This window comes from Vicia villosa, unplaced genomic scaffold (genome assembly GCF_029867415.1).
Source record: "Vicia villosa cultivar HV-30 ecotype Madison, WI unplaced genomic scaffold, Vvil1.0 ctg.000602F_1_1_3, whole genome shotgun sequence".
Taxonomy (NCBI): Eukaryota; Viridiplantae; Streptophyta; class Magnoliopsida; order Fabales; family Fabaceae; genus Vicia; species Vicia villosa.
This window is the reverse complement of record NW_026705276.1, coordinates 124,489-196,577: the sequence shown is the minus strand read 5'-3', so window position 1 is coordinate 196,577 and position 72,089 is coordinate 124,489. Positions and strand designations below refer to the sequence as shown.

Genomic DNA, 72,089 nt, shown 5'->3' with positions numbered 1-72,089 from the left:
TTGACTTGAAAACAGATTGAGACTATATGGGCCAAAAGTGCAATACATTTTAAAATAAATTTTGGTTTAAATAAAGAAATTAAAAATAAAATAAATAAATAATTCGTCTATGAAAAAACAAAATATAAAATTAATGAAAAAAATAAAAAATATAAAAATTTCACGTGTATTTAAAAAACAATTAAAAATAACACTAAGTGGGCTGCCACATTGGCAGTTAGAGAGAATTTTGGGGATTTTAAAAAAAATCGTTTACAGGGGTCTAAAGTGAAATTCGCTAACATTACAGGGGTGTTATGTATTTAACCCAACATTAGACTATACAAGGGTGACACATTCTATGTCTTGTATTCAATATAAATATATGGCAAAAGGGTAATTGTACACATGATCATTATCATATAAAGGTTATGTATCACACGATATTCTCGTCACATTGGGTAGCAGTGATGTGTTGCTAAATACTGCTTATTGTTTTTGATATTAAATATGTGATATAATAATATTGGCAAAGTTACGAGAACCTACAAGATCTTATGATAAAGTACTGATAGTAAAATGGATGATTAAATTAAATATGATTTAATTTAATTATGTCTAAATAGTATTTAAATTATTTTATATATTAACACATCTAATTTATTTGATTTAATTAAATAAATGAGAAATGACAGTTAATTTAATTTAATTTTTATTTTATTTAATTAAAAGAGTTTAATTAAATATAAATAATATTTTATTTAATTAAAATAGTTTAGTTAAATAATATTAGACTTATTTTGGAAAAGTCCAAATCAAGAGCATTAGGTTTTAGTAGCTCTCAATAAATAAAGAAGTTATTTCCCTTGCAATCCTAATGGTCATATTTTTCTCAGAAAAGGTTAGCACTGCATTTCACTTCACACTCGCATGGACTTCATAAAGACGATAGTATTCTCCATGTTCGTGATCAAAGCTAAATCACACTTCAAGAGGTATTCCTTGACTCTTTATTTTAATGTTTGATTTGTGCCTAATAGTTTAATCAAAATTCGTTCATCGAAATTGTTCCGCTAAGATGATCAAAATTCTAAAAGACCTTTTAAATTTCTTTAGTTGTCTCCTTAATCAATTAGGTACAAGTTCTAAGCGAGATTTCACTTTTCTAATTGGCCAGGACTCCTCCTAATTGATTCGATAAAGGCCAAAATGATTTTAAAGAAGGTTTTGGAATGTATTAAGTTTGTGTGAGTGTTAGTGTGTGTGTGTGTGCGCGCGATTTACTTTAGTACTTTGAGAGCTCCTCACACTTATTACACACTATTAATCCTATAGCATTTGAATTTCTTTGCACCGAATATTGGAACCTTCTAGCTTCTATTTTTGATTTACTTTAATTTTTTTCTTCCTTGATGATGGTCATTGAATTGGTCAAAAAGTACATGTATATGAGTTCTGCCTCTAAAGACAGTAAGACCAAGATGCCTTAGTAGGTTTATAATACAATATGGTGGCTAGGGTTTTCCCACGACGGCGAGAAGTCCTGTAAGGTGGTGTTTTGAGGTATTTTAGGAGTCATGCTCATGTGAGGTGATTGGATTTTCGGTGAGGCAAGCGTGTCGTTATGGTCAGTCGTGTGTAAAGACTGTGTGGAGATGTTTTTATAGAGGCCTCTAGAGCCTAGGCTTTTCTTCGAAAAATTTCACCGCCCACTCATTTATTGACCTTGACTTTCTCTATGTTCAAGAAGCGTCTTATCCCACGTTTCCCATGTCGAGGCGATAGAAAAATCACGGGGGTGAGGCGATACCTCCCTTTGGGTGACATTCTATCGTCGCCTCTTCTAGGACAGTCTGAAGGCATCGCCCTAAGCGAGAACTTTAGCAAATATAACACTATTTAGTCCCTTGAGCACAAGGCCTTTGTTAGGAGACAAAGTGTCATACCCCAAAATTTGCCCAACGTATTCATTCATATTTCAATCCATCTGACTTTCAGATGCTCAAAAACGCACAAGAAAGAAGCATGCAGTCTCTATCCTAAACAACAGCCTCTGAATTAGGGTTTCATAGGAGAAAGTCAACTGAACTTTGACCAGCCATAACTTCAACATGGAATATCAAAAATTTCCCATCCAAAGCTCATTTTGAAGGAAATTGAATTCTCTACAACTTTGTATCTCACATGCCAAGGCTAGAAATGCTTCATTTGAGAGAAATGGGTCAAAAGATTAGAGGTCCTCCGAAAAGGTCAACAAAAACATCTTTTGGGTTAAAGCTCATAACTTGCAAATGGAAAACTCAATTGAGATGAAACCAAAAGGTTTATTTAGAGGACATCTTGGGCTTTCTAAAAAGTCATAGAACAAGATCATATGACAAAAATTGAGGGAGATATGCACTCTTAAACTTGGCCAAAAATTGAGAAAATGCATGAAGAACTAAGTGAGGGATTTTGGTATTTTTAAGTATTAGGCCATAACTATTGGGCTATCTACGAAATCTTAAGCCCAAAGGGAGTTCATTGACCATATATTATTATTTTCATGATATTATTTTGTTTATATTTGATTTTAATCATTTAATTTCAAATAAATTTGAATAAATCATCAAAAAATAATAATATATAATCATTTTTTTTTCTCGAGTAAATTTGATTTAAAGGCCATGATTTAAGAAGATATGTGCAAAATAATAGGAGAATCAAAAATAGAAGTGATTGGTGCAATATGGAATCAAATAATTTCTCAATATTTTTCCACCAATTAAGAGATATTTCTATTCAATTTCTAAACCTAATTCAAGGCCTATATATATGCTGAGTATTCTCACATACAAGGGGACGAAATTAGGAGAAAGGAGGCCCGGCATGATGAGGTTTCAAAGGAGAAAAATCTCAAAAAAGAGGAGCACATTCAAAACTCCTCCTCAGCAGACTTCAGCCACTCTCAATCGTTCAAATCGATACCTGAGGCGTCTTGGGACACAAACCAATCATTGTTGAGGCTGGAGACTCTCTAAATCACCCTCTTTCAAGTTGCACCGGTTGTGAGAATTTTCATGTTTTCAAATTCTCATGTTACACGATATCTATCGCATTCATGCATATATTAATGATCATAACAATGTTTAAGGTTGGTATTATCCATCGTTTCTGAGTTTTGGCCCAGGAATGAAGACCCGCCATGGTTAGGGCACAAAGGTCCTGGCGTCGTCGTATTCATATTTCCCGGCCGTTTCAGCGCAAACCAATACGTCCAATGGATTCGCAGCCCTTGATTTATGTGAACTGGGTGTTTTATTTTCACGTTTTGATGATTTTTGCAGGTTATGGTCGTCTAATCCGTCGGAGAAGACAGCCGGATACGCACCGGCGGCGGCTCTGCTTCGCTGAGAAAAGTGAACCGAGGACGTGGCATTGCTGCGTGAATTCATTGGCCAGTCAAAGTCTCCCATCTCTCTCCCCATGCGTGAAAGCCTCTCAATGGCCGGTCAAACATTCCAAGTCCTCTCCTGGAATGCTATTGGTTCAGCAGTGACACCAGGGGCCCACTTTAGATAAGTCTTTGATTTGAACAATTATCACATTTGTTTTCTTATCTATCATACCTTTTCCATTCCTTGGCCAGCGTAAAACAATTGACTGAGTGGTGAAGCGCCTTTGAGATTTCATCCAAAACCTGGGTTCGATCCCCAGGTGTGACCATTTTATTTTTTTTATTTTTTTTTTTTTTCAAATCATTTACACACCAATCCTACACGCGTACACCATAAAAATCCATGATACGCCCTCACTCATCATCCATCAGATCACTACTGGGCTAGATCTGACGCTCCAGAGACGCACGTGCATGATGCATCTTCAAGGCTCATCCACACTGGATCAAAGCTAAGTAATCTTTTAATTAATTATTTATCCTTTTATTACATATATTTTCTTTTTATTATTTTCTTTTCTTTTCCTTTCTACCTTATTTATATTAACAAAATTATCTTTTAATTAAATATTTTATTTATTAAAATGACTATTTAACTTATTTAATCGAACGTTCGATTATTTTTTATGATATATACTACCTCCGTTCCTTTTTATAAGAGACAATTCATTTTTTAGGTTCATTAAATAATCAATGTATCTAGTTTATAAATAGACCAAATACATTAGTTATTGAATGAACCTAAAAAATGAATTTTCTCTTATAAAAAGGAACGGAGGTAGTATTAATTTAGTCACTTTACATGTTTAACCCATGACTTTAAACCCTGATTTTATTTTAACATGGTAACTAATCACTGTATTAACTGTTGAACCCTAAATAAGGGTTTACGAAGAAAATGCCCTACACTCAAAACCTTTGCTTTTCGCATTCCTTTTCAGGATTAATCGAAAATCTTCCGACTATGCGCCACGCCCTTCATAAAGCTAAGTTTTCTAATTTTTTCTGTTTAAATATTATTTTATTTTATTTTATTTTTGTTTTGCCTTTTAATAAGGTTTGCCTCGAATAGTCAATACACTCATTACTCTCTTTTTCTTTTGTCAACTCTTTAATGGTCAGAGTCAAGGCTTCACGCTCAAGGCAAACCTCTGCCTATCAACCTTCATCAATCGAGGCTAAAGGTTTGTCAAGTTGCCAAGGCTACGAGTTTGGTAACCCTAAACCCTAATCTTGATATTTTTCTGTGTTCATTATTACTTATGTCAAACCCTATCAAGGGATCCGCTGGTTTCTTATTCCCTTCCCCCACTATCATGTAACTGTTTACTGGTTGTATTGTTTGGCCTTGAAGGCACTTAAATTATATTATTATATTATTATTGTGTGGTTAGTAATGTAGGGAGTGACAAGATTAATTAATCAAACGTTAGATCACTAACAAGATAAAATATTCGAATACAACCACGTGATTGTTGCACCCACACACCTTTAGGGTAATCCCTCTGGTTGCCTTTGTTGCCTGTTGCCTTGTTGCCTTTAAGTGTACTAAATAGTCAAAGTCCCTCGATTCCGAGGATACCTAAAGCAAAACAAAATGTTGCCCTAAGTTCATTATCATCAATTCTGCCCCTCGAAGCTGCCTCGGTAAAAACATGATGATTGTCCCAATTGCTAAGGTATCCTCGCATGATGCCTAAAAAGATTAATGACTATTATATCCTTCCCTTAGACTACCTGCCCTCTTTATGGCATGGGACAGTCTTATGGCGAACGATTACTCGATGACCCTTAAACATCCAATTGAAAGACTTCCTGCCCTTTATGGCATGGATAGATCCTTTCGCCTCGAAAAGCTAAAAGAACGAATTTTCAAACTTAGGGTAGTTGCTACTAATTGCTCGCTCTTTTCAAATTCAAATTAAAAATACTTTTCCAACTCAATTTCAAATACTTTCAAAACAAGGCTACGCTTATTTACAAGCTAAAGTCCTTGGACAAAGTTTTTACTTTTTACACACTGCTCTTTTCAAACAAATCAAACAAACAAAGTGAGCTAAGCAATTAAGAGCCCATGGATAACCATGGATGCAAAGGGTGCCTTACACCTTCCCTTTGTATAACTTACCCCCCGAACTCAAAATCTTTTTAAAAGGTCTTTTCCTGTTCTTTTAGCCTTTTCTAAAATTGGATAAAATAAAAGTCGGTGGCGACTCTTGCTTACCGCAACATTTTCAAAAAGTCAGTTCACCGTATTACAGAACTGGCGACTCTGCTGGGGACGCTTTCGAATAAAAGAGGGGTTACCTTAAAGCTAGGATCACTTTAAATTGTTTGATTTGTTTGCTTTATTCTTAAAGGTTGTTTTGGGAATATTACTTGTGTGAAAGATCCTAACCCGAATCTGAGTACCTTAGGTAAATGGCATGAGATCAAGGAGACTGCACAGCGTATACTGATGTGGTTGATATGATGGTCATCGTTAGTGTGACACATTGGTTTGTCCTGGTGTTCCTTGGGATCCGACTCGAGGAAACACTTGGCTGCTGCGTGGTGTCATCAAGCACTAATTTGCCCCTAGAACCCTAGTGGAACTTGACTTTAGCCTATTAGGAAGTAGCGAGATGGCTGGCTTTGGTTCCGACTGAAGTTGGTTGATACTCGAAGCTACACTCATATGGACTGGACTTTCGGGACCTTCTCGGTTGGTGATTTGATTACCGAACTGAGATAAGCGCCTTCGAGAAAGGTCAATGATATGAGCTCCCTAGAACCCGATCTTTATATAGGACAGGTTGAACCAACTAAACTTCAGTGGGGAGGGTACTTACATACGAACTTCAAGCAAGCCTCTAAACCTAAGGGCACTTGTGTGACTTGTTTGTGTTTGCTACTAACCTCTGTTTCCTTGCAGGTTTTTGTTTGCCCTCACTATTCTATGTCGTGCCTAATGAGCTACATTCACATAACATACTAACTGTTGTTTCCTTGTAGGTTTTGTTGAAGGACGTGTTTACCCTTACTATATCACACTATGTCTAATGCATTGCATCTGCATGACATCATAACATCATAACTAACCCTTTCAAGGATCCTAGGGATTTAGGGCGCACAATTTCAGGTACTCTTATCAAGGACTAAATTCCTATCAAGGGGCAAGAGGATTAATTTTCCTCTAGCCACATACCTTCCGATTCAAAGGTGTAGCACCTAACAAGGGGCAAGAGGATTTACTTTCCTCTAGCCATGTACCTTCAAATTCAGAAGTTCCCGAATTCGATATGGTTCCGCCATAACAATCATTCCTCTCAGATATGATCGAGCTGGAGATTCATCCTGACAAGCCTTTTTACATTCCAAAACTTCGTCAAATAACTCATCGACTCTAACAAGCAAGCATTCCCTATCAGATATGGTCTAATGTATGACCCGTTCCGGTATCTTCAGTCAGATATGGTCTAGTGTATGACTCGTTCTGGCATTATTCATCAGATATGGTTTAATGTATGACTCGTTCTGGTATTCCCCTTTAGATATGGTTTAATGAATAACTCGTTCTGATATCCTTCCTCAGATATGGTCCAATGTATGACTCGTTCTGACATTCCAACAGATATGGTCTAATATACGACTCGTTCTGCTATTCCTCAACAAAAATAGTCTAACGTATGGCTCGTTCTGATATTCCTCCTCAGATATGGTCTAATGTACGACCCGTTCTGGCATACCTTTTCAGATATGGTTTAATGAATAACTCGTTCTGATATCCTACGCCAGATACATTCCGGAAGCTCGGACCCCGGATACTCTGAATCTCTACACCAGTTCCACAACAACAAAGAAAGCCAGACGTACCCAAGCGTCAATTCACCGAGATCAATATGTCATTCGCTCAAGCATTACAACATCTATTGAAGATCAAATTGATTACTCTGAGGGATGCTCCTAAGAATTCTAACACCTCCACTCCTGGCTATAAGCTCAATACGAGGTGCTCGTACCATTCCAACATTCCTGGACATTACACAAACAATTCCTGGACATTACACAAACAATTCCTGGACATTACAAAAAACAATTGTTGGACATTAAAGAATAAGATTCAAGATCTGATGAATGACGGAGAAATCAAATTCGACCCTCCTGAAACACCTGTGGTGATCACCGCTCTTATGCCTAGCCATGACAAGACTGATTGAGGCCTAGACGGACGAACTTCTGGATCATTAGATCTACTTTCATTTGCATATTTCTCTTCTGTTTGTTTAAACATTTCAATCATGATAGACATTATCTGTTTTAATAATCATCATCAGTGCATTGCATATGTTTGTCTTGAATAAATTATTTCGCTATCACTCATTTTAAATTATGTCTTTACCTTGCATATGTTTTTGTGATATTCAACTCCTGCTAAGGTGTAAGCCTCTTGAGGGAGGATGACGAAAACGATACCGCAACCTTATACAGTATGCTTTTGAACGGATTATGTTGACGATGTACAGGCATTGTTTCAATTCCTAAACAGTGGAGATATAAGGATGTTAATCCCTCGTTAACCCCTTTGAGCCTAAGAAGTAGAAGTTTCTTTCTTAATTAAAACCCTTGATCATAACCTGGGGCAGGGTAGTTCTCAGTTAATTTGGCTGTGCATTCTATTTTAAGAGAATCATTCAGCACACTTTTCAACAAAGGTTTTCAATCATAAACGTTCAACCACACACATCAAAGAAGTGTTGGAGATGTCAATCAAAAGACAATGATGGTTCATCAATCATCAAACAAGGCAGTCAATATCTTTCAAAAAGGAAAAAAAAATAAAAAACATATATACAAAGAAAAGCCTGCTAAGTCAAAAAATCAAAAAAATTGACTTAGGCAAAAATCAAGGCGTCCCGCTGACTGTAAGCTCAAAAGAGACAGTTCAGGCAAAAGTTAAGGATATCAAAAAGATGAAAAAAGAAGTCAATAAATTCTTGAACAACTCAAAGTTGTGACTACCAAAAGGAAGAAGTGACTGCCATCTCAAAAGTTCTTTGCTTGTGAACCATCATCATTATCAAAGGTGCAAATCCAAAAGTCTCTTGGAACCTGAATGCATAAGTCGAATTAACTGAGCTTAGGACTGAAGATCATCACGAAGAAGGGTGGGTACGATCAAATTTTGAGCCTTTATATTTTGTTTCTTAAAACCATGAACCAAGCCACGTTACAACCCTTAAAAGTCCTAACTGAAGCATGGTTAGTTCGAAAGCATACTGTCACCGAAAATGTATCCCAACTCCTTAAGGTTTACTACAAATGTTAAGTTGATATCCTGTTTTTTACAAACATCATGTTTTTATAAATATCATGATTTTACATCTCCAGTTTTAATGTTTTTCAAAAACTCAAGACAGACGTATGCATTGCATCTCATGAATTCATTATTAAACATATTCTGCTACATAATTTCAAAATGTTAGCATCAGAATAAACTTGCACAGGGTATGGCTAATGACTGAAGGTTATCCCGACAAACAAAATTACTCTAAGAAGTCATGTCTCTTACGTATACAAGGGGCATGACATGTTTTGTCCAATCAATCTGGGGCAATCAAGTCAAGATTTCGAGAATCTCCCATGGATAATCGAACAATCAGGGGCATGCATCCAAGTATATCTAAAGCTACTCCCCAATCAACGTGAGACATTGTCATGAGCCTATGATTACTGGGGGCATATCGCCCATAGTAAACATCTCTTAAAGTCCTCGCGAGGCGAATATGTCCAAAGTTCCTGCTAGCTGGGGCAAATCTATGCAAGTCCAGTTCAACATCTTGATCAATACTCAGTGGCGTGTCCTGAATCAAAAGGTAGTTACTATAATACTGGGGGCAATGTTCAAGACATCCACATCTCCCCACAGTTCCACGTTCATAAGATCATATCCCCACAGAGTAATCATTAAGAAGATATCTTCAAACATACTCGTCTCGACAAAGACATGGCTCCCCAAAAGAGCTTACATCTTCAACACTACCGGTCATCCAACATGTTGCTCTTCCCCAACATGGCTTACTAATGTCATTCATCCCCAAACAGAAATCACGAAATCCCCAGCTGAGCATCCTCAAGACAAGATCCAACATCAAAATCACAATGACATGGAGATCCACCTTCTCAATCGAGATGTGTCAAATAGCATAAAACATAGTCATACGTCATAAAACATAAACATATTCATACACCGCATACATTTCATACAAAGTTTCTCACTCTGAGGGACTCATTACACCATACATCATACAATTGCATACACGTTCACACATAATACATAAAGCATCGCGACAAGTGCGTACATAACATGCTAGGTTCTCATTTATTTTGAGAATCCCGTCACATAAACGCATTACATGCATCATGACATGGCATAAAAAAAAAACTAACTTTGCCTTTTTCAGGTTACTACTGCAATCAAATAAACAACTTCGAAACATTTCAGATTTAAGTCGATACCTTTGACGGTTCCTTAATGATCAACATTTCAGATCTAAGTCGATACCTTTGACGGTTCCTTAATGATCTACCTTTGGAGTTAAGTCGATACCTTGACGGTTCCTTAATGATCCACCTGCATATCTAAGTCGATACCTTTGACGGTGCCTTAATGATATGCTTCAGATTTAAGTCGATACCTTTGACGGTTCCTTAATGATCAACATTTTCAGATCTAAGTCGATACCTTTGACGGTTCCTTAATGATCTACCTTTGGAGTTAAGTCGATACCTTTGACGGTTCCTTAACAATCTACCTTCATATCTGAGTCGATACCTTTGACGGTGCCTCAGTGATATGCTTCGAATTTAAGTCGATACCTTTGACGGTTCCTTAAATAAACCAATTCAGACTTGAGTCGATACCTCAGACGGTTCCTCAACATTCAAAGACTAAAAACAGAAACCTCGCAACAATCAATACTCCAACAACATCCGGATGGCATCTTTAAGCCCATCTCCGACAAAAGTCCCTACTCCAGCTAGGGCAAATTTCTTGGTATTCTAGTGTTCAATCATCTTCCACCTTCAGATACCGACTGGCACACAAACCACTCTACATCCTCAGGTATAAGAAGATTGAACAGGGGCAGCTGTCATACCCCAAAATTTGCCCAACGTATTCATTCATATTTCAATCCATCTGACTTTCAGATGCTCAAAAACGCACAAGAAAGAAGCATGCAGTCTCTATCCTAAACAACAGCCTCTGAATTAGGGTTTCATAGGAGAAAGTCAACTGAACTTTGACCAGCCATAACTTCAACATGGAATATCAAAAATTTCTCATCCAAAGCTCATTTTGAAGGAAATTGAATTCTCTACAACTTTGTATCTCACATGCCAAGGCTAGAAATGCTTCATTTGAGAGAAATGGGTCAAAAGATTAGAGGTCCTCCGAAAAGGTCAACAAAAACATCTTTTGGGTTAAAGCTCATAACTTGCAAATGGAAAACTCAATTGAGATGAAACCAAAAGGTTTATTTAGAGGACATCTTGGGCTTTCTAAAAAGTCATAGAACAAGATCATATGACAAAAATTGAGGGAGATATGCACTCTTAAACTTGGCCAAAAATTGAGAAAATGCATGAAGAACTAAGTGAGGGATTTTGGTATTTTTAAGTATTAGGCCATAACTATTGGGCTATCTACGAAATCTTAAGCCCAAAGGGAGTTCATTGACCATATATTATTATTTTCATGATATTATTTTGTTTATATTTGATTTTAATCATTTAATTTCAAATAAATTTGAATAAATCATCAAAAAATAATAATATATAATCATTTTTTTTTCTCGAGTAAATTTGATTTAAAGGCCATGATTTAAGAAGATATGTGCAAAATAATAGGAGAATCAAAAATAGAAGTGATTGGTGCAATATGGAATCAAATAATTTCTCAATATTTTTCCACCAATTAAGATATATTTCTATTCAATTTCTAAACCTAATTCAAGGCCTATATATATGCTGAGTATTCTCACATACAAGGGGACGAAATTAGGAGAAAGGAGGCCCGGCATGATGAGGTTTCAAAGGAGAAAAATCTCAAAAAAGAGGAGCACATTCAAAACTCCTCCTCAGCAGACTTCAGCCACTCTCAATCGTTCAAATCGATACCTGAGGCGTCTTGGGACACAAACCAATCATTGTTGAGGCTGGAGACTCTCTAAATCACCCTCTTTCAAGTTGCACCGGTTGTGAGAATTTTCATGTTTTCAAATTCTCATGTTACACGATATCTATCGCATTCATGCATATATTAATGATCATAACAATGTTTAAGGTTGGTATTATCCATCGTTTCTGAGTTTTGGCCCAGGAATGAAGACCCGCCATGGTTAGGGCACAAAGGTCCTGGCGTCGTCGTATTCATATTTCCCGGCCGTTTCAGCGCAAACCAATACGTCCAATGGATTCGCAGCCCTTGATTTATGTGAACTGGGTGTTTTCTTTTCACGTTTTGATGATTTTTGCAGGTTATGGTCGTCTAATCCGTCGGAGAAGACAGCCGGATACGCACCGGCGGCGGCTCTGCTTCGCTGAGAAAAGTGAACCGAGGACGTGGCATTGCTGCGTGAATTCATTGGCCAGTCAAAGTCTCCCATCTCTCTCCCCATGCGTGAAAGCCTCTCAATGGCCGGTCAAACATTCCAAGTCCTCTCCTGGAATGCTATTGGTTCAGCAGTGACACCAGGGGCCCACTTTAGATAAGTCTTTGATTTGAACAATTATCACATTTGTTTTCTTATCTATCATACCTTTTCCATTCCTTGGCCAGCGTAAAACAATTGACTGAGTGGTGAAGCGCCTTTGAGATTTCATCCAAAACCTGGGTTCGATCCCCAGGTGTGACCATTTTATTTTTTTATTTTTTTTTTTTTTTTGCAAATCATTTACACACCAATCCTACACGCGTACACCATAAAAATCCATGATACGCCCTCACTCATCAGCCATCAGATCACTACTGGGCTAGATCTGACGCTCCAGAGACGCACGTGCATGATGCATCTTCAAGGCTCATCCACACTGGATCAAAGCTAAGTAATCTTTTAATTAATTATTTATCCTTTTATTACATATATTTTCTTTTTATTATTTTCTTTTCTTTTCCTTTCTACCTTATTTATATTAACAAAATTATCTTTTAATTAAATATTTTATTTATTAAAATGACTATTTAACTTATTTAATCGAACGTTCGATTATTTTTTATGATATATATTAATTTAGTCACTTTACATGTTTAACCCATGACTTTAAACCCTGATTTTATTTTAACATGGTAACTAATCACTGTATTAACTGTTGAACCCTAAATAAGGGTTTACGAAGAAAATGCCCTACACTCAAAACCTTTGCTTTTCGCATTCCTTTTCAGGATTAATCGAAAATCTTCCGACTATGCGCCACGCCCTTCATAAAGCTAAGTTTTCTAATTTTTTCTGTTTAAATATTATTTTATTTTATTTTATTTTTGTTTTGCCTTTTAATAAGGTTTGCCTCGAATAGTCAATACACTCATTACTCTCTTTTTCTTTTGTCAACTCTTTAATGGTCAGAGTCAAGGCTTCACGCTCAAGGCAAACCTCTGCCTATCAACCTTCATCAATCGAGGCTAAAGGTTTGTCAAGTTGCCAAGGCTACGAGTTTGGTAACCCTAAACCCTAATCTTGATATTTTTCTGTGTTCATTATTACTTATGTCAAACCCTATCAAGGGATCCGCTGGTTTCTTATTCCCTTCCCCCACTATCATGTAACTGTTTACTGGTTGTATTGTTTGGCCTTGAAGGCACTTAAATTATATTATTATATTATTATTGTGTGGTTAGTAATGTAGGGAGTGACAAGATTAATTAATCAAACGTTAGATCACTAACAAGATAAAATATTCGAATACAACCACGTGATTGTTGCACCCACACACCTTTAGGGTAATCCCTCTGGTTGCCTTTGTTGCCTGTTGCCTTGTTGCCTTTAAGTGTACTAAATAGTCAAAGTCCCTCGATTTCGAGGATACCTAAAGCAAAACAAAATGTTGCCCTAAGTTCATTATCATCAATTCTGCCCCTCGAAGCTGCCTCGGTAAAAACATGATGATTGTCCCAATTGCTAAGGTATCCTCGCATGATGCCTAAAAAGATTAATGACTATTATATCCTTCCCTTAGACTACCTGCCCTCTTTATGGCATGGGACAGTCTTATGGCGAACGATTACTCGATGACCCTTAAACATCCAATTGAAAGACTTCCTGCCCTTTATGGCATGGATAGATCCTTTCGCCTCGAAAAGCTAAAAGAACGAATTTTCAAACTTAGGGTAGTTGCTACTAATTGCTCGCTCTTTTCAAATTCAAATTAAAAATACTTTTCCAACTCAATTTCAAATACTTTCAAAACAAGGCTACGCTTATTTACAAGCTAAAGTCCTTGGACAAAGTTTTTACTTTTTACACACTGCTTTTTTCAAACAAATCAAACAAACAAAGTGAGCTAAGCAATTAAGAGCCCATGGATAACCATGGATGCAAAGGGTGCCTTACACCTTCCCTTTGTATAACTTACCCCCCGAACTCAAAATCTTTTTAAAAGGTCTTTTCCTGTTCTTTTAGCCTTTCCTAAAATTGGATAAAATAAAAGTCGGTGGCGACTCTTGCTTACCGCAACATTTTCAAAAAGTCAGTTCACCGTATTACACAAAGTTTTTTCTACTTATGGCTTATGGGAGTATCCCGAGAACCGGTACTTCCTCCTGTGAAATCTTAGCTATCACAGGAAATCCAGTTCTTTAGAAATAGCAATGTGTAATCTGGATGAAGAGACACTAAGTCCCTCAAGTAAAACTTGTTATTAATTCTCTCAAGCTGGATATATGTCGCGCCTCTTAGGCGTGATTCTAGAGCCTTATCCCGCATGAGGAAACATTAAGTCCCTAAGGCGAGAATGTAGTTAGCCTGGATAATCTAAGTCTTTCGGGCAGAATTGTATATAGTCAGGCTAATGAAACTTTAAGTCCCTCAGACAGGATGTTTTACCTACATGAGCGCCACTGAGCCCACAAGCAAGATTTGTTATCAAGTCTCTCAAGCTAGATATTTGTCGCGCACCTTAGGAGTGATTCTTGAGTCTTGTCCTGCCCGAGGAGACACTAAGTCCCTTGGGCAAGAGTTTAGTTATCCCAGAGAATCTAAGTCTTTCATGCAAAATTGAATATAGTCCGGCTGATGAGACCTTAAGTCCTTAGGCGATGCATTTTACCTACTTGAGCGAGACTTCCACCGAGCCCTTAGGCAAAACTTGTTATCAAGTCTCGAAGGTTGGATATTTATCGCACCTGTCAGGAGTGATTCTGGAGTATTGTCCCGCCTGCGGTGCGGAGACACTAAGTCCCTCAAATGAGAGTTTAGTTAGCTTGTAGAAGCTAAGTCTTTCTGGAAGAGTTGTATATATCTCGGCTGATGAGTCCTTAAGTCCCTTAAGCGAGACGTTTTACCTACTTGGGCAGGACTTCTACCGAGTCCTTAGACAAGACTTGTTATCAAGTCTCTCAAACTGGATATATGTCATGCCTCTTACGCGTGATTCTTGAGTCTTGTCCTGCCTGAGGCATGTCAGGTCATAGTTAAACCCCTCAATTCAAGACACTCAACACTATGCCATTCCACCTAAAGAAAGGAAATTCTCGAAGAAAAGACTGGGATCTCTGGGAAGAACGATCTATCACCCCAACTTACAAAAAATCATATACCGACACTACTAACTAAGTCGCAAATGACAAACAAGTGTGAAGTCAACTCAACAAAAACATCGTAAATAGGACACAAGGTAAGACCAAGGTCCAGAATTACTTTTCTCTTGAATAAATTCTCTCTAGAAGAGGACATATCAAGAAGTTTTCAAAAGAAAACAATCACCTTAGACGGTGCCTAGCTACTCCAATGGGAGAGAAAATTTGTCTATGGATAAGGATTGACTTGAGAATATTGAAGTAACCAGAAGAAAATGATAAGGAGAGGACACCAAGAAAGTGTCATCCCTAACAAACTTTCAAATCCACTTATCTATGTCCAATAAAAAAATATTCACTCAAATGTCTAAGAGGAATTCAGCAACAATTGGTTCCTCAAGAACAAAGAAATGCCTTTTCCACCTGAAGTATCAAATGAGAGTTTCATCTATCCACCTCCCTACCTCTCCCACACTTCCCTCAAAATAATCAGTGACCATAAATTGTCTATGAAACTTATCCTTAATATACTCACAATCCAATGGTCAAACAAAAAAGACATATGAAACCATAATTCGACCTTTCTAGTGATATCATCCACAAATTACACTCAAGGGTCTTCCTGTTTAGAACAAAGAAGGAAACACATTTCCATCGTGAGGAAGAATTCCAGAAGCTCGAGTCTTTATCACCTCTTAATAAAAAGACAATAGCAGCACCATAGTGGGCGGTCAGAATATCACTCCAAAAACCAAAGGCACCCAAAATAAGACGCCACCACCACTTAACCAAAAGAACTAAGTTGACAAAACGTAGATCTCTAATCTCTAAGTCACCTTTACTCTTAGACTTACACACATCGACCCAACTGATCGAAGGAATTTTAGAATCACCCTTAACTCCTCCCCACAAAAACCTTCTTTAAATTTGAACTATTTTCCTCCAAACCTTTATAAGAATTTTCAGAAATGACACAAGAAAATAGAGATAGCATTAAGCACCGACAGAATTAAGCAACTAGTTTGATATATAAGATTAAGACTATATTTACCTAATATTTTCTTGAGTAGACACCAATATGTAACTAGTTTGAGATATAACATTAAGACTATATGACTCACTCAAAAATGTCACGTGTATTAGATTAATAAAGCTGCATGTAGCAATTACATACATTCTCACATTAAAATTGTACTCCTTTTTTTACCAATCTTAAAAAAAGCTTCCTCAAATGATATTTTTACAGCTCAGATGAAAATTCTAAAATCACTGAACAAGAACTTTTCTTAAATGAAAGTACCTTCTCTTGAGCTTCCTGGGAACAGAGGCAAAAATTAATCCTCTCCAATACCTGACCATTTTCTAAAATATATTTGGCAATACTTAACCCTCGCTCATGACCAACAGATTTTTTAAACTTCAGCACTTTAAGAGTAAATAGCAAACAATGAGGCACAGTTGCAAAATTCATCAGCATTCCATCAAAATATATCACCTGAAGATCAGAAAAAGAAAAAGAAAAAGTAGATTTTTTGAAACCATAAGACCTTATACATTACGTTCTTTTTTAATTATAGAAATTAAGAAAATGCAGACCTTTAAAACTAAAGTCTTGAGGCAGGGTGTCTTTAGGAGTATGCTTAATAAATATTCGCAGCCAACAAAGTTTAATTCTAGATAACTCAACAGTCCAAATGGAGGAATAGCTGCAAAAGGATCTTTCGATCCTGCAAGGATGAACTACAAATATTGTACAATTGTTCGTGTTAGGACAGTATATTGAGATCGTATCCCTGAGACAGTAAATTTAATGAAAAATTACACAGTTCTCAACTATAACAGGAACAAAGGCATGCTCATAACCTTATCCTAACATCAATACTTCTTGAAAACGTACTCATTGAAAACAAAGGCTGAGGCAAGAAAAGTAGAAAACATACCTGCTTAATGCAAACACACAGCTTTAGACTTTCTGGGTTAATACTGAGAAGTTTACAAACATACATCTCAATTTCTTGCACACTCTTCTTATTATTATATAGAGTAATATCAGCAGATGCTAAACTGTCTGTATCTAACAAAATGGTATCCAATACAAAACCAGAATAACAAAATTTTGTAAGCCGTGGAGCATAAAACTTAATTTCAACATGTGAATCACGAGAGTTAGAAGTATACTTTATTGAAACCACTTCAAGTAGAGGGACTTGTAAAGTGACACTCTTCACACCTGACCAAGAACAATCTAATGTCTCATACTTTCTGAGAGCTGGGAAATTAAGTGTCAACGTTTCGGACTCATTAGAGGAGTCCCAAGTAATTTTAGTTCTAGACAACTTCAGGATCGTTAGGGATGACAGACAAACGAAGGAAGAAACTGTGATGGCAAACCTATTCAGCACCAATTCCTCTAAGTACCGGCATTTATAAAAGGCATCCGAGGAAACTGCAAGTTCATTCTGCAGATTGACACAAAGCTTTTTGATTCTCAAATTTAAAACCACTGATATCCACTTCTTAATACAAGAAGCATCGTAAGTATCTAATAATGCAAGAGAAACACTTTGGAAGCCTCCACTATTCCAATGAAGCAGTGCCCTATCTACAAAAGCTATAAAGCTTTTTTTCCTTATCGTTTTAAAGTCTCTGTCATCAAAATTTAGTCCAGTGATAAATGTCACGAGACACATCCACCTCTTTGACAAAACACTGGTATGAATTGCTTCCTTAGTCGGAAGAAAAGAAAGAATGTGGCCAATAACGTGGTCAGGTAGGTTGCTTGTCAAGTCTTGACCCTCCTTGTTGGATTTTTGCCTCTTAGAAAGCTTATGCTTACGTCTACCAAACGCCTCAATGGCAATGGAGTCCATTTTTACAGCAACTTCCTATGAAGACAATTAGATGCATTGTAAAGCTCTATATATTTCACACATCATTTTTCAAAAATTGAAGCAATTCTTCAAATGCACAATGACATGACTTTGAGGCAAAAATGCATAATTAAAAATAAGTGGGACATAAAAGATATTACATGCTCATTTGTCCAATCCATCCAAAGGTAGAATATTAATTTCTATTGAAATGAAAAACAAAATAACTGATTTTTGACTCTACCTTGAATACAGGGCACTTCCAAGGAAGCGCATGTACTCAACAAATATCAATCCAGGTTTTGAGGTACAGGGGCTTTCCAATCTTCATGGTTGAATCACGGACAATCAACAACGGTAGCTTTGAGTGCAGTCACCAATTGAGGAAGAATGATGGTGATTAGAATAGAGCGCAGAACTCGAAGGCCAGAAGCTGAAACAAAATCAAAACCAACGTCATCAACTCGGTCTATATATTGTCACCGGTCAAACCAATGAGTAACTAATCCAACCCGTGAGTCTCAGGTTGAAACGCATGAACCAATATATACTAAAAAGAGTTGAATGAACATACATTGTCGTTGTCGGTGTAAAATAGTTTTACACTGACATCCAAATGGGGAGGTCACCATTTTTTCATTTCAGACTAACAATTTCAAATCAAATTATCCTTACAAAAGGGGCATAGCAAAATACAAAAAAAATAAAAATAACAAAAAGCTGACACTGCACTATAAAATTATTCAGAAAAATTCAAAAAACAAATCAACACTAGTACTAGAAGTAGTACCATACTGCACATAGAAAAAATAAACCCTAATCTTCTCAATAAAAAGGAACAAATAGTAATGTAAATCTTCCAATTTTTCATAAACAAATAAACCCAATAATGTGCTCAATTCGTTCCAGCACAATTCACTCAAACTATTGCGTAAACAAATTGACTCATAATGACTTACAGATCAATTGTTGGAATACTGTTTGAACATCAACGGAATCAATCTATAAAACTAAACGATTTTGATTAGTTGTTTCATGGAATAAACTTACAGATCGGTTTAATTGTTGATGGTGCAATTTGAATTCGGAGGCAATAATAAGGGTTGCATCAACAAGAAACGGCGGAGAAAATGCTCTGGTGAGGGGGAAAGGAAACAAGGCGCGAAATCCGTTGTGTAAGGCCGAAAAAAGTGAGAACCGTACAGGTGGAGCTTGCATAAGGGTGAATTTACATAACCTTTTTCTTAAAATTCAAATATATAGAAAAAGAGTTATATTTAACCATTAATTATTATTAAATTATCCATTTTAATTAATTTTTATATAGAAAAATATTCTAAAATAATTAAATTAAATAATCAATTAAAACGGTTAGATTAAAGAAAATCAATGGTTAAAATTTAGAGTAAGTCTTCAACACTTAATTTTGGAGTAAATATATTCATCATATATATATATATATATATATATATATATATATATATATATATATATATATATATATATATATATATATATATATATACCGTTTATTTTAAAATCTAATGATTCAGATTCATTCTCATTTCTTACATAAAAATTGCATTCTCATATGATACGTTTCATACAGGGATGGTCCTAAGCACGGGCTCGCGGGGAGGGAGCCCAGGGCCCCATAATTTTAGGGGCACCAAATTTTTTTCTTACCCCTATATGATTATTTGGTTTGAATTGTTAACTGTTGTTAATGAAATTAGCAAAAGTTTACAAAAAAAAAAACATGTGTATTGATGTGGCTATAGACATAATAAAAGGTTTGATCAAGAATTTAAAAAAATATAGAGAATCAGGATTTGTAAATGCTAAGGCTAGTGTTGAAAAGATTTAGAATGAAATAGAGATTAAATGAGAGTTTATTCAAAAACGTCAAATTAATAGAAAACAACATTATGATGAAAATTGATCTCAACCCACACAACTGAATCTTGAGTCTGGTGAAGAGTCTTTTCAAAATTATTATTTCTTATATATTGTAGATCAAACAATCGGTTCACTTGATAGAATATTTGAGCAGTATATCACATATACAAATATTTTTAGATTCTTATTTAGTGTTAAAAGGCTTAGATAATTATTTGATAGAAAATATTAGGAAGTTGTAAATATCTTGAAACTTGTTTGAAACATGATGATTCTCTTGATCTTGATGGTGAAATTTTGTTTGAAGAATTGAAAGTTATTAGAGAAGTTTTAAGAGTTGAATCAAAATCAAAGTATATGATTTTGAAGAAGTTTTAAAGGTTTGGTCAATTTTTTATAGGAAAAAGACCGGATCAAAAAGAAGAAGAAGAAGAAGAAGAATAAGTCTCTTTATAGTGGTTTATGTTTTGATGTAGTATAAACATTGATTCAAAGATCTATATTTCTATTCTTTTTGCACAATGTCAAGTGAAAATGTGTTTTTTATCAAATTATTTCTTTTATCCTTATGTATTTTTTGTTAAAATATTATAGGGGCATCACTCTTTTGATTCGCCCAAGGCACCCAAATTCAAAGGATCGACCCTGGTTCCCCACACACACACACACACACACATATATATATATATATATATATATATATATATATATATATATATATATATATATATAGTCAAATCATATAATGTTTTAAATTTTACAGTCTAATTTGACAGGATACATGGTTGTCATTGCTTGACAGTGTAAAAATAATTTACACCGTCAGTGCACCATCCCTTTTTTCACACACACACACACACACACACACACACACATATATATATATATATATATATATATATATATATATATATATATATATATATATATATATATATATATATATATATATATATGAGACATATCAAATGAGAACTTTGGTTATTATGAAAACTGAGAACTTTTAATAACAACCATACGATTTAAAATCAATGTTCAGATATGCATTTATGTGATATGTATTTAAAACAGAATATATCTATTAATTATTGTTTCTTAAAATTTGAGTAAAATCTGAGGCATTTATTTTAACTCGTATGATTATTATTAAAAGTTTTTAGTTCTCATAATAACCAAAGTTCTCATTTGATACGTCCCTATATATATATATATATATATATATATATATATATATATAGTTTGCTAACGTAGACTCACTTAACATGCATCTTATGATGTATTTAACCATTTTTTAGTTAACGTTTGCTAAAACACACCTTCATAAAAGTCAGTGAGTGTGTTTTAGTAAGCTTTAACTTAAAAAATGGTTAAATACACCGTAAGGTGCATGTTACTAAAATAGACTTTCATAAAGGGTCTACGGAAGTAAACCCCTTTAGTTTATAGCCTATAGTTTATAAATTAATATAAAAATAAATGATTCATTTAATAATGGTCTTTTCATCACAAACTTATAGTTTATTACTTTATTTAAGTTTATTTTCGAGACGCTATTTTAAATAGTGTTTTAACTTATAGTTTATAATTTATCATTTTTTTTCTTTCATATTTGTCCTTATTATTTTAATTAAAATCCACACTTACTCACTATAATTCATTTTAATTTAAAATAAAATAATTATGCATTAAATGTCTTTTATATATTTTTTATTTATCAGCTATTTGAATCGTTAATTTTGTCAAACACTCCAATTAACTTATCAGCTATAAGTCATCAACCGTCAACTATGTTATAAGTTATCAGTCATCAGCTATCCGTCATAAGCTATAAGCTATCAGTTAATTTATTAGTTAACAATAATTTTTACCAAACAAAGTTTTAGTGAAAGGACAACAAATTCTCCTTTTTAACTCAATATTTAAATTATTATTTTTTGAAAAATTAAAGTCTATGTGGTTAGACTCATTCAAGCTAATCAAGGTCTATTTTTACGGGGTTGTAGATCTCTTTGATGGAAAAATGAGACATGAATTTATGGTAAGGTCAGAAAAATAAAAATAAGAAGGCATGAATGAAACCAGAAATGGAAAAAAGGACAAGTGTCTGAGAACATGAGATCATCATTTTCTCTTCTTCCATTGGTGGCTACGGGACGTAGCTGTGTTTATTAGCAACAATAAGAGCATTAATATCATAATCAAGAGGAACTAAAAATCTCGACGAAGATGAAGATGTTATTTGATTCTTTAAAAAATTGGTCAGGCTGGAAATGAAAGGGTATGGAAGTTCTGAGAAACAAAGATTTGGAAAGAAACGAAAAAAAAGTGGAAAATGAAAACGAGGAGGTATTTACAGTGGAGAAAAGTCAATGAAAATGTTGATAGCCACGTTGAAAAATGCGTAGTGTTACGTAGCCTCGATTGGAAAGGCTTTGACTTATCAACTACGTCAGCCAAAAGCTTTCGACGGAGCATGTTAAACATGGTTTAGAAGAATTTCAATAACAAATTCATAAGATTAAGATAACTTTCTCCTCAAAACATGTCCAAAATCTCGAAAAGAATTTTCAACAAAATATTTGTGTTCGACAAGGTCACAAATTATATAGGACTTAAGATTTAAAGCATTTACATTAAATGTGATTTACTTCATTTAATTTGTATTTTGTCTATTATCTTTTCATTGTCTGTTTCTAGTTACTCATTGTTCAAGCGTTATAAACCTAAAATAAACACACTTTTCTCATTAATCCCTTTTTGCACAATATGTCTCCGAGATTTTTTTTAGTTAATCTCTTAAGTGAAGTAAACTTATGATTGTTTACTAAAAACACCAATGAATAAAAAGGAAAAACACAAACCAGTTAAAACTTTGTTGCTAAACCATAAAGTATAATAAATGTGAAGATATAAACGAAACCTCAGATAGTGTACAAACATGAATGAAATAAACATTCACACATGTAACAGAAACCAATAAGAACCTTGAAGCTAAACCATAAACTATAAAAAATGTGAAGCTATAAACTAAACTTCAACTATAGTACAAACATAAATGAAACAAACATTCACATAAAAAACACAAACAAGGAACATCCATCAGCTATAAACAACAATTGTCAAAACGAAATAGAATCGAGCCTAAAGATCACAACTTTCTAATGGAACTGCAGTATAAATACATATGAAACAAAGCATTCAATGAAAAATGAAAAAAAAAATAGAAAACCAGAAAATACCGAACAAACACAACCATAAAAACGAAACAAATAGGGACAATACAAACTCACATCTTTGTCTATAACAATAAGCTCAAAATGATCATTTGTGTTAAAAATAACCTTACATTTATGGTGGACTTTGACAACAATCTTCTAAAGTTCCTTTCAGTCATTAATGTCTTTGATCATCTCGAATTGTCCAGCCATAATGAAGGAAAGTTGGAGGAAGACGATGAAAAATGAGGGTTGAACACATATCTGAATGTTTCACGAGGGAAGAAAGAAGAGAGAAGGTTGAGATAAACTAGTGTTGGAAGAAGGAAGAGAAATATGAGAAGAGAGATACAATATAATGGAAGAAGGAAGAGATAAGTGAGAACATGTGTAATAGGCGGCAATAAAAAAAATTTGTAGAGTGATTAGATATTGTTTATTTGAAAAATAAAAATAAATTATAATTAGTATCGTGAAAGAGAGAAATGTTAGGTTGTGTAAGGAGAATTAAAAAGAATCAGTAAAACATATTATCATATTTATGTAAAATAAGATAAAGAATGAGAACGTGAGCAGTCAGATTGGCGTGTTTGGTTAGTTTTAAACCAGATAGTATAAATTGGTTCAAATTTAGTTATTTTAGACAAAAATACCCTTTAAAAGATGATGTGGCACAGTTAGAGAGAAGAGCAGGGATGTAAAATCTATAACATATTTCTTTCTTATATTATATACTTTTATAGGATGTAAATTTTATTTACTAATAATAATTTGAATATTAATTAAAATTATTTTTCTTATTTCCTATTTTCCATGTCATTTTGTTATATATTTATTAATTAAAATATACTGGATTTCATAATTATATTTTTAAAATATCAAAATTAAATAATAATTTTTTAAAGGTTTTTAAAAAATAAATAAATTATTAATTAATTTAAAATTTTCAAAATACATTCATTTTTCTCCTTTAGATACTTCTTTTTCTTTCTGATTCACCACTTTAACTACACATTTTTAATGTTTTTACTATGAGCATCGGTTGCATTAAAAAAAACATTCCAAATGCTCAAATCATATCCCAAAAGCTAAAATCTATCTTAAGAATTGGACTTTGTTATTGCAACTAAACTTAACTACCACACCAATGAATTTTAGCTGTTTAAAACCAAATATCATGTAAAACTTGAACAAACAAGTTCGTACTGCCACTAAGTTTCTACTGCTATTTTCTTTTTAACAGAAGATTAAATATGACATCCATTAATTAGTGAACAAAAGTCATGAAGTCTACTCTTGAGGTAGAAAAATTTCACAGTTGGCTGCATCTTCCAGTCGGTAGTTAATCTTTGCTGCTTCAAAAATGTGTTTCTTCTAGCCAACAATAAATCTAGAAGAATAAAAAAACACAAATTAGTTCAACACATAATATCAGATCCACAACTTAACTATAGCAGAACACAACACACATAATAAGGAACACTATCAAACACAAAACAAGATTATAAAAAATAAAAAAAAATTATTAAAAAAATGAAAGGGGCAAAATAGGAAATAAATTGTTTACCTGTTCTCTTGTGAGAAGCTAAATGGGTAGTAGTATCATAATGACGAGGTAAAAATACACCAATTCTACCCGAAAGTTTTTTCACATAAGATCCACCCGGTACCAAAATCGAAACTTGAAACCCATATCCAACGTAAACACTGTGATACTTACCTCTAAACGAAACTTGGATTCGCCATATCTTCAACTGAGGAAACACACAATTTCACTTTAGTAGACGCAAACGAAAACGAAAAACGAAAAGAGAATAGCAATAATTTCACTTCACTTTTAGGGTTCTTCATGGGTTTTTCTTTTTCTCTCTTCATTTTGTTTATGGTTCTTCTTTGTCTAACATAGTAATGAAGAGAATGAATGGAAATAATCTCAGCCCTATTTTTTAATTAACTTAAATTGTGAAAAATGATTTCCATAGTTAATATTTTATTTTAATATTAGATTATGTTTCTTTATGGATGAAAATGACATGGATATTGTTCCAAAATGCCAGCTCATAAAAAATCACACCACATCACTAAAATTGTGTATCAAATTGACTAGGGACTAATTTCAAGAAACAAACTTAAAATAGGGACTAAAATGGTGGTTATAAAAATGGGGAATCAAAATAATAAAAAAAAAACTAAATAGGAGGATCAAAGTTGCATTTAAGCCTTTTTAATATTCTAATTATTCTTAAATGAAGGTTGAAATAAAGTGCAACATAGTACGGAAAAAATCCAAATAACCATGTTTAATAATTTATTTACACCAAAAACCACGTTTTCGGAAAAATTACCGGTATGACCAGGTTTCAGAGGTGGTCTCCACATAGGAGCCACCTCAGGTGGCGCCAACCACCAATTCCTCATAACATATGCGCCACCCAGGGTGGCATCAATGTTGATTTTTGGGTTATTAGCCACCTAGGGTGGCGCCTACTCCCATCTTCTTTTTTTTTTATTTATTTTTTTTGTTTTTTTTTCTTGTTTATATACTATTTTTTTTATTTTTTTTTTTATTAATAAAATGGATTTTAACATAAATAAATAAGTTATATTTTGTTTTTTTTATTTATTAATAAAATTGTTTTAACAATTAAATAAATAATGAAACACCACATGTCATTCATTCCAAACATTACAAATACAAGAAATGCAGAAACAACATTACAAATACGGTCATACCGTTCAAACATTACAAATACGGTAAAAAAAAGAAAATTTATAAAACATGGATATTATGCTATTCACCACCCCTCCGACCACGACCCCTCCGACCCGGAGCCGGACCATGACCCCTCTCACCGCCAGTTCCGCAATCTGGAACTGTTCGATTCCGGTTGGAAGGTTCTCGACGAGCCACTTCTCCACGACCCCCCCTATTCCTTGGTTGTTCTTGTTGTGTCTGGGTAGGTGGTCCTCGGATTAGCCCCTCTATGCGCTCATTGGACATGTATTCTTGTATGTTGTTGTCAAATAGTCGGGTCCCCATGCCCTCAAAGATTTGTCTTGGCGGTGGAGTTGCGTCACATGGTCGGTAAAACCCAGCGCTTGATTGACCTTGAAAAAATGGCATTGTTTGTTGGGGTGTGGTGTACCCATATTGTTGGTGTTGTGGAAATTGGGGTGTGGGGTATCCATGTTGTTGGTACTGTGACGATTGAGTGGTCATTTGCTCGTTTGGGTCGTAATTGTCATCTAGACCCATGTCGGGGCTGGGTTGCCTATTGTAGCTGGAGGGGCCGGCGTCGCCGTGTTGTTGGGTGAAGGCCCATGATTGTTGCTGGATGGGTTGCCTAGTGGAGGAGGAGGGGCCGGCGTCGTAGTGTTGTTGGGTGAAGCCCCACGATTGTTGTTGGACGGGTACCCTAGTGGAGGGGTCAGCGTCACGGAGTTGTTGGGTGAAGCCCCATGATTGTTGTTGGATGGGTTGACTTTGGTAGGGCGTTGTTGGTGTTGTTTGATATTCCTCATGGTCAGGTTGTTCGGATGTTTGGCGTTGTCGGCGTTGTTGGCGTTGTTGGCGTTGTTGGGGTGGTTGTTGGGGTGGTTGTTGTGCGTATTGTTGGGGTGGTTGTTGTGCATATTGTTGGGGTGGTTGTTGTGCATGTTGTTGTTGGCGGGGGTCGTGTAGGTAGTAGGGGTCTGACACAAACATATCGGGGGTTGTGACTGTTCTATACCAAGCAAGGTATCCCGTGGTTGGAAACATGGGGAGTTGGGCAACAGGGAATTGTAGCAGACGGCTGCGACGCTGCTTCCACATCTCACAAAATTCAGGTGCGAATGTACGATAATCTGCGTGGTCCCATTGATTGTTAACTCTTTTAATATGCCAGCGACCCAAATCAGTGGGGGGATCCGGGATCGGTTGATGCATGCCAAACTGCAGTCTCACACGGTCAGATTGGTGCATCTCCACGATGTTGAACCTTATTATCGGTACTACTGCAGTCCAAACTTCCCGGTCACTCTCGTTTGGCTCATGGTCCAGCAACAAGTATGGTCTCCAATTAAACTGCGTAGGAGAAAAAATAACATATTATTAAAAAACATGATGAATTGTAATACATCTATATGATCATATAAAAGTTTTGGGGTAATACATCTTCAGCTCGGAGGTGATCAATTAGGTCCCGATACAAAACAACACTCCCCCTCGGATTCTTACTGTAATCCAATTTAGGACCACAGAACCTAAGAAAAAAGAGCAAAAATGTTATTTCAGATTTTTATGTAAAAGAGAGTTAGCGTTCAAGGAATAGCGTTGAAAAAGAGAAAAAGACGTACCTTGTTGCATAAGGGAACGTGTAGTTGTTCCTGCCTGCAGGGGACAGCGTCGGCATTCTCCACCAACCCCATACTTGTAGGAGGAACGCACATCCATAGAAGGTGCACTTCTCGGCAACCGCGTTCTTACAAAGAGACTGGTATAACATCGCCAAAACGGCGGACCCCCCAACTATATTTCCTAATCTTGCTAATACTATCAAATTTACTTAAATAGAAAAAGTTGACAGTGTTACCTGTCGACTCCGGGAATAAAAGTTTACCAAACATCAGCATTATATAGACCTTAGTCATTAACCAAACATGCTCCTCGGTAGAGTTGTCCATAAAGACGAGTTCATCATAGTAAGCTCTAAGGGAGGCCAGACTGATACCCTGGCCTCTTGAACCTTGAGTAGGCACAACTAGATCTCTTCCCAACACTCTCTCACACATTGAATTAGCATGTTGAACAGATCCATTAACAGCCTTGCCATCAATGGGCAGACCAAGTAACATATAAACATCCTCTAGAGTAACAGTACACTCACCTATTGGAAGATGAAACGTGTGGGTTTCAGGCCTCCATCGCTCTTGTAAGGCAAGGATGAATTTTCTGTCTATGGTGTTGTTGCTGACTTTTATGATATGTCCGAAGCCACATGCTTGGAGATTCGGAATAATCCTCTCGTCGGGTTCAACATAAGCGTGAGAACGTGTACGGAATCGGTCAACAACCTAATAACCACAAATAAATCGATTAAACTGGATATCATATACGCATAGATGTTTAGAAATAAATAAGTATAAACTTACATAGGTCGCCAAATTTGCTCTAGTTCCTCTGTGTGTTTCACCCATGGTAAGAAGTTGTTGTTGAGCCATTTTCAAGAACTCTTTAAGTTTTCTGCGGATTTGAAAATGCAAAGTGGTTTTTTTGAAGAAGAAGAATATATGTTGGTGAAAAGAAAGCAAGTCTATGAGAGTATTTATAGAGGGTTGGTGGTTGCTGATGTTAAGTGCATGAGGGCCAAGTGGTGAGCATGCATGTGATACAGATATCAAAGTGATAAAGATGGGTTCACATGCATTCTGTGTTGAAATGACCATGCATTCCCGTGTTTTGTGCTGACTTTGTCTAAGCATGCATGCATTAATTGTTTCTGGCAGAATAGACTAGGCCCGCATCCCGTGTTCGGTGCTGAATTGTCTAGGCATGCATGCATACAGTATTTCGATGCAGGTAGATCACATGCTGGAGGATCAGATTAGGGTTTTGGAAGTGGGGACCACTAGACAAAATTAGGGCAAAAAAAAAAAAGAAAAAAAAAAGAGATTGACACTCTCTATTTGTTATGTATTTGTATTATCCTTTATTAAATCAACTAGTTATGTCTTTGTCTCGTAGTGAAATTGTCTTCATGGCCCATACTGCCACTCTTTATTTTGGACAGTCAGTCAAATACGCATGCTTTCGTCTAGTCCCATCAAGTCAGTCATTGATCAGTGTGTCTGCATTTATCATACATGTTAGGCGTGCTTGTAAACAGTACGCAACATCATTAATTTTTTCTACCCACTACTATTATAAATTAGGGGCTCCTATGGTTGAGTTTACACACAGATACACAAACTCCAAATACCAAACAATCACACAAACACAACCATGCCTCGCCGGACAACCACTAGGCCAGATGGATGTCACCGGACAACAGAGTTGCCGCCCCGGAGATCAACATGGCGTGCCGAACCTGAGCCGGAGTATCGCAGAAGAAACGGACATGTCATATTCTCCGCCGTCAAACCTCCCATGCCGGTTATATTTTGGAATATCTCTTCCGTCGAGCAACTCAAGAGGACTCTCCTGAGATTTTTAGAGGGGGAGTACGAGGCCGGCGAACAGATAAGAAGCATCAAGAGGCTTAAAACAAGGGCCGATCCTGTGACTGGAGCAACGATAAGTTTCTGGCATAAGGTGGAATACGACATTGATGCCATTCAAATGATGCATGGACCTAATGACATTGTTTTAACCGTAGTGATTTCTTAGATGTTTTACTTTATCTTTTCTGTTGGTTATTTTCTATGTACCTTTTAATTAATCAATGAACTACTCTTTTCCGTGGACGCTCGACTTAACTGATTCACTGAACTTATTTATTTATGTTAAAATTCATTTTATTAATAAATAAAAAAAATAAAAAAATAGTATATAAACAAGAAAAAAAAACAAAAAAAAAAGAAGATGGGAGTAGGCGCCACCCTAGGTGGCTAATAACCCAAAAATCAACATTGATGCCACCCTGGGTGGCGCATATGTTGTGAGGAATTGGTGGTTGGCGCCACCTGAGGTGGCTCCTATGTGGAGACCACCTCTGAAACCTGGTCATACCGGTAATTTTTCCGAAAACATGGTTTTTGGTGTAAATAAATTATTAAACATGGTTATTTGGATTTTTTTTCACATAGTACAACTATGTTATGTTATTATATGTACTATCTATATTGTTTTATTAAGTTTATAATGCATTTTTGAAATATTTATTTAATTAAGTTGTGAATATATGATTATGGGTGACATATCTATAAAATTTAGTTTGATATTATTAGTTTATTTGATAAACAATTCACATGGTTGAACTAATTAAACTTTAAACTAAAAGTTTGATCTCCTATCCAATTTTTAAAACATTGATATAAATACCCTTTTGTAATGATGTGTAAAAGTAAATTTTTTAATAATAGTATATTTTGAATGATATGAAAGTGAATGTCACTATAAACAATTTTATTAATTACTATTATGTAAGAAAATTCCATAATAAATTTCGCAGTTTGGAAATTCCAATAAAATTTCAAACAAATTACACTACCAATGCTTATTATTTTGAAAGCATGGCACATATAATAAAGTCTGCATAGAATTTCATAAAATCCAATCCCAAGGCACATGTTGTACACTTTTATTAATTTTCATCATGCCAGACTAGATTACTTGTAATTTTCTATTTTAAAAATGTATAGACATGTATATCGTACTCATATGTAAATTATTATTTAAAATTTACAGCAAATGGAGCCGTGGGCCACTTTATTAAAGCATGTGGAACCCAAAGAAGAAAAAACGTATACATTTTTTTCGGAATAAACTTTAAATATAGTTTAAGAAGCACATGATATATATATATATATATATATATATATATATATATATATATATATATATATATATATATATATAACAAAATTTAAAAATATTTATTTTAAAAAGTTAAATTTTTATAAAATAAATATTTATATTTAATGTCTGACATATATTAAATACAATTATTATTAAGTAAAAAAAATTTTACGTGAAGAAATATTAAAATTTGAATAATTTTTTTTTAACAAACAAGGACAAAAATAAAAAAGATTCTTATACTTAAAGATACATGAAATATGCATGGACGACAATTAGATCCATTTCAAGTGCGTACCTAAAAAAATTACTCACAATAAATAGAGTAAAATCTCGTAAAATAGATACTGGCATGAAATGTTGTTAAAAATTTAAAATTATATGATAAATTATAATTGATCGATAATTTATTATTAGAAGTGCATGTATAAATATGTGTATGAGTGGTTAGGTATTCATAGAATACATGTACAAAAACATTGATGTTCACGTGAGTATGAGCCCTGATCAAAGATTCTTGTAAATTGCAAATATGAGGACGAATATGTTGGGTCATCACGAGGAGCATCCACATTGGGTGAAACTTTAAAGAACATATAAGTGAAAGTGACACCATATACTCACCAAAAATTTTAAGGTAATAGATGTATCAGCCATCCCACTTATAAAGTGCTCAAACTTAACTTTTACTAGCAATGTGAGACTAACAACTCACATTTGTGCACAACAATTCCCCCCTCAAATGTGAGCCTTCCTAACCGAACCAACAATATTAATTCACACATTTATATTATCATTATCATGGAAACTAATATAAGATATTCAAATTATTCAACTTATATTCAACTTCAAGAAGTAAAAAAAATAAAACAATATTTGTGACATTGACAACCTATATGTTGAAACGGAAAAATTAAGAATCCTACATTATTATGAAAAATTAGTCGATGTAAATTTAATTTTCTTAAAAATATTTTTGCACATTTGTTTATAATGTATTCGATCAATCCAACAAAAACCAATCAATTATTTCTCGGTTCAGTTTAGTTTTAGGTTTTATCGAAAATATATAAAAATCAAATTCAAACCAATTCATATATTTTTAATCGATTTGAACTTCAGATTCTCTTAGAGCATCTTTATTGCTGGTTTCTTATAATAAAATTTGTTATAGCCGACGTTATTAATAAGCAACTTGCATTGTAACAAGCATGACATGACATTTGATGAACTAATATTTAGTTTCCAGCAACTATATAAGATACGTTAGCTATTCATTGCAAATATATAATATATAATATTATAATTTTAAATCATTCATGCTAAAATTTTTATGGGGTCAAAACTAATTACAAATAAAAAATATAAAATGTGGGGTGTTCTCTATAAATAGCCACCATTAAAGTAAAAATTTCTCAAATCAACTAAATTTTTTTTAAATCCTACACATCTCTTTGGACTCACAAAAAATACTTTAATTTACCCATTTTAGTTGCTTCCACTAAAAATGCTCTTAAATCGAATCAAATCGAATCAAACCGGTCTGAATACCTATAATTTTTCATTTTAGGATCCGATTAAAACATTTTTTTAAAATTTTTTAAAATAAAAAAAGAAAAGAAAAGAAAGCATGCACATAGATCCATTCCAAGTTGTCTAGCACGTGCCACAAGCAGTCTCGCCGCAATCGAGATTCCATTTCCCTCTATATCCTTTCCTCTCTCACTCAGTCATGATTGACACACCGAAGACAGAAAAGAAAGAAAGAAGAAAAAGCCTCTTCCCTTCATTCCTCACACAGTTCACACATCTCTTCACCGTAAAACCCGACCCGAATCCATCGATCCAAACCTGATCTATCCATCAGGTAATGGAGTCGATACTCGGTCGGGCTCTCGAATACACTCTCAAATACTGGCTCAAATCCTTCACCAGAGATCAGTTCAAATTGCAAGGCCACACCGTTCACCTCTCAAATTTAGGTAAATTTCCGATTCTCCAATTCTCCGATTCCAAATTCGAGTTGAGTTTCATTTCGTGTAGATTGATTTCACTACTTATGATGATGATGAATCTTGCTTTCAGATATCGACGGTGATGCTTTGCATTCCAGTGTTGGATTACCGGCGGCGTTGAATGTTGCGTCCGCTAAAGTTGGCAAACTTGAGATAACGGTTGAATTACCTTGACTAAGCTGACTTAGTCTTTTTGACTTCTTTTTGCTGTGTTGTTGATTGATAATCTGTTGTTTGTGTGGTTTTTTTTGTTTTGGTGTAGCTTCCTTCGGTGAGTTATGTGCAAACGGAACCAATCATTGTGCAAATTGATAGGCTCGATCTCGTTCTTGAGGAGAATTCCGATTTTGATGCATCTTCGAATCCAAACAGGTAGAAATGAAATGTAACTTGATTTGAAATGATATTCAAATCAAGTTTCGCATTTAAGTGTTAATGTGTAAGCTATGATACTTTTTGGACAAATAACTTAATTTCGCATTTATAACACACATATGCTTATCATATAAGTGTTTATGTATTATCTCCGTTTCATTTTTGGTCATGTAGCCTAATGGCCGGATTTCACCCTTTTAAAAATGAACAAGTGGGATGTCGTGGGTTCAAACCCGGGATACTAACTGAGCTATCTTAACGGGACTGTCTTACCTCCGTTTTTATTATAAGTCCTTTGGGCACTTTCGCATATATTAAGAAATTTAGTTATTGTTGTATGAAAATAAGAAATTACGAAGCATTTTACATAATTAGCTTTCATTAATGTATGAGAAAGTTAAGTTATTGTTGTATGAAAATAAGAAATTACAAAGCATTTTACATAATTAGCTTTCATTAATGTATGAGAAAGTTAAATTAAAAGAATGGAAAGATGAGAGAATAATAAATACTTAAGGGTGTAATAAGAAGAGTAACATTAATGATTCATTGTTATTGTAAAACGATTTATAATTTAGTACAAAACTTTTTTCAAAGTGACATATAATTAAAAACAAGAGGGAGTATAACTTATGATATGGTTTGGATAAACAATTTAATTAAGTGATTATAGCATTATTGTTTATCATATTAGTGATTATATATTTGTTATTTCAATAAAACAATGTTAAAATATTTTCATACAAGTTTAAGCGATTAGCTTATAAAAGTAAGCTGTGAACAATTTATGAAATGTCATCGGCTGTTTTTATAAGTTCTCAATTTATAAGTTTTTATAAATTGTTTTTATAAACAATTTAATTAAGTGATTATAGCATTATTATTTATCATATTAGTGATTATATATTTGTTATTTCAATAAAACAATGTTAAAATATTTTCATACAAGTTTAAGCGCATAGCTTATAAAAGTAAGCTGTGAACAATTTATGAAATGTCATCGGCTGTTTTTATAAGTTCTCAATTTATAAGTTTTTATAAATTGTTTTTATAAACAATTTAATTAAGTGATTATAGCATTATTGTTTATCATAAAAGTGATTATATATTTGTTATTTAAATAAAACAATGTCAAACTATTTTCATACAAGTTTGAGCGCATAGCTTATAAAAGTAAGCTGTGAACAATTTATGAAATGTCATCGGCTGTTTTTATAAGTTCTCCTAGACAGTTTCGTAAGTTCTTATGCTAGAAGATAAACTCAAATAAATCTATCCAAACAAGTCAATCCTTTTGCTATTGGTTTGTTGATTTTTCTTTGTTGTTTTCTTTTGTTTATGTGCAGTTCCACCTCTTCGGCTGCGCCTGCCAAGGGTAGCGGTTATGGTTTTGCTGATAAGGTTTGAGTTTGAATCTGATGTTTTCTAAGGCAGGGTTGATGTGCATGATGAAGTGTGATATTCTAATAACATCATACCTTGGTTGTTTTTTTAGTTAGTTGGGGACATGGCTTAGAGATTTGAATTTGAACGGTTATGTTCCAAGTGACATAGATAAAAATGTAGGCAAAGACAAATTTGTTGATTATAGGGTGAGATAATTGAATCTGTGACAAATATTGAGCGGAAAAGGATGATAAGGATTTAGTGAATGCCAACGGGAATCATAGGATGATTCATAACTTCTGCTAGTTAGTCAAGCGATCAGTTAGTTACATTTACTAACACCCTGTAGGCAAAGACAAATTTGTTGATTATAGGGTGAGGTAATTGGATCTGTGACAAATATTGAGCGGAAAAGGATGATAAGGATTTAGTGAATGCCAACGGGAATCGTAGGATGATTCATAACTTCTGCTAGTTAGTAAAGCGGTCAGTTAGTTACATTTACTAACACCCTGTTACAACATTGCTATGTGTAGTTAAGTTTGTATCCATGTTCCTTTGCTGCCTTTTATATAGGATATAAAATAGACTTTTGTAAAAGAAATCATTCTGTTAATTAGTTCTTTTGTACAAATCTCAATATGAAAACAAATCACCTGGCTTCTTTGCACGCCCCTTTTTCTGTCCTTCCAATTAAAAGATAAAACCTCACTCAAATTAATGACTAAGATAGAGATTAGAGAATGCTGATATTTAATCGGTAAGGGGCAAACATGGTAAAGGTTATCTCATTCCCAGTAGAAAGATGATCTGTTGCAATGCCTTTCAAGTTTCAGCCTAATTTATTCATTTCATTTCGTGTTGGTAGTTCCATAGCAAATTCCAATCACTTGTCCACAGACACAAATATCTTATTAGGATGTTATTTGATCATACTGATTGTGGGCATTCATTAGATTGCAGATGGCATGACTATAAACATTCATACAGTTAATCTATTACTTGAAACTCGCGGTAGTTCTCGTCGCCAAGGGGGAGCAACATGGTAAGTTCCAGATGGTTATGTATCATGCATATGCAATAGCACATGATTAGATTTCCACTTAACTGTGCCAGCTGTAAGCATTCTGTTAGAGCTGTTTGTAAGTACTAGTTGATAACTGTTCCTCTTCTCTGTATGCTAGAAATACAGAATTCTGTACTAGTATTCTATAATGTATCATGAGTACTTAAATATACTTTTAGTCCCCCAAAGTTAGATAAGTATTTCTTTTGGTACCTATAACAAAAATCGTCAGCTTTTGGCACATCTTTTCTGAAAATGATTACAATTGGTTCCTCTCCTAACGCTTTTGGTCCTTGTTTTTTTGGCTGAGGGGGATAAATTGTCATCATGTGACAGAAACCAAAAGGTGACAATATTTTTAAAGGGACCAAAAACAACTACAACCCTATGTGAGAGACTAAAAAATATACTATAAGCCTATAATGAATTACAGAATTTCTGATTTTATGCAATTCTGTCAATTTCTCTACATCTATCACCAGCTCTCTAAATTTAATTTCTTCAATTTTTTTGATGCTCTACTTATGAATCTCTTCAAATTGAAATTTATTTTAGTATATGGTTCTCTGCTGGAGTTGCAGTATCTAACTACAGTATGTAATTGGGTTAAAATACAGTAGGTGATTATGTGGGGTAACTTTAAGCATAAATACAAGGATTGATGAGTTTTACTCTGGTTTTGGCTTAAAAATATGCTAAAAGTTTTATCTCAAACCTTATATAAGCATCCCCATTCATTGTCTCTGGTTGCAGGGCACCACCTATGGCATCTATGACCATACGCAATCTTATGCTGTATACTACAAATGAAAACTGGCAGGTAATACTTTGAAACTCTAGGTTCTACAATTTCTTAATCTTGCCCAGTGTAGCATTTTATTGAAGTTTTTTTTATCAGGTTGTAAATCTTAAGGAAGCACGGGAGTTCTCCAGTAACACAAAGCACATATATGTCTTCAAAGTAATATATCCTACTTCACTAATTTTAATTTGTGTGTGTGTGCAAATTGCTCTCCTTTTCTTATAAGTTTCTTTAATAAAAATTATTTTCTGTTATCAATGATGAGGATAATGTTGCTTATTTGTGCATTACTATCTATTAGTTCTCACTCTTTTTGTCCTGTCCAGAAATTGGAATGGCAATCTTTGTCTATTGATCTTTTGCCGCATCCAGACATGTTCGCAGATGTTGAAGAGGGGTCAAACCTGAGAGATGATGATGGCGCAAAAAGAGTATTCTTTGGAGGAGAGCGTTTTATAGAAGGAATATCAGGAGAAGCATATGTAATTCATACAGTTCCTCCGAGCTATTTTGTAAATTTTCTGTTTTATTATAGAATGTTATGAGTCATAAAATATAGGTTGGATGTATGATTACCAGATCACAATTCAGAGAACTGAATTAAACAGTCCACTTGGACTTGAGGTTCAACTGCACATCAATGAAGCTGTTTGCCCTGCGTTAAGTGAACCAGGTAAGTAAAAGGACTTTCTTTGTTTTTATTGTATTTATATTCAATCGAATACAGAGCATATATATAGCATGAGGTTAATACAACGTATGTGAACAGGACTTCGTGCACTTCTTCGCTTCATGACCGGAGTGTATGTCTGTCTAAACAGGGGCGATGTTGATTTAAAGGCTCAGCAGGTTTCTTATTGTCTTACCTTTCTATTTCCTTTGAGCACACCAAGTCTCAGTAGTTTCTTTATTTTTTGTACAAAATCTTGTTTCATTATGGCTTTCTCTGAGTCTATCTGTAATTTAATTGTGACAGCGGTCCACTGAAGCAGCCGGGTGTTCTCTTGTATCAATTGTCGTAGATCATATATTTCTTTGCATTAAAGATGCTGGTTTGTCTTTGGCCTGTGCATAATTCTTTCTTATTGAATATCCTAGGGCTACTAGTGTTATGTATAACATCACTTGCAAAATGATCAAACAATTGGTATCACCTTGCAGAATTCCAGCTTGAATTTTTGATGCAGTCCCTCTTTTTCTCTAGGGTAAGTTTTTCTGATATTTTCTCTGCTGACATCATAAATTCTTGCATCATTCTTTTCTCGAGTCCTTGTTCATACTATTGTTTATAAACTCTCTGTTATGCCTGTGTACTTGGTATATGTTGCTAGCGTATAATCCATATGAATGATTCAGAAAAAATTATAAAAATATAAACATTACATATGTGCAGTCTATGCGGTTTTGGCATGATAAGTTTTCGATGTTCAATAACTTGGTTTTTAGTGGCAGTAGACTCATACTGTTTGAATGACTATCCTTGTAGGCCAGTCTTTCTGAAGTAGATAATGACAAGAACTTGACCAAGATTACAGTTGGTGGATTATTTTTGAGGTTTGTGTCTTTTAGCTCTGTTTGAATTATAACTATCCAAAAAATTAAGTGATCTGTGTGTGTATGCATGGTTGTGGGTGTCTGTGTCAGTGTATATGGAAACCAGGAGCCAAGTTTGTGTCAATGTATTTGTGCTCATAGGTTTAAATGGAAACCAGGAGCAACTCATCTGAATATGTTGGTAATAGGTTATGAACCAGAACCACTGCTTTTTTGGTTAGATATTCTGGAATGGGAGAAACTGATGCAATTGAAAAGGGGGAAAAGAAAAGAACGTGAATTGCTTAAATTCTTAAGGAGTGGCAATACCCTTGCATGATTAATAATTTTGGTGACTCTTGATAATGGAAATTACACAATCTTCTTATTCCAGCACTTCAATGAAACTAAATTGTGTTTATTGGAATACAGGGACACCTTTTCTTCCCCTCCATGTACTTTAGTGCAACCATCAATGCAAGCTGTTTCCGGAGATGCTTTTGATGTGCCAGAGTTTGGTATTAAGTTATTAACACACTTAAGCAACTATTATGTATTTTTTACCAGATGTATCATTTGTTAATTATTTGTTTCTATCCTTTCTTTCGACAGCTAAAGACTTTTGCCCTCTGATATATCCTCTTGGAGAACAACAATGGCAATTGACCGGAAGTAGCCCTCTAATATGCCTCCACGCTCTCCAGATCATACCTTCTCCACTTCCACCATCCTTTGCTTCTCAAACTGTTATTGACTGTCAGCCACTTATGGTATGTGCAGGTTTTTATGATAAATGCTCTGTTACGGACTTACAGTGCACCATTTTTATATATTTTTGACAGTAATATTATTTGAAGTTTTTTCTTCTTCTTCTTCCAGATTCATCTCCAAGAAGAATCATGCCTGAGGATATCCTCTTTTCTAGCTGATGGTATTGTTGTCAGTTCTGGTGACATTTTACCAGACTTCTCAGTGAAATCTTTTATTTTTACTCTCAAAGGACTGGATCTTACAGTTCCTTTTGACAAGACCAAATTGGATATTTCTCGAACTGACATGGACGATACAGTCCATAACTCCTTTACAGGAGCAAGGCTTCATATTGAAAGCCTTGTATTTTTAGATTCACCTTCATTGAAACTAAGAATGCTGAACCTTGAGAAGGATCCTGCTTGCTTCTGTCTTTGGGAAGGTCAACCAATTGATGCTACCCAGAAGAAGTGGACTGCCAGAGCATCCCAGCTTACTTTGTCTCTGGAAGCATGCATAGGTACAACTGGACATCAGACCTCAGGATTGTGGAGATGTGTTGATCTGACAGAAGCTTGCATTGAGGTAGCCATGGCAACAGTTGATGGAAGCCCGTTGTTGAAAATTCCTCCTCCTGGGGGTATTGTTAGGGTTGGAGTGGCTTGTGATCAGTATTTGTCCAACACTTCTGTTGAGCAATTATTTTTTGTCCTAGATCTCTATGGTTATTTTGGAAAAGTTAGTGAAATGATTGCAATGGCTGGAAAAGGGAAACAACTGGAGGACATTGGGAACAAATCTTTTAGCGGAAAGCTTTTCGACAAGGTTCCTAGCGACACTGCTGTGAGTTTAGCAGTGAAAAACCTCCAACTTCGATTCCTGGAGTCGTCATCAATGAATGTTGAGGGACTGCCATTAGTGCAATTTGTTGGAGATGATCTGTTTACCAGTGCTACTCATAGAACCCTTGGCGGGGCTATTGTTGTTTCATCTTCTCTACGCTGGGAGAGTGTTGAGATAAGTTGTGTGGATGCTGAGGGGAAATTGGCATGTGAAAGTGTCTCTTCCTTGAGTTCTAGCATAAATGCCCCTTCACTGATTGATAATGAATATCCTCAACTAAGACCTGTATTCTGGGTGCATAAGAATGAAGGACATCTAACGAATGCAAATGCTCATTCTTTCCCTTTTCTGGACATAAGCACGGTTCATGTCATACCATTACATGAACAAGACTTGGAGTCTCATAGTTTGAATGTCTCAGCTTTCGTATCTGGTGTCCGTCTTGGTGGGGGGATGAACTATACTGAAGCCCTCCTGCATAGATTTGGAATACTTGAACCTGACGGAGCTCCTGGGAAGGGTCTTTGTAAAGGGTTGGAAAACTTACAAAAGGGACCTTTATCAAAACTTTTTAAGTCAACTCCTCTAATTGATGATACAAAAGATGGTATGAAACAACGTCATCTGATTTTCTCTAGTTTGTCATTTTGATTAATACTCCCTCTGTCCCTAATTATTATCACCTATTGAGAGAAAAAAATTGTCTCTAAATATAAGCCCTCTTTCAAGTTACTAGATGCAGTTAATAGTTTTTTTCAAAATATAACCCTAATTAATACTTCTGCTTTGCTTTAGAATATAAGAAACAAGATTAAATGCATTTATACACAGAAGGTAATTTAGTAATATACACAATGGACACATTAATTCATAATATATGTGAAAAATGTCAATGGGTGCTTAATAAAAGGAACAGAGGGAGTACACAATATATTTATTCTAAGTTCATATTCCGGATGTTCATATGTCCACGTGTTAAATTAAAATTCAGTTTTCTAAGTTAATAACTTTTTTACCAGTTGAGAGCATAGGGGAGGAGAAAGAAACAGGTTTTCCCCACTTGAAGAAGCCAGATGATGTGGATATAACTATAGAATTGAGAGACTGGTTATTTGCTCTTGAAGGTGCAGAGGATATGGCTGAAAAGTGGTGGTTCTCCAGTCACGAAGACGAAGGAAGAGAAGATAGGTGTTGGCACACATCTTTCCATAGTTTACAAGTAAATGCAAAAGGTAGCCCGAATAATGTTTCTGGTGGGAAAGGTCAAACACAAAAAATACAGCATCATCCAGTAGAAATGGTTACGGTAAAATAATAATTCTTTCTGATTTTTCAGGATTTAATGCTTGGGTTTGTAAATTTATGTTCCAAAGTACTGCAGAATCAAAGATTTAGGGAGTGTTTGTTATAGATTAAAATAAAAGTGATTTTTGATATATTACTATGCATAATGATCAAAATACATTTGGTATATACTTTGGAAATGTTACATGTAATCTTTCTGGATTATATCTGATTTATTTGCTTTTGGTTTTGGTTTGAATATGTTAAAACCAAATATCCTTATTAAGATGGTTTTTTATCTAAGATGGTTTTTTGTCTTCTCATTTCTGTTGTCTATCCTTTTCTTAATCAACCCACTATATTATTAAAAAAACACCTCCGGAATCAACCTAGTCTTTTTGTTGTCTATTATACAATCTTAAATACTGAACCTGAACATGCAGGTTGGAGTTCAAGGGCTGCAAGTCCTGAAGCCTCATATCCAAAAAAACATTCCTCCATCAATGGTAATTGGCAACGGGGTTAAGGAACTAACTGACACAGTTGGAGGGGTTGGTCTTGAAGCTCGCTTAATATTATGTGAGGAGAATGTTGATGATGAAACGACTAACTGGGAAGTGGAAAATCTAAAATTCTCTGTTAGACAGCCGGTAATGAGAATTATAGATTTAAGTATGGTTCATTGTCTCTCTTTTATTAGATGGTTGTGTAATGTTTATTTTGCCATGCAGGTTGAGGCAGTTGTAACGAAGGATGAGCTTCAGCACCTTACTTTTTTGTGCAAATCCGAAATTGATTCAATTGGCCGAATAACTGCTGGAATTATACGGCTGCTTAAGTTAGAAGGCTCTGTTGGTCAGTCTGTAATTGATCAACTAGGGAGTCTAGGTATGTTTCAAAAGTTCTTATTCATTGAATTATTTTTTACTCATAAAATCGGTAGAACATTTTCCTTACCTTAAAGTTAGGAATTGATGGGACTATCTTTGGATCATTGGGCGGGAGATGGATTTTAACTTAACATTCTTGATTGGTAGTAGCATATAGATCAAATAGAGGCAATGATGGGATGGAAACAAGAAAATCAAGTAATAAAACAGTAACAGAAAAACAATTCAATTGGTAGGGATGCTTCTCTATTATTGTTGAGGAAATAGAAAACAGTAGAAGGATAATACTCTCCCTAACTATCCACAGAGCAAATGCTCCATGGAGAAATACACTCTCTGCCTAGCAGAATGCAAAACAAACTTCTGCATGAATCTTACCCCACTCTTCTTATAACAGAAAATGCAGTGGCCCCTACTTTCTATTTTTTCTCATGTACACCTTCCACACTTTAGATCCTGTGACTATTGTAGAAAATGGATAATGCTTCAATTCAAAACCAAGTGCCTAGAATCCAAATGGCTGTTAAATTAACTGGAATTCAAATGGTTGTTAAAATGATAACTAGCTCAGCTGGCTGAACGATAAGTTTTGAAGACTATTAATTGTGCTACTCGAACAAGTTTGGGAAAATGTAAAATTTTCTCTAACTCTAGTTGTGGCACTAGAACAAGTTTGGGAAAATGTTGAATTTACTCTATGTCTACTAATTTTCAATTCATAGATATACTAGTACCTTGCAGCGATATAAGTAAATACCAATTCTATTCATAGATATACTAGTACCTTGCAGCGATATAAGTAAATACCAATTCTCTGGAGTTCCTCTTGAACTGGAGATGGCATTACGATTAACTGCAATATCAAGCACTTCATACGCCTGCCTATAATATATTATTGATCATATGATTTTGTATGCTGATGCACTCTTGTATATTTCTTTTGTCAACTATCATCATCTAATCAATGGCATGATGACTTGCAGGAAGTGAAGGTATTGACAAAATTTTCTCCGGTGAAAAGGTCAGTAGAGACGGTAGCATTGGTAGCAGAGGACGTTCTCCATTACCAAACCTGATATATGAAGAAACAAACAAAACTCCGGAACAGACATTAACTTTGCTTGAGGAAGCAGTTATGGATTCTCAGACTAAAATCAATGATTTAATCAGTGACATTGGTACTTCCGAGTCTTCTTCCTTTCAACACCTTACCATCGTCAAACTGAGTCAAAAGATTGAGACTATGCAAGGTTTGTTGTTGCAATTGCGGAATCAACTTTAGGGTTCATCATTTTTGTTGTACAAATATATATCATCAATTGATTTTCAATTACATAGGTTATATACATATATTGTGTATAGAGGAGAAAGTCCTTGTTGAGTGTTTTACCATGTCAGGCGCCAAGGCTCTTCATTGTAATAGAAAATTTTGTTTCTTTGAGCAAAAGTAAAATCTTTTCCGACCATGTAATTAGCATGATAATTATGACTACAATTCCGGTGACTAGTTTTGCTAAATACTTTTAGTAAGGTTGAGAAGAATTTTTTTGTTTTGTTGGGATAATATAGTTGGGAATGGTTTTGGTTATTGATCTAAGGACAACTACATCGAGCATGTTCATTGTCTTGAATATGAAGAAGGTAATGTTAGAAAAAAGTTATTATTTGAGGTTGAGTTAGTTTTAGGCCTCCATGTTAATTTTGCCATGAGTTGTCTGATTGGGATCAATGTGGAGTCCAGTTTTTTGAACTTAGTGTGAGTTTCTCCATTGCAGACTGAATAATTTTCCTTTCAAATATCTTGATCTTAATGTGGGTGCTAATCTTGGTTCTGAATCCTCTTGGGAGCCTCAAATCAGCAGGAACCTCTAATCACTCATATCTCTAGGAGGGAAATGAGCTTTTCAACAATCTATCACAATTTTGTAGAAGAAGCTCATTTCTAGTCTTAAAGAGGTGGATTCTTTATTAAAGACTATCTTGGTCAAACTTAAAATTTACAACATTCGGTTCTATTTATAAGAAAAAATTCTCTTTTTAGATACATTGAATAATTAATGTATCTGGACAATATATTGTCTAAATACATTATTTATTCAATGTATTAAAAAGGAAATCTTTTTTTATAAATGAAACCAAAGGGAGTATTAGGATACAGATTAAGAGACTATGGATTTTGATACTTTGAATCATCTTAGTGAGTTCCTTATATGTAACCATACACAAAGTTAATCTACTTCCAAATCCATGATTTGACGGTTATCCTTATCATTACACAAAGAACATATTATACATAAGCGATAGGCAAATTCGTGAGATATATAAATCTTGTTAATTTTACTTGCAAGTATTTCTAAGCATGAGTGCACACAAGAATATTTGTCTGACACTAGAGTAAAACTAGTGTAAACAATGTTCTGTTTATCTGACTTTACTCGAACTATCTCTTTAATTCATGCATTCCTAGACACACCTCTTTGCATTTAGTAATTTTTATTTGCCTAGATGTTTAATATCGAATAATCTTTAATACAATTATTTGTTATATTGCCTAAGTGCACTCATGTACATTCAGTAAATGTGGATATTTCTACATAAGCTATCATTACATTTGACCATATGTTAAATCCTTATCAATCCTAAATATTTCCAATTGTATTTCACATCGCGTGAGAAATTTACAAAAGAGAAAGAAAGATAATGGAAGAAGAACTATGCATAGACATAGACAGACAGATTAGAATTCTCAAAGAAGAGAGAAAATGACGAAGATGAGTTCAAATTGAGAATTTAGGATTTTTATAACATTCTTTGTACTAATTTTAGAAATTTTTATTTTGTATTTTTTTTAATTTCACAATTACATGATAAAACATAAATAGCATAGGTGTCATGTCATTAAAAAAAATGACACGCCACTAATTTTAAGTGCAAATATATGAGAAAAGATTAAAATTAAATAAATTTATAATAAAAAATTAATTTTATAAGTGAGCTAAAATCGAGAAATTAATATTGCAATTAAATCAAATAATTTGTAGTATAAACTACATTTTTTTCAATGTGTATTAATCGACTTACAAACTGCCTAAGAAAACCCGCACAAAATGTTACTCCCACCGTCTCACAATAGGTGTCCTCTTTCCTATTTTTATTTGTCTCAAATTATTTGTCCATTTAAAATACCAAGGTAATATTTATTATTTCTTTCCACTAACTTATCCTTATTTATTGTATTTTAATTCATTTAAGTACTCCACTATCTATTATTAATAAGGTTATTTTAGTAAAGAGAAAAGGGTTTATGCACTAACAGTGTAAAAAAGTTTTACACTGTCAACCAATCACGACTATTTTAAGCGCCAAATCATACTGTAAATTTTAAATTACTGATATGAAATGATAAAATGAAATGTTTCTATTGGATGACAGTGTAAAAGTTTTTTACACCGTCAGTGCACTACCTTTAAACTCTTTAGTAAATGATATTCATTTTATTATTGAAATCAACATAATTAATTATTTTCTTAAAAAATGTGAAAATCTCAAAAAAGACACTTATTGAGACGGAAGGAGTTTTTCCTACCTAATCAGTATTATTATTTCATATTAACATAATTTTATGTATAATATATGAGAAATTGACTGTTGTGCAAAAAAAGACTTGATACATATAATCTCAAAATATTAAACAAAAAATTGAATTTTATCTTTTTAAATTATATAACTTTAACTATTATTCAATTTACTTATTATCCAAAAATATGATAGAGCTATGCATATGCCAAAAATCAACCATAAAATGAAACAGCCTTATCCTTCATTCACTTTGCTAACACCATGGCTTCAACATTCCTCTCATATCCTGCACCTCATCTTCTACACAATAATCACTTTCAAACCAAAAAGCACTTCTCCATAAAATGCACATCTTCACTAAACTCATCTTCTTCTGACTCAGAATTTCCCACACCAGACCCTACAAACACCACAATGAACAGTCCAGAAACATTTCCACTAGAGAAAAGAAGAAGATCAGATATAGTAAGACAAAGAAGGCCGACCGACGTAGCGAAAGCCGAGCCACCGAACTTCGAAATCGGTTGGAAGAGGACAAAAGAGATTAACAATGAGAAGCCAGTAGGGTTTGTGGTGGCTGACTTTTTGGAGAAGTTGGAGGAGCTTATGATGAGGAACGATTATGGTTCAACAGAACTGTTGGCAAAAGTTGGCGAGATTGTTGCTGAAAGGGCGAGAGAAGAAGCAGAATTTTTGAAAGATGAAGGGAAAGTTGAAGAGAGAATGGTTGTTGAACTTTTTAGAGTTTTGAAGTTGATGGAAATGGATTTGGCTATGGTGAAAGCTGCTGTTAAGGAGGATACTTTGAGTGAGAGGCTTGATCAAGCTAAGGCTAGGTGCAGGCAAGCTATACTTGTTGCTTATTCCTTTTGAATTCAATGTACTACAATGTTGAGATAACAAGATGGAATTACTAATCAGTATTGTTTTGTTTTAGTGACTCTTTGATATGTTTCAATAATCATAAGATTTTTTTGACATTGTGGTTTCCTTCAAAGGAATATGCATTTAAGATTTTTTAATATTCCCCGTCTCAAAAAATGATATATATACTAGTATGGTTTATACCCTTTATTTTCCTTATTATAAGTTTTGGAATACTGTCTTATATCCCTAAGTATTTCATATTCTTTTAATTTATCTTTTTGTATAATTAATGGCTAATTTGATAAAATTTGTATAATTTTTCTTTTTTGTACATCAATAACTATATTTTTTTAATATCTTTAAAAATGACAAAGCATCTTACGATAAAAAACTGAGGGACTAACACTTTTGTTTGAAATAGACCATTATTGCATCACTTATAATTGGCTTAACTTCACACCCAAAGAAAAAAGCTTAACTTGATCCTTTAATCAGTGATAACTAATAGGAAAAAGTCTCTATAATTTTCAAGGTGACAGTTCTTATTTGCTGGGTTCTCGATGTAGAAAGAAGTAACAAAAATTTCATCAGGACCAGACAAGTAATTTAACTAACCGGTTATGTTGTCATTTCACATTTGTCATAAAACAACATTAGGTTCAACTTATCATAATACTTGAAGAAATATCAAACTTTAGGATAATTTATGACACCATCTTAAATTTTGACATCAAATAAATGGATATTTTAACTTTTTTAAGGTGTGAAGGGTATTAGTTATGTAGAACAATTTGTAGAAATTATTTATGGAACCAATTAGTATGTACTCCCTCCGTCCCAAATTATAAGAGAAAAAAACAAAATCACGTTTATTAAGAAAAATAAAAACACACTCATTTGATTTATGGTTTTCTTGAAATAAAGTGCTTTAGAAAATTTTAAAAAAATTCTAATTGGTTGTTGGTTATGGAAATGATGAGAGAGAATGTAAGTTAAATGCAATTTGCAATTAATTTTATCTTGAAAGAAATGAAAGATGATTTTTTCTCTTATATTTTGGAACAAGAAAAATGCATTTTTTTCTCTTATATTTTGGGACGGAGGGAGTACATCAGCACCTAATGTTTTTTGTTAGTAGCAAAGTTATGAACACTGCATATACACTCTTTTATTGAGGAGCCTCATTCAGCATTATAAGAATTGTCGTTTGCTTTGCACCATGCAGCAAGCAGAGAATCATAACATTTTTGTGAAGGCAAAAGGCCAAGCTTATCCTTCATTTCTGAAATAAACTCCATGGCAGTTTGCATATGTTTCGACTCCGACTCTTCAATTAGAGAAAATACCTATAATCATGCACATAAAATTTGTTGTCAAAACAAGTCAATAGTCATGCTTCTTATCAGCATTGAATTGAAAGTTGATATAATTAGCTTAAAAAGTGAACAAGAGCTAACCTTATCAAAGAGAATTTTCATTACCAATTCATCGATTTGCAACTTATCCTTGAGGAGCTTACACAAGTCGATAGAAGCTCTGACCGAAAAGAAAATGAACATAAGTGAATAGAAAATAGTCATTTTTAGTTGGAATAAATCAATGGAAATGAAATATAAAATAAAAACAAACCTTAAACGCTTATTCCAAATACAACACAATATGATTCTGCAGCAAGCATCGTTCCAATAGCTTGTACTGTTTAGTTCCTCAAGGAGCAGAAGCAATTGATCGAACCCCTCATCGGAACAAGTGTGTTTCTATATGCAAGGGGAGAGGGAATGCAGATTTAAATTCGTAAACAATTGAGTAAACTGAACACTGATAGGTGCAGTTTCTGTGTAATGACATGTTTCTCGACGAAAAAAAATTCTTAATACTCATTTCCCTTGGAGTACTAGATTTCCTTTTTTTTCTTAAAGGCAAAGTTCTGAAAGTAAGTTAATAATTTTTCTTAAAGGCAAAGTTCTGAAAGTAAGTTAATAATCAAGAAAACACAATATTATACCTTGAGCAAAGCACAGCCATGTAAAATGAGTTTGTTATATGATGAGGAAGAAGGTAAAACTTCTAGTTTTTCGTGAAAATCCTTGAACTTTTTTATGACATCCTCAACCTTCAAAAACACAAACAATAAATTAGAATCATGCATATAAGTTAATAGACAAATCATCACCACAATATGCTTATAGAAACATGCAAACTGCGATTCATACAACATCAATCATGACTAAAGTTTGAGGTAACACAATGTGAAACTGGTGATATAGTTCTAGCCTTTTAGGAAGAAGCAAACTGCATAAAGCAAAGTACTTAATAGTATCATTTTCTTACGAAAATGTTATCACGCTTGAGGATTTTCTTACCCGTAAGTCTGGAACGCTGATTGCATAACTAGCAATGAAGTTTGTCATACTATCTTCTTCATGATCTGCAAAGTGTAAGAAAACCTAAGAGTACAAATTTTAAGAGAAATAGAAGCTCATACGTCTTAAGAAAAATGTATTATTCTTTCTAAACCAAAGGTGACGATAAGAAAAAAATCACGATCATACCACTTGTTTTGTAATCAAAAAAGAGTTTCTCCGCAACAGGTTCCAATGATAGTCTTCCCAATGCCTGAAATATCTTTGCCACAGAGTCAACAGATGAAAGCTTTTTAATGTCCATGATTTCCAACACCTCCAAAATATTCTCCTTCCTTTCACTCTCACAAAGAGCCAATAAATAACTTTCTGCAACATTAGTTGAAACAAGTAAATATCACAGTTACTACATGAAACAAAATATATGTTATTGTTGGACATCAATGTGCATAAAAAGCAGCATCAAGTTAATAGTTATGTTTCTTCACCAAATAGTGGATGCACTGATTTTGAAAGATGTATGTTTGGCATGAACACTTTTAATAATTATCTGCATAATAAAAGTTTTGAATACAATTTATCTTATTTTATGTTGTGTCAACATGTTTTTGATTGAGCACACACACGTGGATTCATATAATTCATATTAGATTACTCTGATGCATTTGGCCTCACAAAACACGGACCAAACAGTTCTATACAAACAATCAAAAAATTAGAAGACAACAATTATGTCTGCGTAATGTGAAAAACTGATAGATTCTGAATAGTATTGACAATTAAGGGAATAATAATACACACCATTAGAGTACTTTATGGCAGTTATACAGGGAATAACTTCCTGCAGTAGCAGTTACAAACTGCAACAGCAGTTATACTTACACAATTAACTGTAAATAACCTCTAGGATTAGAGAGCCTAGTCTCTCCCAAACCAACCCAACCAAATACAAACTGAATGATAGCCTTTCTCATTCTTTATTCTACTTATATACTTGACATCTAACTAAATCATTTGGGCCTAACTTACTTGGCCTTTGGGCCTACGCCTAACATACACATTAGTAATTGGAGGTCTACTAACAATACTCCCCTCCAAAAGTTTCACCTTGTCCTCAAGGTGAAAATCAGGAAATTGTTGGTTGATGACCTCAAAAGCTTCCCATGTTGCTTCAAATGCTGGTAAGTCCTTCCATTGAATAAGCACCTCCACAACGTTGGCAGCATTAGTACGGACAGCCATGAGATTTTGAGGTTCCACTTGAAGTTCTAAATCTTCTGACAGCATAGGTGGTAATGGTTGAGGATTTGGGACTGGTGTGACAGCTTTCTTCAACAGAGAAACATGAAAGACGGGATGAATCTTACTTTCAGCAGGAAGGGCTAATTGATAGGCAACCAAACCGATGAGCTTAGTAATTTGATAAGGGCCATAAAAACGAGGACTAAGCTTTTCATTGATCTTCTTTGCCAAAGATTTGAGTCTATAAGGCTGCAATTTGAGATAAACCCAGTCCCCAACAACAAATGATACATCTCTCCGGTGTTTATTGGCTTGAGTTTTCATTCGGTTTTGAGCTTTGGCCAAGTTGGAATGAAGATCATGCAGAATGATGTCACGTTCTTGAGTCAACCTGTTAACTTCCTCCACCGTTGAAGGAACAGTGGTACCCTTAACCAATTGTGGTGCATCACGGCCGTATAAAGCTTTGAAAGGAGTGGTCTTGGTTGAGTTGTTGTAATTGGAATTAAACCAAAATTCTGCCCAACCTAGCCACTTGACCCATTGCCGCGGTTTGTGTCCGGTTAAGCATCTCAAATAGGTCTCCAAGCACCGATTTGTTACCTCAGTTTGGCCATCTGTTTGAGGGTGATAAGCTGTACTGAACTTCAATTTGGTACCAGCCATTTTGAATAATTCCGTCCAGAAATGACTCAGAAAAATCTTGTCCCGATCAGAGACTATGGTAGAAGGAAAACCATGAAGTCTAACAATTTCTTGCAGGAAAATTTCAGCCACTGACTTAGCATTAAAAGGATGGCTAAGAGGCAAGAAATGAGCATATTTAGTGAATCTGTCAACCACCACTAAGATAACATCCTTACCTTGACTTTTGGGAAGCCCTTCGATAAAATCCATTGATATATCGGTCCAAACTTGAGAGGGGATTGGAAGTGGTTGGAGAAGACCAGCAGGGGATAAGGTTTGGTATTTATTTTGTTGGCAAATAGCACAAGAAGCCACAAAATTCTGAATATCTTTCTTCATCCCTTCCCAATAAACCAAGGCACCTAACCGTTTATAAGTGCGGAAAAATCCCGAATGGCCACCTACTGCTGAAGAATGGTATTCATTTAGTAGTTTGGGAATTCTGGAAGAACTCCGGGGTAAGACTAACTTGCCTTTGTAGAATAGTTTCCGATTTTGGAAGGTATAGTTTGGGTGAGTACTGGAATCCCGCAACAAGTCGTGAATAATGCTTTGGAGTTTAGAATCAGCCATTATCTCCGCTTCCCATTCTTCCAAATCAGCAAAGTGGATCACAGAAACTGCAGCATAAGTCATGCGACGGGATAGAGCATCGGCTGCTCGGTTATCACTGTCGGGTTTGTAAACAATATCGAAATCAAAGCCCATTAATTTAGAAGTCCATTTGAATTGGTCATCACCCAAAATGCGCTGGTCAGTGAGGAACTTTAAACTTTTCTGGTCAGTGTGAATAATAAAATGGCGTCCCATCAAGTAATGTCTCCATTTCTGAACCGACATGACAATAGCCATAAGTTCTCGCTCATAGACAGATTTTCGTTGTGCCCGGTCAGATAAAGTTTGGCTTGAAAATGCTACTGGTCGACCCTGCTGCATTAATACGGCGCCTAAGCCTTTGTTAGAGGCATCTGTCTCAATAACAAAGGGAAGAGAAAAATCTGGTACAGTAAGGATAGGTAATTCAGCCATGGCGTTTTTCAAAACTGCAAAGGCAGCTTGTGCTTCCTCATTCCAACCAAAATTGTCTTTCTTAAGAAGTTGAGTGAGAGGTCTCGCAATCTTCCCATAATTTCGAACAAACCGACGATAATAACCTGTCAGACCTAAGAATCCCCGTAAGGCTTTAAGATCTCTTGGAATAGGCCAATTGAGCATTGCTTCAATTTTCTGTGGATTGGCTGCCACACCCTGCCCCGAAATGACGTGTCCCAAATATTCCAATTGGCTTCGTCCGAAGGTACACTTTTTGAAGTTGGCCACCAATTGATTCTCTTTGAGCAAGATCAAAACAGCCTCCAAATGTCTCTTGTGCTCCTCCTCGGTTTTACTATACACCAAAATATCATCAAAAAATACCAATGTGAATCTACGTAAATATGGGCGTAACACTTCATTCATTAAAGCCTGAAATGTCGAAGGGGCATTAGTAAGACCAAAAGGCATAACAACAAATTCATAGTGGCCTTCGTGAGTTCTAAAGGCTGTTTTGGGGATGTCCTCTATTTTCATTCTGATTTGGTGATAACCAGACTTCAAATCCAACTTAGAGAATATCGTCGCACCTCCGAGTTCATCCAACAATTCATCAATAATGGGTATAGGAAATTTATTTGGCAGAGTGATTTTATTTAAGGCTCGATAATCTACACAAAACCGCCAGCCACCATCTTTTTTCTTGACAAGGATGATAGGGCTAGAGTACGGACTAACACTTGGCCTAATGACTCCGGATTGCAACATGTCATCTACTAATTTCTCAATTTCATTTTTTTGATAATGGGGATACCTGTAAGGACGTAGATTGGGGATAGGAGCGCCTTCCTTCAAGATGATTGCATGGTCATGACTCCGTTGGGGTGGTAAACCTTGTAGTTCGGTGAATACTTCTGGATAGTCTTCCAAAATTGGTCGAATCCACGGTAGTGTGGCAGCATGTGGGTCTGTTGCTTCTGAAATCATGTGATAGGTGATTAGAAACCCTTCCCCTTGGTTGGAGAGTGCCTTATACATGGATTTGATAGATGCCGGTGCTTTGGAGAGGGTGGGATCCCCTTGGATTATGTGAGTTCCTGTGGGTGTAGGAATTTTGAGAAGCAAGTCTCCAAAGTTGGCCCGGATTTCCCCAAGTTGTGCTAGCCATTCCATCCCCAACACAATATCGACTCCACCAAGTTCAAAGACATAAAAGTCTTGTTGAATTGTAAGACCTTGAATGTCCAAGGTTAATTGTTGACAAACCCCTCCACATGGAATTTTGCGGCCATCTCCCACCTCCACATTAAAAGAAGGTGTTGCAGCAATGGATAAGCTTAGTTGGTGAGCCAAGAGAGAGGAAATGAAATTGTGAGAGGCTCCACAATCGACCAAAACCAAAATGCGTGGCTCTGCCAAATATCCCCACAACTTTATAGTTTTCTTAGATGTGAATCCTGATATACTATACATCGACAATTGAAGGGTATGGAGTGTGGATTCTGCTGTTTCAATAAATGGGGCTGATTCGTCATCGTCGTCTCCTTCCATAAGCATGACATGAAATTGTTTATTAGCGCACACATGACCCGGAGCAAATTTTTCATCACAGCGAAAACACAAATTCTTGGCCATTTTATCCTGCAGTTCCGTGTCTGTAAGGCGTCGAAAAGCTCGCCCACGAGAAGTAGTTGCTGGTTTTGTGTTAGATGTCTCAGTTGTGGCAGCAATCGACGTTGTTTTGGCGTTGATTGCTTTGTTGTTGGAGTCCCACGTAACAGTGCGGTTAGAAGGATAACCATAACCCTTGGTGAAAGTCTTGGAGTGGGTGTTGAAGGAAGTTCCTTTGTCAAGGATGACATTCTTTTCATCAATTTTCTGGGCGAAATCCATCATCTCGGCCAAGGTTGTAACCGGATGTAATTTCAATTCTGCCTTTACCCCATCTTTTAACCCATTGAGAAAAATCCCTTTAAGATAATCTGGTTCTACACTTCTAAGTGGGCCAGCATACAATTCAAACTTGTCCCGATACTCTTCCACCGAGCCCATTTGCTTAAGGCTGAGGAGCAGTTCATAGGGACTTTGTAGCATTGACGGTTGAAACCGTTTGATCAAACCAGCCTTGAAATCATCCCAAGATGGTGAGGGGGAACAAAATTCCCACCATTGATACCAAGTGAGTGCTTTTCCTTCCATTGCTATCATGGCAGCCTGTACCTTTTCCTCGTCAGTTACACCCCTTAAATCAAAGTAGCGTTCAACACGATTAATCCACCCAAAAGCGTCTTCACCCTCGAAAATGGGAATTGTAAGTTTTCTCCATTTGTCATCATGGTTGCGGAGATTCTGTCCAAATACAGGGGTACCATTACCTATGTTGTCATTTCGGATAGTGAGACCGCGGACAGTTTCGAGTAGTTCATCAATTCGGCGCTGCGATTCATATTTTTCAGTTTCCATCAGATTGCGCAACTCATGAATCTCTTCTCTGGTTGCAACAAAACCTTCATATGCCCTTTCCAAAAATTCCAATCTTGCTTCCATTTGGCGGCGCGTGTGGACCATAAACTAGTGCCAAGGATCGTTGTCTATGATACCAATGATAGATTCTGAATAGTATTGACAATTAAGGGAATAATAATACACACCATTAGAGTACTTTATGGCAGTTATACAGGGAATAACTTCCTGCAGTAGCAGTTACAAACTGCAACAGCAGTTATACTTACACAATTAACTGTAAATAACCTCTAGGATTAGAGAGCCTAGTCTCTCCCAAACCAACCCAACCAAATACAAACTGAATGATAGCCTTTCTCATTCTTTATTCTACTTATATACTTGACATCTAACTAAATCATTTGGGCCTAACTTACTTGGCCTTTGGGCCTACGCCTAACATACACATTAGTAATTGGAGGTCTACTAACAAAAACACAGATGAACTTCTCAACATATATTACGGTTAAAATTCAAAGATAGAAGTTTGAGCACAGCTTCATAGAAACAGTTTATGACAAAGAAATACATGTGAAAGTAAATAAATAAAAGATCCACGTACCTCGTAAATCAAAAGTTTCCTCGCCATCATTCTCTGCAATATAATCACAAAGACTTTGAATCTTTTCTTCATCATTAACTTTTAACCACATCAGCATTTCATAGTAACCCAGTCTTGCAGTTGAACTGGGATTCTCATCTTTGATAACCTGACAGAAAAACTGAAACTCTTCAACCAATCTCATGTCAATTGTATACATAAGAAGTGGGCGATATGTTTGTTCTTCGAGCTCTAAACCTTGTCCCCTCATTAACTCAAAAAGGTGAAAAACCTTCCCCATCTCTTCAATTGCAATGTCTTTATTCTCAGCTTCCCTAGCTTTACCTATGCATATTTTTACCAATGCATTGTATCCTGTCACGCCTGGTTTTCGTTCAACTTTATCAAACAACTCAAGGGTAGCCTCAGTTCCTAGTATCTTCCCACAGCTTTCAATTATGCGGCGGAAACGTTGGTCTTGATTAGTATTGAATATGCATGTTCTTTTCTTTTCACGAGAAGCCTCTTTCCTTCGCAATGCTATATTGCTTTGAAGTGAGTTTGGCAACTGCGATATATTTATTATTTTTTCAAACTCATTTGTGGCATCAATTTCTTCAGAATAAGCTTCCTGGACTGACTGACCACCTGAAATAAGTAACAATACACTAGTAGTATCTCAAGTTGTCAAGCTGGTTCTGGTGTTGTCAATCGTGGAGAATAGTCATTACTCCCTCCGCCCTACAATGAGTGACTCATTTCAATTTTCAATACACTTTTTCCAATTTTACCCTTTATTTAATAAAAATTTCACCATTTCCAATACATACTAAGGGTACTATATACTTTTCTTAATCAGTGTGAAATGGTGTGTTGGGTCACTCATTATGGGATGGAGGGAGTAGTTCAAATTCTGCTACGCTAAATTGCTATAACGGCGTTATCTATGAAGCATGCACACCTCTAGGAGTAGGCGTGTCGCGGTGTCCAACACTTGTATTACACCCGTACGACATGTGTCAGAAAAGTTAAACAAGTGTCCCAAAAAATAGGTTTCTTTCGTTGTTTCGATACTTTTTGAAACGAAGTCCAACAAGCGTATGACACTCATATAACACGTGTCGGACAATTCAAACAAGTGTTTCACAAAAAAAGTATTTTTCCTTATTTAACACACCTTATACATTTTTTTGGACAATTCTCACAAACATCTAAAAGGATTGAATAGGTATTGAAACAATGTTATCAATGAGAGATTAAAAACATGAATTTTTATTAGATTATTTTAAACTTGTTTTAATAATAGATGGATAAATGAAGATCATATACTATATGAATCACACAAGCAGTGGTGTCAATGTCCTAAGATTTTGAAATTATCAGTGTTAAAGTGTCTGTGCTGCGTCGTCTTCTGGTATCCGTGCTTCATAGGACATTATAGCCGCTAAATGACAACAAGATGCACAAAATCGCGAATCACAGACCAATAGCGTTTTGTTCAAATTCCGCTAAGCTATAGCGCCATTATAGTCTCTATTTGACAACATTGTCTGGGCCACTTCAAGGGCTGAATAATCAAGTCGAGGGTTCAATCCCTAACTACTAACATAACACAAGCTATTCATAAGAGATGGAAAAAAAAGTTGAAACTACGAGTTAAGCTACAGAACTGAGACTTTCTTTGAGTTTTCTTCCATATCCTAAACAAAACAGATAATACACATTCTCAGAGGAATTTTAACAAACACTTACCGTAGAAAACAGAAGAAATCTGCCGAAAAACCCCTTCAAAATACTCATCTGCAACAGCAAAATACCCAAAACAGAAACAAATAAAAATGACATTTTATACTCAAATATTCCAACAAAATGGAATACAACAACACCCATTAACGTAATGAGTGGAAATCAAAATACCCAGAAACGATTTCGGTAGTTGTTGTTATCAGTGGGGTGAAAAGGTACCTGAATCAGGGTTTTGTTGAAGGTTAAGGCTTGTGAGGATGGAATTGACATCTGGTTTGGAATGGGTGGAAGATGATGACGTAAAAGGAGAAGAATGGGAGCAAAAGGGAGCGCGTAGATTTCTAATAATGTGGTAGTAGCGCATTTGAACTTGAATGAATGAATATTTGATAAATTACGTTGAAGTGGTGAAGGATTCTCTTTCTCTAAGGTGGAAATGAATTCACGCAATTACTTCAATGATCAACCTATGAGTGAAAACTGAAAACTCACGGAAAGAGGATGAGTATTCTTTTTCAATTGTGGGTTGAAATTTTCATGTTTAAACTTTTTTTTTTAGTGAAGACCCATTTTGGTCCCTCACAAAAATCACACAACCCAAATTAGTCCCTCACAAAAAAAAGGACTCGATTTAATCCCTTATAAAATTTAACCGGACCATATTAGTTCTTTTGTTAATATTTTTATCAAATCAGTTTTTTTATATTTTTAAACCGTGATTGGACTGCCACGTTGGCTTTTATTTTTTATTTTCATTTTTTAAATATTAAATTAATTTTTAATTATAATTTAATTTTTAAACAATTCTGATTTAATAATATCAAAAAGACTTGTTTTTTTTATAAGGAATCGAACTCAATACTATTAAAAAATATCTTAAGTCTTTACCACTAGGCCAATATGCATTCATAAAAAATAATTTCCAAAATTTTTAATAATATTAAATAATTATGAATTTAAAACAAAAATTATAAAATTTATATCAATGGGGTTTCAAACCTCTTTGATTTACTAATTTCAAATAATATACCAATTTAAAAATAAAATTTATTAAATGTAAAACCTCAATATATTTAATCAATTAAAAATAAATTAAATTATATGTAATTGAAATTAAATAACACGCAAATAAATATTTATTTATTTTAAATTAATTCAAATTAAATAATAATTAATTAGTTTAATAGTAATTCAACTAATTATTAAAATATTTAATAAATTTAAATTAAATAATCAATTAATTTTTAAAATTATTTAGTTAATACAAACTAAATAGTAATCAATTAATTTAATAGTAATTCAATTAAATATTAATTTATTTATTTTAATTTGATTAATATTATTTAGGATTTATATTTTATTAGTTTTATTTTTAAATTTTTGTATTATTTAAAATTAGTAAATATTTATTTTTTTGTTATTTGAAATAAATAAATATTTGTTCTGAATTATTATTTAACTTGACTTGTATAGTTGTAAAGTGACTATTATTTAACTTGAACGAATTTGAATTTGAGACCCAGTTGGTACAAATTTTAACTTTTTTGTTTTGTTTTAAATTCTACATTATTTAATATTTCTAAAAATTATAAGAATTATTTGTCATGAATATACATTGGACTAGTGGTAAGGACTTAAGATATTGATTAAAGGTCATAGGTTCAATACCATATAATTTTTTTTTTTGCTTTTTTGATATTATTAATTCAGAGTTGTTTAAAAATAAAATTATAATTAAAAATTAATTTAGTATTTTAAAAAATGAAAAATAAAAAATAAAAGCCAACGTGGCAGTCCAGTCACGGTTTAAAAGTATGAAAAAAACCGATTTGGTAAAAATATTAACATAAGGACTAATATGGTCCGGTTAAATTTTGTAAGGGATTAAATCGAGTTCTTTTTTTTGTGAGGGACTAATTTGGGTTGTGTGATTTTTGTGAGGGACCAAAATGGGTCTTCACTCCTTCTTTTTTTTTGTGTAAGAATCTAGGGACTAGAATTTCATGTTTTTAAACATGTGGAATGTGATGCATTCGAATATATATTCCATCAGACGATCCACCTCAAGTGAACGATTTTCTTTTTCCTTTTAACTTGTACTATTATAAACAGGGCCGGTCCAAACAATGTGGAAACCCGGTTCTAATTTTTAAAATAGGCCCCTAAAAAAATTTATGTAATAACATTTTTGTTAAAACTTAATCCATATAAATATCATTTACGTATCTTTATGCCCGTATAGCTTTTATTTATAGGTTTTTTCTAGATCTCATAGAGATTAAATTATTGTAATTGTTTTAATTCAAATTTATATTTAAATATAAACATTCACAAATTTAAAATTTAAAGTTATTGTAATATATTTATAAAATCATCAAAATTTAGATAAAATGTACTTAGTAAACTTAAATAAATGGTGATACTAAAAAAATTTCTTAAAAAAATACGTAAAGTTAGAAGCTCAGCATGAAATATTTTAAATTAGTAAAAAAAGGCATGAAAATATACATGAAGATTTTATTATAAGGGCATGAAAATATTTAATTTGTAAGAAAGATTATAAAATATTATGAGTATTATATTAAATTAAATTAATACAAGTTATTAATAATTTAATTTATTTTATTTGTGAGATGCCTCTTTATTGCAACACACGGACCGTTTAATTGGAGAAATTAAAATTTACTGTGCGTCCATCTCCTGCCATTCGTGGATAGAGTTTTTAGTGGCAAATAGCATGCTGTATGTATATATTATGAGGCCCCATATATTGTGAGGCCCTGTGCTGTAGCACAGGCTGCACAGGCACATGGCCGGGCCTGATTATAAATACACCATACATACATCATTTTCAATTTGATAAAACTATACACACATGTTAAGATTGATCATCATCTTCAATCTTGCATTTATTCATATACATAAATAAAGTATACATAATTATTCATAATTTGGTAGCCATCTAGACTTGGTTGATAATATTCAGTTTAGGTTGGTTGTAACTTATGGTTGAGTTAAGGATCATAGGTGGTTTCATAAAAAAAAAACTGTAATGGTTTTTACTCCAAAATCAAGATGTTAATTTGAGGGTTTTCGACAAGAGTTACGCAATTGGATTAGATTGAGTGAAGAGCTTTGAAGAATGAGTGGTTCTTGTAAAGGAGTAGCGTGAGACGGTGAATCATTTGGTAATCCTTGGGTGATAACAACTTGTAATTTAGATTCAACCGAGTGAAGACTTTCAAGAACGGTAGTTTCTTGCAAAGGAGTAACATGAGACGGTGAATCAATTGGTAATCTTGGGCGACAATAATTTGTAATTTAGATTCGACCGAGTGAAGGCTTTGAAGAACGGTCGTTTCATGCAAAGGAGTAGCGTGAGACGGTGAATCAATTGGTGTTTTGTTGGGGGACTTGATCAAACGTAGTTCAAGGGAAGAGAAGTGCAAAGGTCAACATCAAGCATATGGTTTGTAGGGTTGGATTGCTTGACATCTCTTGTAAATAATTTTTTGTATAGTAAGATTGATATCTCAATTCCAAATTGGAATTGGGGGCTGACGTAGTCATTGCGAGGAAGATCGGTGAACTACCTAAACAACTCCTCGTGTCCTCTTTTTCTCTCTCTATCTCTTTATCTTTTGCATTTAAATTTCTATTATCAAATTATTAAACATATTGATTGAGTGATTGATTCGTAACAATTTTCCGGTAATTGTTCTGTACATTGTTGATTTGTTGATTGCCTTACATTCAATTAGATTGTAAGAGGATTTTGATATAAACAAACTTAAACGAAGATTGTAAAAAAACCAATCACACGCCAAGTGTTCGATAATTTGAAACTTTGAATTGTTGTGTTTAAATTGATTAGAAATTGATTGCTTAGAGATCACATTAAAATTATTAAGTGAGAATTTAATTATTAATCGATTGTATCATTGTTATTCCATACAAAGGAGTGTACGCGTATCTGAGGTTCTAATAATCTGTTTGGTTTAGGCGACTTTTAATCTAAACATGATACTTACACTTGTTATAGTTTAAACGTTTTCAAAACTTTTAAAATATGAATTTTTAAAGTCGGAGATTTATTCATCTTCCTCTAGATAAATTGTCGTCGTCTAACACCTACATTAACAGTATATATTAAACTAATGATAATATATCAAATACCAGCACCAACGAAATGAAGTTTAAAAACATTCAAAATGCTACGAAAAATATAAAATTTCTTTATCCACCTCCCTATGGGGTCACCCCCAGCGAAAACCCCAATTTACCCCTGCTTCGGAAATGAACTTCCGAAGTATTTTTTTTTTAAATTTTCTCAGACTTCGGAAGTGCATCTCCGAAAACACCAAATGGGGGGTGTTTTCGGAGATGCACTTTCGAAAACACCTTTTTTCAGATTTTGGGGGGTTTCGAAAATGAACTTCCGAATTATGCAGAAACTGTGTTTTTTTTAATGTTTTTGGAAACAGCCTCGTATTTTTAATTAAAGGAAGACGACAGATAAAATAAGCGATATATAAACAGAAAATACTAATATACTAATATGATAAAAATAGTAATATATACAAGCCGATCCGATCCAAATCCAAATAATAATAGTGTACGAAAGATACAATCCGAAAACAAAAAAAAATAAACCCGACCACTACTGGGTATGCCTAACCCTCTCTCCCTGGGACCTCCTCTGCCGCCTGTATGCCGCCGCACGGCCCGCATTAGTGACGATCATCTCCATCACGGCGACTGCCTCTTGACCGCCCTGATGAACGACACCTCGATCCAACGCGTCCCGCCCAAGCATCTCTATCCGCTGGCAGATCGGCAGGAGATCAATGGCGTGGTCATCCTCGGCCTGCTGGTTCTCCAGGATCTCCTCGTGTGCTGGCCTAGGAGCGCCGGGAGCGTCGGGTGTCAGCTGAGGATGTGACACTCGGTAGAACCATGTGACGTACCACTCCACACTGTGCCAGTCTTGGGTGACCCGAATGCGACAATACTCCTCCGGTACCACATGATGCTCCCAATCCTCAAATATGGCAGTGAGTTGCACTCTGGTCACTGTGTCGGGAGCAGCCTCAAAAGGTGACCTGGGTATCATCTGCACAAATCCGAACTGCAGCATGCACCGCTCAGGGAGATATCGGACCATGATGCTGGTCCCGCATGCCAACCAGCCAGAATATAAAGATATGCCGTCAAAGGGGACAACCTGAGTGTAGTCGCTGAATGGCCTCCAGGTGACGTCATCGTGCATCGTGCGGACCAGGTACCCACGGTATGGTCCCACCGCATTGTTCCCCCTCTGGAGAACGTATCTGGCGGCCTTGGGCATGGCGTCAACGTACTCAGGATCAATGTGAAAGTCGTGGCTCCGGGAGAAGTAAGAGATGATCCAGCTCTGAAACACAAACACGATAATGTAACGTACCGTAAGTAAATACGAAACATAAATAAATACGAAACATAAGTAAATACGAAACACAAATACGAAACATAAATAAATACGAAACAATTAAAATGAAACGTACCGTGAGTAGTGTGCAGGATCCGGTCAACTGCCTCGTCCTCCAGTTGGAGGCCTCATTCAGCTTCTGGTATAGGTATGCCAGAGTAGCTGCCCCCTAGTTCCACTGGTGAACGGTGGTCAAGTCCATGAAGTAGCGGAGGTAGGTCATGTCGACGTACCTTGCACTCTTGTCCACAAAGATCGCAGCGTCTACCACATACATGTACCAGCACCGGAGAGCGCAGCCACGGTGATAATGTGTAAATAGGTCGTCACTCGCATCCTCGGCATCGGTCGCCGCGTCCAGGTGGTGCTCGAAATAGAGGCTCAGTGTGGTGAACCGGATATGAGGCTCAGATGTCGTGATGCACTCGTAGTCAGCAACTTCGGGCTCCATACCCAAATAGAGCGCCATCCACTCACTGGCTTCGATCCTCTGGATCCGGGAGTGGGTCAACAGCGCCCCCTCTGATCGGCAGGTGGAGAAGACATTGCACATCATGCAAGGTGATCGTCATCTCCCCAACCGGCAAGTGGAAAGAAGACGTCTCCTTGTGCCACCGCTCCACAAAGGCCCCCTGCATGCCGTGGCTGATGGTGGAATACCCCGTCATGCAGAGCCCACTAAGCCCTGAACCTCTCACAGCGTCGTTAAACCACTCGGCAGTCGGTTTAAACAGACTGAAAACCTTCCGGGCGTGGTTCACCATTTTCAACGACTCTCTCTCTCTCCTGTTACAAAAAAACAAATAAAAAAGTATGTTAAATAAACCGTTAAGAAAATATTGAATAAACGTCTAAATTATAAAACGGTTAAATAATGTAGTCGGGCAAATTATAAAAAATACCTCTCCCTCCCAGATACGCCGAGCGACGTGCTCGCGGTAGGATATCAACACGGAAGTGTCACTGGGCCCTCCCGGGTAGCCCTCCTCCTGCTCATCCTCCTCCCCGAGTGGAGGGTCAACATCTGGTACCTCCTCCGCCTCGTGGTATGACACTGCCACCTCCGGTACCTCCTCCTCCTCCTCCTCTCGTTGGCGGGAAGAAGATACCCGAGCCAGACGACTCCTCGATCCAGATGCAGAGGTACCCTCGTCCATCTTCACGGGAACTCGCACACGTCGTCCCCGTCCCCCTGTCGACGCCAGCTGCGCTGCCGCCCACTCGTGTTTAGCCGACGCAGTCTGGGTCTCTCTACCCTATCTGATGCGTGCTTGGTTGTCTGACATGTTCCTGAAAACAATTGAAATCGATTATTATGGGAGACAACATAAAGAACTAAAAAAAATTGCACTTGTGATACAATTCGGAAGTTCATTTCCGAAACTGAGAATGGAGGTGTTTTTCGGAAATGAACTTCCGAAACACCCCTGCGAGGAAGTTTTCTGCAACTTCCATGGCAGACCCCAAAATCCAACTTCAAAACAACTTGTAATGCTTCCAACAACCTAAATACTACTAACAACCTACCCCTATATCATTTATGCAATTGAAAACAACCCTAACATGCATTTGAAATATGGATCTAACAATTATAAAACTTACAAATTGAAGTGATTCGAGAGCTTTTGAATGTAGTATAGCAAGGTGATTGGAGCCTTTGATGCAGCCTTGGAAGTGGGTTTGCAGAAAATCTCAGAGGGGTTGAGTTTGATATTTGTTTAGGGCAAATGATTTGGGGGGAGAGGGTTGTTTTGCTAAACTGCAAAACGCGCAGTATTTCGGAAATGCACTTCCGAAATGGTGTTTTCGGAAATGCATTTCTGAAATAAGACAAATTTTGAAGAAAAAAAATGCGCTTTCGGAGATGCATCTCCGACAACACCTTTTTCTTGCATTTCGGAAATACATTTCTGAAGTCAGGGGTATATGTGGTTTTTCACCAGAGATGACCTAGAAGATCGGGAGGTTTATAAAGAAATATAATAGATGACTACCAATGCAATATATACTATAAGACATGAATAAAATTGAAAAACAACATGGGGTGGTTAAATTATACTGCTAAGTATTCATAACATTGACTCAAAGTATATAAAAGCAGGAATTGCTTAAAAATGTGTATGAAATGATGAAATTAACAAAGAAAGAATGATCTTATACTAAATATTCTTGAAAAAACATACAAGAATCCTCTATACAATTCACATAATATCTTATTCCATGTTTACAAAACCAGCAAGAGTTTTAGTACACGACACCAATACATCATTAATGATAATAATTTAAAAAATAAATAATTAAACGTAATCATACGTGTTATTATTTATAATCGGTCAAATCAATCTAAAAACCATATTCTAATTAAAAATAGACCTAAATTAAAAATAAATATAATTTTAATAATTAAAAATTATGTATAAAAAATATAATTATATATTAATCAAATAATGTAAAAAAATAATTCAAATTACTGTTTAAACTATAAAAACAATATTTCATACAACTTAAAATTTCTAATTACTTAAAAAGAGTCTTTTTCCAAATATTTTTTTATAGAAAATTCATCAACTAAATCTTATTATTTTAGTGTCTCCAAAACACCGTTAAACAATTAATTAATAAATAAATAATAAAATAAATGAGAAATTAACAATTAAAAAATAAAAAAAATTAATAATTTAAAAATGAAAGAATAAAACATTAAATCTTCTATTTCATTTTACTTTTTATATTTTATATTTTTTTATTTTTTTTTCAAAAATTAGTATAGTTTGGTTGACATCAAGTAGTTTCAGTCCATCCTCACTAAATCAACTAACAATTGGATATTTTCTATTCTTCTTTAAATAGTTGAAATCATTAACAACTACTTTTAATCCAAAGCCAAACGTCTCGGACTTTGGCGCTATTACTCGAGTCTGTCACCAGCTTTTGACTCAATCTGTTAAGAATTTTCATGTTAAATTTATTAGAAGACAAGCTAATGAGGTTGCTCATATTTTGGCTAAGGCGACTTCATCTCTTACTAGTTTTCATATTTTTAACGATATGTACCGACATGTATTCACAATATTATTATTAATGAAATGGATTAGTTTTCTTCTGTAAAAATAAATAAAAAAATAAACTATTACCAAATTTATGTCTGAACTTGATTAAGACTAATTAAACGGAATTTTTTGATATCCCTAATGTTAATTTTACCACTCTGATACTCTTAATTATTATTTCACTATTTAAACAACGTGATGATAGTTAGCAGACGAATTGGAAGTCATGGCAGAAGGGAATGAAAAGGTGCAGCGAAGAAGATGAGGGATTTTGGAGTTGATGACCTTGAAGGAGAAGAAGAACGAATGCTATTTTTTTCCATTTGATCCCTATTTAATATATTGCAAAGAGAAGATGTCCACATGTGTAATGAAAAATAAAATAAAATGAAACAACGTTATCCATGTCAGCAACGTTTGCCACCTAATCCTTTTTTTAATGTTCCTTTGACATAAGGGACTGAAGCCAAAGCGAATTGAACATATGGGGACTTGGACCGGAAAAAAAAGATTCATGGACTAAAACCAAAAACACGCTAACTTACAGGGACGAAATCACTAATCACTATTTAAGCCTTTTATATACAACATTTTGTTGTAGATTATGTCCACCCATGCAGCTTGATTCTATCTTCTTGAAATGATTAATCTTTTTCCTGCAAAATAATAAATAATTATATAAACCTGAGGCGTGTAAAAACACTGTCCTTAAGGATTTATCCGCCTCATAAGCGCAAATCCCCCAGGATTCAACAGGTTCTTCCGAGATTTTCATTATAAATCTGAGGTATCAGAACAACAAGAACTACTCTTTGAGATGACCAGAAGATGTAATCCAAAAATGAAAGAGCAACAAAAGAAAAGGAAGAATAAAAGAGGTTTGGTTAGATTATCACGTTAAAGTATTTTATTTTTTCTGTCTCTTTTTTTGTAAATGGTAGGGGACTTTATATAAGAAAGAGAAAGTTGGAGTAATCGATTTGACTCATTCAAGTCAAACTTATTAAATTATTTGACCAATTTAAAATCATCATAAAACAAAATAAATAATAACAATTAATATTAAAAAAACATTTTCTTATATTTGTCAATTAAAGATGAGATAAAATTATTTAAAACTTTTGAAATATATTCAAAATTTACAACAATCCCCCACATATTTCAAAAGTTGAAAAGAAGAATAAAAAAGAATTTTCTGACTTAACATCATGGATGTGATGCATCAAACTAGTGTAGCAAGCTATATGAACTAGTCCTAGAATGATAGTACTTAACATACAGTGAAGTTGGTGTAGCAAGCTATATGAACCAAAAACACTTTACGTATGTTAGAGGTCTACCACCCACATCACACCCCCCACAATTCTTGTTGTTGACGCTGTGGTGCGCTAATAGGCCATGCGCGTGCCTGGTTATTTTCATGAGTGCTCTAGAGATTTTGCCAAGATCTCATATAAGCGGCCCCACTCAACACTCATATAGGTGATTTCATCAAGTGTATGCTGCAAATCATACACCACCCATAAGGGATATGAAATTCATTATAAGCTACATAAGCTTATCCTCTCAGTAATGCAGTATCTAGCACTTTCTCATTTACACTATAGGAAAAAGACGCAATAAAAATTAATCAAATAATTTTTTGTGCTAGCAGAACTAACAAGTGACTTGTTCTTACCCATATGAACCTTTTTCATGGGATCTCCAATCATAAAGGTTGGGTTCCCATCACTTGTTAATTTCAATTGGCTTATGTCTAATTCCCCTCGATGTGTCACAAATTAATTTCTTCCCAGGGGCTATGTCATAGGATTGACTACAATCATATTGATATACCTTCGCTTTATCTCATCGTTTAGTAGCTACTTTATACACAAATGAGGAAGTCACAATTTTTCTTCCTAAAACTTATTGACTAAGACGTCTCTTAGTCAATGAATCTCAGATATTACTCAAGTTTTAATGTTCAATTTGGTCTCCATAGTTAAATTTATACAGGTCTGCTTATATGATTTATAAGCGACATCATTATTTCTTAATAAAAACAAATATAAATCTATTTAAGATTTTAATATAAAGGTGTGTTTGAATGATTTTCAAATAACAACACCCCCACAATAAGAAATAGTTTCACATTTAGTTTTATTCTAATTTGAATAATATATTAACATCAATGTATTATTGTAACACATTGGATCATCCACTATAAGAAATATCACAATTTAAATTATCACTCAAAATATATCATTTGATTAAACTCATCAGATTTTTCATAATACTCAATAAATAATAAATATTTTTTCAATAATACGTAAATTTTTTTCTCACATTGAAAACAATATCATTCCAAATTTCTCTAATTATTATATCTTCTCCCAAAGATATCTCAGTAATAATAATATGTTTCAAATTCATTTTCTCATTCAGATCATCATATATCCAAAAATGATATAATATATCAATAAAATAACTAAATAATATTTGATAATGAAACAAAATATCATTGAATAAAAGTCTCATAATATTATATACCCCACAATAAAATATATTTTAGACAAAATCAAAAGTACACATATTTTATACTCATAAATACTCGAGTCATAACAAAATATATCTCAATTCTACACATTTAATTCAATTCATTATTAAGATTAAATAATGTTAATTTATATTTAATTAATATCAATGAGAATTAAATATTTGAATCAAAACCACTATAATACATTAAGTGAATAAATGTATCATCATTAGCATCTAAATTAATTTTAATATATCAAAATAAATTTAATAAATATTATCATAATAAATATTTAATTTATTTAATAATTCATAGCAATTAAATTACAATTATGTAGTAGAAAGGCCGATTAATCCACCATCAATATATAACTAATGTAATATATAACTAATGTAAGGAATAATTATAATAGTATAGTACTATATATTTCTAACGGTCTGTTTTTAACGGTAATATACTAGTCAATGAGAACTTATTCACTTACTTTCATGTGATAATATAATATTAATGCAATAATGAATACAAATAGTCTACATTAATATTTAAGAAATAATATCAAAAACTTTAGATAAAAAATTACACGTCACAACAACAACAATAAAATAAAATAATAACACTTTTCATTTCTTTCTCAATAAACATTTTATATAACAATAACAATGAATATATATAAAAATGAACAACCATATATAATTCATTCCAATGATCTTAATGCGATAAAGATGTAGAAAAAATATTAATCTAAACTAAAAAAGTTTTCTTCTTCTATTTAAAGAAAATTTCTTTACTCAGAATTTTAATATTTTTTATAAGTTGTCTAACAAAATATGAAAGAATACAAATAGTAGCATAATTTCACGTAAAACAAAAATGTCAAATAACAATTTGAAGAGTATTATTCAACCTAAAATGCATTATATACTATTTTCACATACTATATTATTAGGGAAAAATAATATTAAAATCTTTAGAATCACACTCAGAAACATCCTTTAGAAATCATTGGAAAAAAAAATCAAACCAATATAACATAAGTTTGAATATATAGAACCTGAATTGGTTTATCAACAAGAACCATGACAAAGAATAAATCCTTAAGATTGTTGTAGATTATGTCCACCCATGCAGCTTGATTCTATCTTCTTGAAATGATTAATCTTTTTCCTGCAAAATAATAAATAATTATATAAACCTGAGGCGTGTAAAAACACCGTCCTTAAGGATTTATCCGCCTCATAAGCGCAAATCCCCCAGGTACCAGACATTTTTCTATACATTCAATTATTATTTTTTCACGGGTACCAGACATTTTTCTACACATTCAATTATTATTTTTTCACGGGTACCAAACATTTTTCTATACATTCACTTATTATTTTTCACGGGTACCGGATATTTTTCTATACATTCAATTATTATTTTTTCACGTGTACCAGACATTTTTCTACACATTCAGTTATTATTTTTTCACGGGTACCAGACATTTTTCTATACATTCAATTATTATTTTTTCACGGTACCAGACATTTTTCTATACAATCAATCATTATTTTTCACGGGTACCGGACATTTTTCTATATATTTAATTATTATTTTTTCACGGGTACAAGACATTTTTCTATACATTTAATTATTATTTTTTCACGGGTATCCGATATTTTTCTATTAAAAAATAATCTAAAATAAATGCGCGTCCCGTACCAGAACCTGTGCGAACGCACGGGTTTGATACTAGTTGGAAAAAAAATCAAACCAATATAACATAAGTTTGAATATATAGAACCTGAATTGGTTTATCAACAAGAACCATGACAAAGAATAAATCCTTAAGATTGTTGTAGATTATGTCCACCCATGCAGCTTGATTCTATCTTCTTGAAATGATTAATCTTTTTCCTGCAAAATAATAAATAATTATATAAACCTGAGGCGTGTAAAAACACTGTCCTTAAGGATTTATCCGCCTCATAAGCGCAAATCCCCCAGGATTCAACAGGTTCTTCCGAGATTTTCATTATAAATCTGAGGTATCAGAACAACAAGAACTACTCTTTGAGATGACCAGAAGATGTAATCCAAAAATGAAAGAGCAACAAAAGAAAAGGAAGAATAAAAGAGGTTTGGTTAGATTATCACGTTAAAGTATTTTATTTTTTCTGTCTCTTTTTTTGTAAATGGTAGGGGACTTTATATAAGAAAGAGAAAGTTGGAGTAATCGATTTGACTCATTCAAGTCAAACTTATTAAATTATTTGACCAATTTAAAATCATCATAAAACAAAATAAATAATAACAATTAATATTAAAAAAACATTTTCTTATATTTGTCAATTAAAGATGAGATAAAATTATTTAAAACTTTTGAAATATATTCAAAATTTACAACACATTTACTATTAATCCAAATATTTTTGTAAATGATACCTAAACAAAAATAAAGTTTGTATATGGAAAAAAAATTTATTATTGATCTAAATTTTTTTATATACGAGAAATGGTATTTATGATCAAATATTTTTGATCAAAAAATGGTATACTGGGAAAAATCTTTTATTGATCTAAATATTTTTATATATGAAATAATTAATTATTTATTTAAATATTTTTTTCTTTTTTAACATTCTATTTAAAATAAATGATATATTCAAATGCGCGTAATAGAACAGAACCCGTACGTATGCACGGATTTGTTACTAATTTATATTAAATTACAAATGATTAATATAATTTTGTTGTACATCCTGACAAAACACCACTACCTTCTAAATTAAATTAATATTTATTTGACAATCCTAATTTTTTTAAAAAAACTTCTTAATTTTAATATTTTTTATATATATTTCTTAACTATCACTATATTATGTTACTAGTTAATCATAATAATTAAAAAGACTAAAATAATAAAACAAGAAAGATTGAACCCACAACCTCGATCAATGATAAATTCGTGTTTTTTTCTCCATTATATGATTTATTAAAATAATAGTAGCTACATATGCGACCAATGACAAATTCATGTTTTTTATTATATAATTTATTTAAGGCTTTGTTTCGATTTTATGAAATACAAAGCGAAGCAGGGTGGAATAAAGCGAATTGGAACGGAGCGGGATAAAGATACTATTCTATTGTTTGAAAATTTTAGGATGAAACAAAGTAAGTTGTTCATTCCTCCAAAATCAAAGGGGAAAGAATATGGTGGTAATTGATGGAATGAAATGAAATCCATACTCCAATCCGTTCCGCTCCATCCATTTTTAAATTATCCAAAAAATGAAATATCATTTTATTCCATCACATTCCGCCTCGCTCCATCCGATTCTATCAATCCAAACAAAGCCTAATATAATAGTAACTAAATATTCTGTTTTAAAAAAACAAAACAAAATCCCTTAATTTGGAGGCCTTGGCTAAAGGCTGTCTTGTCCTTGCTTAGGGCCGACCCTGTCAAGCAAACCCTTGAATTTTAAGATTTGTCGAAAAAGTTTTCCTATAACAACTTGATGGATGGTTGGTTGAAAATATGTCTTCTAATTCTGTTATATTTTCAGCCATCTTAGATACCTATCTATTGGTTCCTTGAACTGTGATAATTGCATTTAGTTTGGAGAGGAGCAACCTCGGATCTAAGCAGCCCAAGGAAATTATGGAAATGTCATCAAAAAAGTCGAGCGAGCACAATCACTGGTGAAGGGAAGCATAAATTTCAATATGTTTCTTCGTTTGGAAATAAAAGAAAGTGGTGGGAAGGGGGAATCTAGACGTGGAAACCACAACAAAACCTTTCCATCCACTTTTGAAGGGAAAACATTTGATAAATGCAATTTTTCTTCATTTCCATCAATGCCCTTATATCATACCCATATATAGTTTAGTCTTATTTTTTTTATATATTAAAATAATAAGGGTATTAAAGTTAACCTATAATTATATAACTTTCTTTCATCTTACTTTCTATTCACTTTCCTTTCTACCAAACAACTAAAATATTCATCTCACTTTCTACCCATTTTCATTCCTCTAACTTTCTTTCCTCTTACTTTCTTTTCTTTTCTTTTCTTTTCTCATCCAAACAAAGCATTAGTCTTACCCATCAATTTTATTTTGAGTTTCTCTCCTCCTCATATTATAGATCTACAAATTGAATTTTATTTTTCGTTTCTTTCGCCATATGAAAAAAATGCTAATACAACAAAAAGAAAATTAAAAAAAGAGATTTCTACACAAAATCTAAACACATAAATCACTTACAACTAAATAAAAAAGAAAATTACACAAGAATAAAAAATTCAAAATTCACATTAAAAAAAGGAAAACACAACAACACCTATTAAATAAAATAAAATAATAAAATTACAAATAAAGACCATAAGTTAACTTAGTCAAAGTCAAGTAAACCCAACACAAGTCAACACAACCAAAAATATCAGAAGCGCACGGTAGCCTCCGTACAGTTCCGATGCGCCGGACACAACGACCACCACCGGCGAGTTCCCTAGCCGAACCGCTTTCTTCTCCAGTTTCTCCCCGGAATCTCCAATTTCCACATTTGCCCCTCCCCACAACTGATCCCGTTTCGTATACCACAACAAGATCTTATACTTCACCGCCGTCGCAAAATCCACCCGATAATAAACCTTCCCGTCAACCCTCTCCGTCAAATTCCCAACGCCGTTCACCACCGCGCCAAGCTTCTTAGCCTTTTTCTCATGTCCCTGGTAGAATCTCCCAACAGTAGCGTTACCGAGTGAGCGAGTAGTGTTGAGATCTTTGAAAACGCGGAAACGGAGTTGAACGTCGTCGTATTGGATGCCTTTGTCTTTGTTGGGGTTGACGAGTTTTAGAGTGAAGATGAAGGTGGAGTTTGAAGTGGAATTGAGG

The 72,089-nt window shown here is 34.3% G+C and overlaps 5 protein-coding genes across 8 annotated transcripts in view; 2 read left to right on the top strand and 3 right to left on the bottom strand.

Annotated features, from left to right (window-relative positions):
• Positions 1 to 16,305: 16,305 nt before the first annotated feature.
• On the bottom strand, positions 16,306 to 19,262 carry LOC131629741 (F-box/FBD/LRR-repeat protein At3g14710-like). Of its 2 annotated transcripts, none has more exons than XM_058900518.1 (5): positions 19,018 to 19,262; positions 18,303 to 18,491; positions 17,129 to 18,073; positions 16,785 to 16,928; positions 16,306 to 16,683 (listed from the first exon to the last, which is right to left on the bottom strand). In XM_058900518.1, the coding sequence occupies exons 3-5, from the start codon at positions 18,056 to 18,058 to the stop codon at positions 16,429 to 16,431; spliced, it is 1,329 nt and encodes a 442-aa protein (XP_058756501.1). In that variant the 5' UTR covers positions 18,059 to 18,073; positions 18,303 to 18,491; positions 19,018 to 19,262; the 3' UTR covers positions 16,306 to 16,428. The 2 variants fall into 2 exon arrangements, with proteins under 2 accessions (XP_058756501.1, XP_058756500.1); XM_058900517.1 differs by having other exon boundaries at positions 19,109 to 19,262.
• Positions 19,263 to 32,326: 13,064 nt separating this feature from the next.
• LOC131629740 (uncharacterized) lies at positions 32,327 to 43,206 on the top strand. Of its 2 annotated transcripts, XM_058900515.1 has the most exons (20): positions 32,327 to 32,652; positions 32,756 to 32,844; positions 32,948 to 33,057; positions 34,407 to 34,461; positions 35,403 to 35,491; positions 36,266 to 36,332; positions 36,411 to 36,473; positions 36,641 to 36,796; positions 36,894 to 36,987; positions 37,084 to 37,163; positions 37,291 to 37,366; positions 37,476 to 37,519; positions 37,801 to 37,868; positions 38,280 to 38,365; positions 38,460 to 38,617; positions 38,727 to 40,047; positions 40,460 to 40,746; positions 41,168 to 41,374; positions 41,456 to 41,612; positions 42,598 to 43,206. In XM_058900515.1, exons 1-20 carry the CDS (start codon positions 32,541 to 32,543, stop codon positions 42,894 to 42,896), a joined length of 3,618 nt encoding a protein of 1,205 aa, XP_058756498.1. In that variant the 5' UTR covers positions 32,327 to 32,540; the 3' UTR covers positions 42,897 to 43,206. The 2 variants fall into 2 exon arrangements, with proteins under 2 accessions (XP_058756498.1, XP_058756499.1); XM_058900516.1 differs by lacking the exons at positions 32,327 to 32,652; positions 32,756 to 32,844 and having other exon boundaries at positions 32,997 to 33,057; positions 35,410 to 35,491.
• A 2,189-nt stretch (positions 43,207 to 45,395) lies between these two features.
• Positions 45,396 to 46,282, top strand: LOC131629739 (protein CHLORORESPIRATORY REDUCTION 41, chloroplastic). Its single transcript, XM_058900513.1, has one exon. It carries the CDS (start codon positions 45,455 to 45,457, stop codon positions 46,064 to 46,066), a length of 612 nt encoding a protein of 203 aa, XP_058756496.1. The 5' UTR covers positions 45,396 to 45,454; the 3' UTR covers positions 46,067 to 46,282.
• Positions 46,283 to 46,670: 388 nt separating this feature from the next.
• LOC131629738 (pentatricopeptide repeat-containing protein At4g04790, mitochondrial-like) lies at positions 46,671 to 56,722 on the bottom strand. 2 transcript variants are annotated; one of them, XR_009292090.1, is made up of 10 exons: positions 56,393 to 56,722; positions 56,180 to 56,227; positions 54,449 to 55,075; positions 48,613 to 48,792; positions 48,424 to 48,488; positions 48,066 to 48,173; positions 47,690 to 47,817; positions 47,518 to 47,596; positions 47,171 to 47,406; positions 46,671 to 46,890 (listed from the first exon to the last, which is right to left on the bottom strand). XR_009292090.1 is itself a non-coding variant. In XM_058900512.1 (9 exons), exons 1-9 carry the CDS (start codon positions 56,535 to 56,537, stop codon positions 47,242 to 47,244), a joined length of 1,545 nt encoding a protein of 514 aa, XP_058756495.1. In that variant the 5' UTR covers positions 56,538 to 56,722; the 3' UTR covers positions 46,966 to 47,241. The 2 variants fall into 2 exon arrangements, 1 of the variants encoding a protein (XP_058756495.1); XM_058900512.1 differs by lacking the exon at positions 46,671 to 46,890 and having other exon boundaries at positions 46,966 to 47,406.
• A 14,767-nt stretch (positions 56,723 to 71,489) lies between these two features.
• The window catches only part of LOC131629751 (protein NDR1-like), a 901-nt gene continuing 301 nt past the window's right edge, over positions 71,490 to 72,089 (bottom strand). Inside the window, exon 1 of the mRNA XM_058900527.1 lies at positions 71,490 to 72,089. This exon is cut by the window's right edge and continues 301 nt beyond it. Coding sequence (XP_058756510.1) covers positions 71,597 to 72,089 — 493 coding nt within the window. The 3' untranslated portion in view covers positions 71,490 to 71,596.

Coding starts and splice junctions, on each gene's coding strand:
- LOC131629741 (XM_058900518.1), bottom strand. CDS start 18,058: ATGGACTCCATTGCCATTGAGGCGTTTGGTAGACGTAAGCATAAGCTT. Junction 16,929..17,128: donor TGTGTGTTTGCATTAAGCAG/GTATGTTTTCTA, acceptor CAATATTTGTAG/TTCATCCTTGCAGGATCGAA. Junction 16,684..16,784: donor TCAAGACTTTAGTTTTAAAG/GTCTGCATTTTC, acceptor TCTGATCTTCAG/GTGATATATTTTGATGGAAT.
- LOC131629740 (XM_058900515.1), top strand. CDS start 32,541: ATGGAGTCGATACTCGGTCGGGCTCTCGAATACACTCTCAAATACTGG. Junction 36,333..36,410: donor CTACAAATGAAAACTGGCAG/GTAATACTTTGA, acceptor TTTTTTTATCAG/GTTGTAAATCTTAAGGAAGC. Junction 37,520..37,800: donor AGTCCCTCTTTTTCTCTAGG/GTAAGTTTTTCT, acceptor CTATCCTTGTAG/GCCAGTCTTTCTGAAGTAGA.
- LOC131629739 (XM_058900513.1), top strand. CDS start 45,455: ATGGCTTCAACATTCCTCTCATATCCTGCACCTCATCTTCTACACAAT.
- LOC131629738 (XM_058900512.1), bottom strand. CDS start 56,537: ATGCGCTACTACCACATTATTAGAAATCTACGCGCTCCCTTTTGCTCC. Junction 55,076..56,179: donor GATTTCTTCTGTTTTCTACG/GTAAGTGTTTGT, acceptor TACTTATTTCAG/GTGGTCAGTCAGTCCAGGAA. Junction 48,174..48,423: donor TCAGCGTTCCAGACTTACGG/GTAAGAAAATCC, acceptor GTGTTTTTGAAG/GTTGAGGATGTCATAAAAAA.